Source organism: Drosophila montana, unplaced genomic scaffold (genome assembly GCF_035044405.1).
Source record: "Drosophila montana isolate Dmon_TW-CO22-7 unplaced genomic scaffold, ASM3504440v1 contig_3733_1, whole genome shotgun sequence".
NCBI lineage: Eukaryota > Metazoa > Arthropoda > Insecta > Diptera > Drosophilidae > Drosophila > Drosophila montana.
The window spans coordinates 2,153,896-2,224,227 of record NW_026998620.1 but is presented as its reverse complement, the minus strand read 5'-3'; the positions used below and the strand labels follow the sequence as shown (position 1 = coordinate 2,224,227).

General features: G+C 40.8%; 7 protein-coding genes and 1 long non-coding RNA gene across 10 annotated transcripts; 4 read left to right on the top strand and 4 right to left on the bottom strand.

Moving 5' to 3' along the window:
• The first annotated feature begins 23,162 nt into the window (after window positions 1-23,162).
• On the top strand, window positions 23,163-27,263 carry stg (string). Its single transcript, XM_064694182.1, has 2 exons — window positions 23,163-23,865; window positions 25,059-27,263. The coding sequence occupies exons 1-2, from the start codon at window positions 23,810-23,812 to the stop codon at window positions 26,542-26,544; spliced, it is 1,542 nt and encodes a 513-aa protein (XP_064550252.1). The 5' UTR covers window positions 23,163-23,809; the 3' UTR covers window positions 26,545-27,263.
• Window positions 27,264-29,615: 2,352 nt separating this feature from the next.
• On the top strand, window positions 29,616-40,484 carry LOC135437130 (aminopeptidase Ey-like). The gene is made up of 7 exons (XM_064694980.1): window positions 29,616-29,668; window positions 33,589-34,059; window positions 35,687-35,842; window positions 35,903-36,760; window positions 37,957-38,506; window positions 39,039-39,559; window positions 40,107-40,484. Exons 2-7 carry the CDS (start codon window positions 33,596-33,598, stop codon window positions 40,339-40,341), a joined length of 2,784 nt encoding a protein of 927 aa, XP_064551050.1. The 5' UTR covers window positions 29,616-29,668; window positions 33,589-33,595; the 3' UTR covers window positions 40,342-40,484.
• Window positions 40,485-42,628: 2,144 nt separating this feature from the next.
• On the bottom strand, window positions 42,629-49,146 carry Usp1 (ubiquitin specific protease 1). Of its 3 annotated transcripts, none has more exons than XM_064694978.1 (5): window positions 49,018-49,146; window positions 46,474-46,959; window positions 45,370-46,408; window positions 44,705-45,314; window positions 42,629-44,643 (listed from the first exon to the last, which is right to left on the bottom strand). In XM_064694978.1, exons 2-5 carry the CDS (start codon window positions 46,946-46,948, stop codon window positions 43,471-43,473), a joined length of 3,297 nt encoding a protein of 1,098 aa, XP_064551048.1. In that variant the 5' UTR covers window positions 46,949-46,959; window positions 49,018-49,146; the 3' UTR covers window positions 42,629-43,470. The 3 variants fall into 3 exon arrangements, with proteins under 3 accessions (XP_064551048.1, XP_064551047.1, XP_064551049.1); XM_064694977.1 differs by having other exon boundaries at window positions 48,957-49,116; XM_064694979.1 differs by lacking the exon at window positions 49,018-49,146 and adding an exon at window positions 48,708-48,916.
• On the top strand, window positions 49,140-51,239 carry eEF1gamma (elongation factor 1-gamma). Its single transcript, XM_064694981.1, has 3 exons — window positions 49,140-49,299; window positions 49,443-49,592; window positions 49,961-51,239. The coding sequence occupies exons 1-3, from the start codon at window positions 49,228-49,230 to the stop codon at window positions 51,068-51,070; spliced, it is 1,332 nt and encodes a 443-aa protein (XP_064551051.1). The 5' UTR covers window positions 49,140-49,227; the 3' UTR covers window positions 51,071-51,239.
• Window positions 51,240-51,751: 512 nt separating this feature from the next.
• On the bottom strand, window positions 51,752-53,016 carry Cisd2 (CDGSH iron sulfur domain 2). The gene is made up of 3 exons (XM_064693950.1): window positions 52,842-53,016; window positions 52,139-52,359; window positions 51,752-52,065 (listed from the first exon to the last, which is right to left on the bottom strand). The coding sequence occupies exons 1-3, from the start codon at window positions 52,936-52,938 to the stop codon at window positions 51,985-51,987; spliced, it is 399 nt and encodes a 132-aa protein (XP_064550020.1). The 5' UTR covers window positions 52,939-53,016; the 3' UTR covers window positions 51,752-51,984.
• A 297-nt stretch (window positions 53,017-53,313) lies between these two features.
• Window positions 53,314-56,595, top strand: Brd8 (Bromodomain containing 8). Its single transcript, XM_064694084.1, has 3 exons — window positions 53,314-53,995; window positions 54,185-55,294; window positions 55,352-56,595. The coding sequence occupies exons 1-3, from the start codon at window positions 53,377-53,379 to the stop codon at window positions 56,281-56,283; spliced, it is 2,661 nt and encodes an 886-aa protein (XP_064550154.1). The 5' UTR covers window positions 53,314-53,376; the 3' UTR covers window positions 56,284-56,595.
• Window positions 56,596-57,462: 867 nt separating this feature from the next.
• Window positions 57,463-58,580, bottom strand: LOC135436940 (uncharacterized). The gene is made up of 2 exons (XM_064694716.1): window positions 58,171-58,580; window positions 57,463-58,117 (listed from the first exon to the last, which is right to left on the bottom strand). Exons 1-2 carry the CDS (start codon window positions 58,578-58,580, stop codon window positions 57,463-57,465), a joined length of 1,065 nt encoding a protein of 354 aa, XP_064550786.1.
• Window positions 58,581-60,473: 1,893 nt separating this feature from the next.
• On the bottom strand, window positions 60,474-67,954 carry LOC135436896 (uncharacterized). Its single transcript, XR_010437622.1, has 2 exons — window positions 67,444-67,954; window positions 60,474-61,553 (listed from the first exon to the last, which is right to left on the bottom strand). It is a non-coding gene; the product is annotated as an uncharacterized LOC135436896 (long non-coding RNA).
• Window positions 67,955-70,332: the final 2,378 nt, after the last annotated feature.

Sequence of the window (70,332 nt, the reverse complement as noted above, 5' to 3'; positions counted from 1 at the left end):
TTTCGCCAAGCCCATTTGCATTTGCCAGCGAGAGTTTTTTTTTTTCCATTATTCCGTGCAGCATTTTCCGTTTCGTTGGCGCTGAATGCTGCTGCGTGTGCCATGAATTTCTAATGGAACTTTCCTCGAGGATCCCGTTGTGAAAGCTGCCGCCTGCCCCCCCTCCTGCTCGACCTGCCTTTCACATTCAAATTGGCCCATGTAGTGCGCAAAAGGGCCTTAAGGCGTTTTAAGTTGCTTACTTGGCAGCAGTTAATTGGTTTGAAGTTTTACGCTGATTTGCATTTCCCATTTAAGGCTAGTTTCTAATAGGTTCCGACAAGCGACTGTTGCTTTGATCAGGCAAGTTCTTTGTTTGTGCCGCAATCGTGTTGCCAAGTTGGCGGGCGGCCTTTCTTTGGCTTATTATTAGACGCTGTGCTCTGACAATGGCAACTCATTTGGTTAAACTTAATAAAGCTATTAACCTGCAGGGTTTTACATTGTAAGCATTATAATTGGCTAAAAATCGGGGCATTAACAAGTTGACATATCTCGAGAACTATAAGGTCTAGAGGCTAGAAATTTGGTATACAAGTTGTTGAATGTCTTGTACAAAATAAGCTTATTCCAAATAAGAAGAATGGTGCAAGCATCAACAGTTATATCATCAAGCTAGCTACACGTCTGGCGAACTCGAAAAATGCAAGCCCTATAAGAGCTAGGGATAAACAAATTTCGTGATTAGGTTGCATTCCTTTATCAATCTCTAATTGCATGCTTTATTTCAACTCAAACAGAATCGAGATAATTGATAAGAATTTTATCTGTACTACCAAAGTTATATCTTTGATTTTTCAGGTTTCTGAATTATTATCTAATTAAAACAGAATTAAGTCAACATATTTATAACGAAATTGATGTCCTTGTTTAATCCAAAGAACGAAGAAGGTCCAAGGCACCCAAGCCTCAACAGCTAAATGATCTATCCATATATTCATCTGCTCAACTCTATAAACTCAGCTACTATAAGGGCTGGGAATAGAAAATTTGGTACGTAGATTCCATTTCCTTTTCCCTTTGCTAATTGTTAATTGATTTATTTTAATCAAAGTTATATCTTAAGGATGTTTTGGACTAGCCTAACCTGGATGCTTGTACGCATTTTTTTAATTTAATTAAAAAAGAATTAAGTCGAAGAAAATTGTTGTCCTTCAGATAATGAAGAAGGGTACTTGATCTATTCACCAATTCGTCTGTCTATCTCTATAGACTCAGGGTCTATAAGGGCTATACACAATAAATTTGGCATCCTTCCTGACTTTGCCCTTTCTTTCTTTTCTTATTATAATTATTTAAGGGTTAAATCTTATTTTAACCCAGTTACAGTATTATATTACAATCGTATAACCAAGGTTGAATCTTTGATATTTTACTTAATAATTATTATGATGTTTTGGACTAACCTAATCTAGATGCTGGAGCACTTTATTTGGATTTGATTAAAACAGAATTAAGTAGTAATATGTATTTGGAAACTCAGCTTACATAGTGCCTGCTAGCTAAACACGCGCAGCTTGAGCTGTTCCCCATTTAATCTTGGGCCAGTATGAGATCTTCTACTATAGTTAATACTAATGTCAACCTTTAATCGAACACACACTAATTGATCGGCCGCCTGGCAGCGCCGTCTGCTCCAAAAACAAATGGCAGGACGAGCTATTTGGCAGCTTGCCGAAACCCCACGAACAATGCCAAAATAATTAGCAGCTATTGATCAACGGTCAGCGGCAACCTTCGGGGCGTGACACGTCACAATATGTGTGCACCAGCGCCCCGGCAGCAATTGGGAAATCTCCAAAAAAAAAAAACAAGAAAGAAAAGAAACGGAAAGTCAACCCAATCAAGGGGAAAGTCAACCCCCAAGTATGGGACGGTACGGGACTCGACTAGATTATCAATGACAGAGCAGCCGGCAGCCCTGTTGCAGCTTCATAATTTACGAAAAATTTCTTGTCTTTGGCAGCGGCGGCAGCAACAACAATTTGCAGAGCGTGCAACAAGAAATGCAGCACCATTGGCAGCTGCTTGCAACACGGAACTCAAGAGTCCAAAGACTGAGGCTGAGGTTGCTGCTGCTGGGCAGCCCCCCGAGGAAACGCGCCCGAGCGAGGTCCTTAAATTTATTGATAGCGTCTTGTGTGTGCAGGCATGAGTGAATGTGTGTGTTAGAGTGTGTGTGCGTGTGTGTGCACTTTTTTGCATAAACACACACAGACACACACAGACACACACTTTGAGCAATTCTTGCACTTTTCATTTTTCTTGCTGCTCAACTTTAGTTGTTGTTTTTTTTTTTTGTGATTTTTTGAGATTTTTGCATTTGCGCGCATTTCTACACTAAAAAGCACCACCGGCTGCGGCTGCTGCGACTGCTGCGGCTGCTGCGACTGCGTCTCCTGCTCCTGCCACTGCGACTCCTGCTCCTGCTCCTGCTACTGCTGCTGCTGCGGCTGCTGCTGCTCCTGGCACCACCTTCCTGGCGGTATCGTCACCCCAATTTAGTTGCTACCCATAGCCGAACTTCCCATTATTCTCCCTGTTTGTGTTTTGTATTTCTTGCTGTGCCTGCTTCCTTGGCTCGTCCTTGCCTCCTTTTATTTTTTTTTTTTTTCATTTTTGGTTCCTTGTGCATTTGTGCCGCATAGCTCGCGCCAAGAAAACGCATATGCCACCTCGATCGCCCATAAGTAATCCTGCCTCCTTGGCACACACACACACACGGGCGCACACACGCACACACACGGACGCACACACAGTCGGTTGCAATCGCATTTGAAATGAAGCAAAAATTAAATGAAACGTGGCAAGGAGCAGGAAAAACTCTCCAAGTCTGAGCCGCCCGAGCAGCTGCTGGGCTGACTGACTGGCTCGCTGGCTGCGCTGCGCTGGGCTGCGCTGGGCTGGCCAGGAGGGTTCAACTTTTTCCTATATATATATATATATATGTGTGCTCGTATATGTACTAGAGTAAAGCACCACCCGATCGAACGACCAGCCGCCCGACTAATGCCACCGCATGGCTGCCACACCAACAACAACAACAACAACGAGGAGAACGTGCAACAGCGAGCAGAGCATGCAACATGGGGCGCATTATTCATAGGGGGTTTCTTCGAGGCGACAGTCGCCGACATTTATGAGCTGCCATACAAGACAGACTACATAAATAAACGGAAGAGCTGCCATGACAATGACCCCAATGTTATTAATATGTCTGTTAAAACTCGAGTTCCGTTAGGGCGGGGGGGAGGGGGCGACTTAGCTAGAGAAAGTCAACCTCACCTTATCATATCTTCATATGCATCCATGTATATTGTGTATGTGGGGCACATAGATATCTTGCTACTGTCTTGGGTTGGCCACATGCAACATGGAAAATAAAAAATAAAAAAAAAAACACAAACAGTTCGTTGAACTTGCCTAGCATGTGCCATATAAGCCATAATTCCTAGAATGTCATAAAGGGGTAGATACCGTTTAAGGGATCTACAAAATGTTATTGGGGATTATTGAAGAACTCATTATGTCAACAAAGAGCGTAGGACGCCTTAAGCTAAACGGAATTCGTATACCCTGCAACAGCCTAGGAATACAGCTCCATCAAATGCTATAGAATCTACTAAAGAAAAAATAACGTTTCGTCTTTACTTTAGTTAAAAGAAGTTTCAAAATTTTCAATTTTAGTTCTTAAAGTTATATTGGATCTAGATCTCATGGTTGACAAAATTTAGCCAATATATTTAAAGATTATTTATTTTTATAAATTTTGTTTCTTTTCTTATATCCTTGTACAGGATATTACAATTTTGCCACAAAATCGTAACCGACTGGATCGAACCCCTATATCATATAGCTGCCATAGAAACGATCGGTAAAAAAGTAGGTTTTTGTATCGAAAAATATTTTTGTTTATCAAGATATCTTGACCCAGTTCGATATTTATAAGTTATACCATCCCCTCTACATGTATGCAAAATCTTATTAACATCGGGCTTCTATATCATATAGCTGCCATAGGAACGATCGTATCTGGACCAAATTCGGCATTTACAACTTTCACTATGCTGCTTACTTGTGAGCCAAATCTTACGAAGATAAAAATAACAAATATAATATATAGTTCTATACAAATCTATACAAATGAGTTTTTGGTGGGCAAAATATTGTTTTCCACTCAAACTCTGCATTTACAAGCTTTACTTTTGCCACATATAGACAAAAAATCGTAAGGCAAATGTCTACAAGGGCATTAAATCTTCGTTTTGCCCAAAACTTAACTTCTCGGTCAAAACATTAAGATTAGCAAATGTTAAGAACTCCCCCCTAAACCGCTCTTTTAACATTATTTTTGTACCTTTTCCAAATTTTTTTTTTGTGTACAAAACTAAGTTTTGGCAAATTTAAATATTTCTACTTATTATTTCATTATTCTAATTGTTCATTATTCATTATTTTATATTGTATCTTTTGACATTAATCCCTCTCAATAAAAATTTGTTTATGTATTTAATTCAATAAAAATAAACATATATAATTTTTTTAACATAGCTAAATATACCCAAATATTATAGATAGGGCCTTGGGAAACTTCTCACGACATCAATTTTTTTTTAGATTTCAGATTTATCATTGCCTTTTTCTTCCTTCGACTTTATGGTATCGTACATAAAGTCTTTATGGACAGATAGTTCGTAAGTATATTATACAGATACACTATAGATTATAATCTATCAATAATTATTGATATCTCAAGCATATTGGCAGAAGTTTTACTTAGTTATTTTATTTGCTTGTTTACTCAGAAAGTCTTCAATCCACAAACAGAAAACCAACTGCCGCCTGCCCCATAATATTTATGGATATTTTGAGTTAAGTCAAGACCCTAAATTTACATACGTAATGCAAGCAAAAGTATTTTCACCTTGTGCCCATTAAGTATTTATGAAATGGAGCTAAGCATATTTTCAAATTAAAGTCGAATTATGCAAAACATTGCGAATCAATATTTGTGCAATCAACAAATGGGGGGTGTGGGAGGGGGAGGGGCGGAGGGGATCATATTATTGAGTTGCTTTAAATGGGGAGCTAGTTACCAACCCTTAAACAGGCTTCACTCAATTAGCCAACACTGCACTGAGTATTGGTAAGCCATAAAATGATTGGGGAGCTGGCGACAACCCTTCGAGCACTTACCAAAAATGTAGTTAGCCCTAGATAAAGTCGAGCTGGCCCCGGGAACACAGTTACGAATGTGTCACATTAAAACGCCAGAAAATATGGGACAGATGTTTGGCTATTGGGCTTGTGCCAAGCGAAATAGTTGAAGGTGTCAGAGTCGGAAGAGGGAATGGGAACGGGAACGGTGGCGGCAAGAAGCGCCGGCTGCCTTAGAGCTAGGCCAAAGACCCGGCAGAGCCCCTGTAAATGCACATTATTATTATTTAGCTGCATTTGGTTCGCTGTTACAATTTCGTGTTTTCTTCGAGTCAAAGAAGAAAAACCCGCGCGCGCTTTGGCACGAGCTATGAGAGTGGCACGTATGATCAGCTGTGCGGCAAGGGGGATGAAATATATACATATATATATATAGAGAGGTGTGTGGATATACCAGGTGGCAGCGGCGGCAGCGGCGGCGTCTAGCTTGCAACCCCTAAGACGGCGTCGGCGCAACGTCTTGAGCTCGCATTGGAAATTGTGCAAAATCGATTACAATGATTGCATTTGGCGACGAGGACAACGACCAGGACCAGAACCAAGACCGGCACAACGGAAGAAGGAAGAAAGGGAGTCGCTGCTTTGCTGCCGCTGCTGCTGTAAGTGTTGCCCCTGCTGCACAATGGCTGTGCGCCGGAAGAATAATGGCATTAAAAACATTGGCAGCATTGTCACAGCGCGTTGCAAGATGCGCTACGGGGCCCGGTGTGGCAACTGATTTGCTCTGTTTCTTCAATGTTGCCATTGTTGATTTCTTGATTTTTTTTCTTTTTTTTTTCCTTCTACAATTTTGCACACAACGTCCAGCGCATTGCGCAATGGGTCGGGGCCCAAATGTGTGCTGTCCAGTAATTTATTATGATATTTGCGACCCGTGCCGCCGTTTGTGCTGGCCCGGTGTGTGCCTAAGATGCTTGCGGTCGGAATGCTTGCCGTGCTGTTGCACAAATTTGACTATTGTCGCCATCGAAATGTGCTCGGACGAGTGCTCGATTTTGAGTCCTGGTCACAGCTGCGCGCAGAGAGTTTGTCCTTCACAACATTAAATATTCTTTATTGGTTTTTGAGCGCAATTCTTTTTCCCATATATAAAACTTGTTTAAAGGGCATTTTTTAAAAAATGTTATGAATTTTTGGCAATTATTTTCGAAATTTTCGAAAGGTTTTTTTAGTTAAAAGGTTTCTCTATTAACGTTAAAAAAATGGAAATATTTTTATAAAATTTTCGAAAAAAAAAAAATCAAATGGGAAATATTTTTATTTTATTAAAATTTACATTCATTGCGAATTTTTGGAAAATATTTTCAAAATGTTCGAAAATGTTTTTCTATTAATTATTAATTATTATTAAACCTTTTATATTAAAAAAAAAGGAACTTTTTTGGAAATTTCGAACTTGGCAAATTTAGAGTAAATATAATTTTTCGAGCGTAGAAAAATTTTAAACTTGAAATACATACTCGTAATTAATAAATACGTAAAATTTTTAATGGCACGTTCACTAGGGATATACAACTCGCAGAAATAATCTATATCTCTCAGAGTCTAGTAGAATGAGTGAGAAAAGTGAGAAAAAAATCAGAATGAAATAAAATCAAATATACAACTTCTGCTTTCGTACAGCCCCATGTCCAAATGAATAATCTTTTGCCAACCCAACCCAACCTGCATACCTAAGACTTTTCATCTAAGTATCTATGACTTCTATATAAGTTTCTCTTTTGCAGTTTCCGTTGATAATTTCTTGTTAATTTCCCGAGGTCTGTTTTTGAGCACGCTCTTGACTGAGTTGATCTACATAGGATACTATTTAATCAAAATTATGATATAGGGCAGTTTTAGATCTAGAGTCACGAATTTTTGGCTCTAATGACATTTTCTAAAGATCGACCCTATCAGCACTGGCCACGCCCACTCGCGGCACCTAGAATTGCGAAACGGAATATCTAGCACATTTTGCAAGATAGTTCATGAATAACTGGCACAGTCTGGAATATAAATATCTCCTCTCCAGATCGATCCGTACGCCCACCGTGTGCGATATCAACATCAAAATCTCTTAATGCGATTGCCTATTGGACTATAAACAAGTATTATGCAGTCGGTTACACCCGTCTGCAGCATTCTGATTAGTTCGGGTAGTTGAGCTTTTGTGCAGCTGCCAGCTGCTGGCTCGTGGCCCGCTTTTGATTTATGTCACCCATGTAATCAAGGACTCTTCTATGCATTGATTAAGCTAACGGTCGGGGGGTCATTGACTGTGCCACAGGCAGCTGCACGCCCGTAGCAGCAGCAGCAGCAGCAGCAGCAGCAGCAGCAGCATCACCACCAACAACAACAACGAGGACGACGAGTGGTATCATCGGCAAACGAAATCAGAATCAAGCGGCCAACACCAGCATGAGCCAGCACCTGCCTGTTACAACTTTACAGGGGCCCGTGCCATATCCTGGGGGTTGAACCACCCCAAAAAATTAAGTGTACCACCAGCCCAGAGACTGAGCAACTACTACCACCAGGCCAAACAAGTAAGAGTGCTCTGCTCGGGGGTGTTCGACTAGAAGTTGCCCTGTGCCCAGCTCTAAGCAGCCCTACTAAGGCGCTTCTTCTTGTCTCTTCGATAAGTTCGATATTTGTATTTCGATTGCCATCAAAGAGAGAGTAGGTACATTTAAAAATGTCCCTCTTTAAATTAGCTTTATTTTTTTTGCATTAGAAGGGTTAATATAAAAAATAAGAAGTAATTTTGAGCTATGTATGCCAGACAATGTAGAAATCATAGAATCACAGAGATATGCTCAAAAAAACGCATGCACAAGAACGATATTTATCGATTGGAAGGCAATGGAGAAGTTATCGAGGAAAAACTCAATTAAATACATATAATACATATTAAGCTTCTTAAATTTCTACCACTTGGCTTTAGAGTTCCAGGAATAAGCTCAGAAAACATATGTGTAATATCGATATTTATCGATTTGCAGTAAATGGAAAAGTTATCGAGAGAAAACCAAACATGTTATGCATATGATACCTATATAATACATACATTTGAGATTTTTAGCACTCGGCTTTAAAGTCCAAGGAAAATACTCAAAGCATTTGTGTTAAATCGATATTTATCGATATGAAGCAAATGCGAAGATATCTCGAAAAATTAAAGATATATAATACATATTCTAACTGACTTTTTTGTTGATATTACACAGAAATTTATACGTATATGTACGACTTTGTGACTGTTACATACATGTGCACAGCTTCCTTATAACCCAATTCATTCATTTTCATAATTACAGGGTATTAATAGAGACTACAGCACCAGCAGCAAACACCACCCCCTGGTTGCTGTCCTTGCAGCCGTTAGATTCACACAGGCGCTTATGTCCTGCTAACCAGGACTATGCTGGTTGCGCACTGTACTTGACAGCCAGCCGGGCAGGCTGAGGGCGCATACACCACCAACACCACCACCACCAGCAGGAGCAGGAGCAGCACCACCACAAGGATCATCAGGCTGGCTGGCACGGCAATTAAGCCATTTGCGGAAATGGCGTCCACTTGTTTTCATTAGCGCAGAGAGGGGCGCCGAGAGCCACCCCTGTATAAATGCGCAGGATCTAAGCGCACGTGCGCCTGCGCCACACTTTCGCATGTTTCTGATTGTAAAAGGATCTGCTCACACACACACACACATACACACGCGCACACACTCAGTGGCACACCCTCAACCAGCGCTCGGTTGATATCCTGATGCCGGCATAACAATGCCAATGTTAATGCAAATACAATCGCATCCTTTCAATTTGAAAGGTCCTTTTGTAACGCTGCGTATTAACAATTTTTGGATAAATATTTCAAATACACGCGATGCGGGCGCCGCACAAGCGGCACGTTTTCTAACACGCTCGTTTTTCACATTCGTGTATGTGAAAAACTATTGAAAATTGTATCCGGCACACGTGCCAAATGAAAGGATCTCCGGGCGTTAGGTGCATTTAAAAATATTTGCATATGATTGCAAGCAGCTATTAAATAGAAGAGGGTAGAATCCATATGTATCCAACTTTCATTCAAGTAATTCCGAGTATTAGTTCCTTACTCAACACGAGTTCGCAACTCTCCTGTTTATTATTTTGAGTTCTTCTCACTTCTCGTTTCAATTTTCCACCTATAAAAGGCAGCTTATTAAATTTTTATTACAAAATACAGCCATAAAATTCTTGGATAAGATCGTTTCACGTAAACATCGATGAAAGACTATAAATTACAGCAAGTATTCAACACCTTCCTCAAGAGAGACCTGAGATTCTCAGAAAACAGTTTGGTTCTCTGTGGTGTCCAATTTTTAGAACTGAGAAATCTCTTACTGGGGAACACTGCGCGGTTACTGGACGCTACGGGATCGTTTCAGAGAAAGAGACAAGTTGGAGAAATAGAAATAGATTTAGAGAGAAATACGCTTAGACAGGTATTGAGAGAGTGAAAAATAAAGAGAGAGAAATGGGATATAGAGAATGAGTAAGAGAGAGAGGTAGAGGGATAGCTAGAGAAAGAGAGAGAGAGGTAGGGCGAAAAAGACAGAGAGAAAGAGAGAGAAGAGGATACTAAGAGGAAGAGCGAGAGAGAAAAATAAGAAGGGACAGAACAGAGAGACAGAGAGAGAGAGAGAGAGAGAGGCAGAGAGAGAGAGATAGAGACAGAGAGAGAGACACAGAGAGAGAGAGAGAAACACAGAGAGAGAGAAAGAGAGAGAGGGAGAGAGAGGGAGAGAGAGGGAGAGAGGGAGAGAGAGAAGACCAAAAAGAGTTAGACTGGATGTGAGAAAATCAAAAAGAAATAAAAATAGAGAAGGAGAGAGAGAGAGGCTAATATCTCTATATATCTTCTGCAAAGAATTGGGCTCTTTATCCAAGTACCTATGGTTTCTACATGGGTCTCTCTCCTTCAGTTTCCGTTATATAATTTCCCGTTAATTTGTGTAGCTAACATATGTTCTTGAACACGCTCTAGACTGATCCGATCTTTATAGGCTACTATTTCATCAAAATTATGATATGAGCCACTTGAGCGAAGCACTCACTCAGCAGTTGGCTGCTCTCTTCAGCTAGACGCACACAAGTACTCGCATATGCATTCCACAATTTTGTATCTGACAGATAAGCGGACAAAAAAAAAACAAAACTGAATGTTAAATAAAAAAATATATAGACAAGTAAGAATGGCCGCAATATGGTAAGCCGAACATTGAATACTCTTGGAAGATATGTGAGAAGAACTGAGGAGCTCGGAATAGCGAACTTTGAGAAAAGATCTTGAAAAACTGATAATCTTTCGATATAAAAAGGCACAGATCGAGCGATTCCTCCTTTAGATCTATATAATCTTTATATCTATATAAGATTAGGCTCTATGTAAAGAGCCTATGACAGATATATGATATATTGGTCTGATATTATAGTGGTTCCGATCAATCATTCCTATATGGTATATAGGTGTGCGATCCGGCCGACTTTCATATATGTAAAGGATGCAACAGAAATAATATAACAACTTTATAAAAACGGATAAATTGTATATCGACTTGGCTTTTGCCTTGTTCAAGAATATATAAACTTTACCGAAAGGCAAAGACGTCTACTTCTCTGTGTGACACAGTTCATATAGTTAAAATACCCCGCAAAAGGGTATACCATAAAGAGTATTAATGAAATGCCATGCAAACGAAGTTATTTTTAAAGAAATTCAAACCTGCAGCATTGAGTGAATTATGAGCCAGAATGCTCGCTGTCAAGGCTATGGACTGATGCTTGGCAAGCGACACAGACGGAGGGACGCGACAGAGGTGGGTTTGAGTGTGGGCCAACGCTGCGCAGTAGGAATTTATACACATATATATATATATATATATGGGCATATAGGTGTGATCGGGAGAAGCCAAAAAGAACAGAAGAAAACAAAAAAAAAAAAGGCCAGTCGAGCAACACCTTACACGATGCACAGAGAACAGGTTGCAGCAAACAGTCGAACAATAGGTAGATAAACTCACGTATTCATAATTGTTGTTGTTGTTGTTGTTGTCTCGTTTCTAACATTTTGGAAATCTGCGCAATCTGCTTTGGTATGCACGGAGCTACCATGCATTTGGGCTGTCAATACGGCGATCCTCGACTGTGCCGATGATGAGGATGTAGCCGTAGATCGTGGCCGATCATGACTAGGAAATATTGCCTTTCCTAAGAAGGATTTGTGTCAGCAAACGTGACTCGAAACATCAAGTGGTGTGCGGGTGTCTCTGTGTGTGTGTGTGTGTGTGCGTATTTGATTGCCGATCCTTTGTAGGCACGCATCTCTATTGTTTGAATAGTTAATTATGGGTTGGATCAGCGTACACTCCTTTGAGCCAAGCCGTTGGAGTCCATAGAATCTCTTTTCTTTCCCTCTCTTTCTCTCTGATTGTTTGGCACTTTGTTTTAGGCATTTTTACCGGTAATTTGGGAATTAGTTTTAAAAATTTTTCGTATTCTCCTATACAACTTGCTTAACTGTGGGCGTGGCAGCGTTGACAACCGCCTGACAATGACTTCATTTGTTCATATGGCAAAAAAACAAAAGATGAGAAAAAGCAAAAATTATCTTGCAGTTTAATATTGCACACATATGGCCAGGCGTTGAGTACCATATGATGATGGATCGGCATATTGAGCTGTTCTGCTGTTGATTCCTGTTCCTATGTCTGAAATCCAAGCACTCCACATAAGTCATGCGTCTTTGTCTGTGCCACAATGTGTTGAATGTGCAATTGCAAGCCATTTAGCAGCATGGAGTAAGATGAAAATAACAGAAATTCTAGATTTTCTAGTTAAGATCTCTTGGTCTAATCTCTTAATGAGTTGGCATGCGATGATTCCGGGTAAGCATACGCTGCCTGCTAAATTATTATAAAGATCTCAAATGGATAGGTCTACATATGAGAGAGAGACCATGTAATTGGAGCCTAGTTCTCAAATCTCAAATAAACGATATTAATTTTCGAAATTGACAAAGTAGAGATCTATTCCGATTAATGTTTGCAAATACCAACAGCCTTTTTTTCCAAAAGACCATTTTCAGTCTTTTAGAGTACAACTATGAGTTAGCTGGAAAATGATGTTATCTGGGATCCCGAAGAATCATAGAACTTATAAGAATCTATTATGTTATATTATAAACATTATTTAGGTCAAATTGTTCAGATGTAATATATACTCAATATTAAGTAAATATTACTTCATCCATTTCCTTAATCTTTCTCTAATAAAATTATTGACAAAATATAAATTATTTCATAAAAAAAAGAAAAGGTTTTTCTTTAAATATTTTTAAATATCTCACTGAATATTTAGTAAATAATAATTCATCCATTTCCTTAATCTTTTTATAATAAAATGGTTGACAATATATATAAATTATATCAAAAAACAAAATAAAAATATCTGCGTACAAATATTTTTAAAAATCGAAACTAAAGTTCCAATGTAAAATATGAAATAATTAATTGAAATTAATTAAAAAGCTTAAACATTTCATTAGATATTTGTTTATACATTTTAATTTATTTACTCCTCATTTAAATTTTTTTATTGCTTATTATTCAGTTCCTTCAGAACTTTACCGAACCGAAAGATAAATGAAAAATTAATTTTAAATTTAAAAAAATTTGCTGTTCAAGTTTTAAGTTTCTTCAACTGCCCTTTCACATTTTGTTGTCGACTAACATTTCCTTACCCCCAACCCTGCGCAAATCGAGACAAAGTGAAAGACCATTGTGACCATTTGTGATCTTCAAGTTGGCAGAGAACGCGCGCAAAGTTTCCATCCCACGGTACAGAGAAAATGCACCCATGTCACATAAATAAAATTTGTATATGCGATTAAATTTGAAATTCAATCGTAATGCATTTGAAGACAACGGCCCAACTGTGCTCGGTGCTCTGTTGGGTTGTCAGTCATTCTGTCAGCTTGGCCGGACGAGTTGTCTGTCTGTCTTCTGGCTAGGTCGATCGGGGATTGCATCCCTCGAACCCTGCCAGAAAGCAACATTGAAGGAGGGGTGGGGGGGGGCAACAGCTTGGGCTGTGATAGACAAAATCTTGTCATAACTTTGATGTTGTTAGTAAAACAATGCAATTGCTTTTGCCGAATGGGCCCCTTAAGGTAAGCGACCCATCCCGTCTGTGCATGGGAAAGGGCATGGATATGTGCTGCGAAATTTCGCTTAATTTCCCCTAAGGGATGCAAAACTTTGCCAGCTGAGCGAGCCCGACATATATCTCTGGGATTATGCAACATCAGCCACATCCGATGCCCATCTAATGTGCTGTGTAATTCCTTAAGACATTGAGAAATTGCTGGACCAGGATCAACTTAAGTGCACTCCGTCTGTGGTTTAGCTTGGCCAGCTGATTTGACTGATTTCAGCGCTTAAATTGCGTTGTTTTGTTCAAGAAATAGATGGCTTGCTGTCACGTCCGAGTTCTAAGAAACAAACTGCGCGTTAGATAAGATGCGAAGTAGACTCGTACTGAATGCTTGACTCCAGCTTGACGAACAGTTAGATACCCTGTAGACAACTTGTGGCTGATTCTTTTACTTTTCTCACTGTTCTCCCAGCTTGTAAAAAGTATTCCTATATAACTTCCAGATTTGTTGTCCGATTGTCATGAGATTTTCAGAATTTGTAGATGCTATTGTGAATATATAAAAAATCAGAATTCTTACTCTAAAATTTTACTTTAAATTTTGGGGAGCAGATGCTGCAAGTATCCACCTGATCTTTGTTGATTCTATGACAACCTACATATTTAATATTATATAACTAGCTCTCATTTGCTTGGAGTTTGGCTTAAAGCGGGTAAAGTCTTAGGAGTGGTAAGAGAATACTTCATCAAAATTATATTCTCAAACCTCTTAATGTCTCTGAGCTCGACACATTTAGAAGAAAAGGCGGGCTCTTCAACGACTATGGACTTTTATAGTCGGCATCTAGTCAAGAATAAATGAGCTTGGTTCTACTGCCTTTTCATAAATTAATCATACCCCTATTTAACCACTTTAAGAGCGTACAGGGTATACTGGCGATTAGGATCAAGGCGAACAAATCATCTCCAGAGATGCATGAATGAAATGCCCCGCCACGGACATAGCCATGCCCATTGTCCCGGATCTGGTCAGGCAAATAGCAGAGAAATTTATCACAAAAAGGGTTGCGCCGGCTCTCGAATGTGTTGAAAGGCTGCGCGAATGTAACGCGATAAGATCGGCACATCAATCCAAAAGAAATGCTATCCTTAAGAATGTTAATCAATTAATTACATGCTGTGTACACAGTACCCAGCACAAAGGGCACAGCGAAAGGATTCCGCGGCAGGGTTGTGCCCTCTGATTAATTTCAACATATTGCCCCAGGCTATAGATTGGCTGCAGGCCTATATTGTGGTCTGCCCTAGACACAGTTAGCACAGCTCCCAAGAGGGAGGAACTCGGAGCATTACTAAAAATTAACTGACCAGTGGTCAGTTCGTGGGTCAGTCGCGTGGCCGTTATTAATCTAAACATAAACATTGACCACGCGAGGGTACATAAAGCAGCGCAAAGGGGTTCACATCAAAGAAGCCTCAAGGATATCATGTCAAACTGACAGAAGTCGTTGATCACATCCAAAGCATAAACATATTAGAATTGGGTATAATTTGTAAACAAGTTTTTTGAGTACTAATCATATGTATCCCTTTGCTCCCACATATTATTCGAAATATTATAATAAAATATATTTTCATAATTGGAATCAACTTGGAAAAGAATTAGTTCATATTTTTAGAGTATAATTTTTAATTTTTTTGGAAAAATTGAGTACTAAAGATTTTCAAGACCGTTTTTTTTTCAAAAAAGAATGAGTACAAATAACGAAATAAAAAAAAAAAAAATAAAAATAAAAATAAAATTATAGTTTAAAAGAAAATTATGTTGAATGTTTTTCATTTTCGGAAATTTTTTTTTAGTTTTTCAACTTTTTTCTCAAGTCACAAAATAAGCTGAAAGATTTAGCTTTAAATTACATCATAAAAAGTCATTTTTAGCCGCTTTTAAAACGGTAATCATGGTTAAAGTTGTATAGAGGGACGTCTCCAAAAGCCAAACAAACGGAAATGAGCGTTTTTTACTAATTAGAGAATTAAAAGTAAATAATAACAGATAATTCATTAAATACCCTTCTAAACAGAAGGTTTTAGGTTTGGCAGACAAATGAGAAGAATCGCGAAGCTCTTAGGAACTAATTTTGGGGAAGATATCTTGAGAACCAAACATAACAGCTATATGATATATTGGTCCGATTAATCAGATTCCGATATATGTGCTGCCTGCAACAGAAAAATAGACCAAGAGACGATAGTGGGACTATCAATCAAAATCAACTATTGATACTGATTTAGAATTCATATAGAGCCTGTCTCTGTTTATTCATGTATCTATTTAAGATTCAGTTCTCCAATAACTCCAAACAAATTTTGATACTCTTGTATCTGGTATCTTCTATCTTGGCCAATCTATTATAATAACTTCTATTTTTCTTGCTGTCTATCTTTGCATGATTCAGATCTCGACTCTACTTTATATACACACTAAACACAAGGTTTTATTACAAGGTTCTCTGAAAAGCTATTTTAAGAAGTGTTATAAAGGGAACAAGGTCTCGATCACAGAGTCATAAGCCTCACAGACACTTGAGAGAAGACATGCGAAAAAAGGAAGAAAACAGAAATATATATATATATACATATATATAAATTGCCTGCTGTGTGGGAACCAAAATGCTGTGCAACATGTGACAATGAAGATTTTGCACTGCCTGCCCGGAACCGGCCAAAAATTAATGCCAAAGATTGTTTCAATGTCGGCACTTGTTTTGCAGCACATTGTGACCCAAATTGAAAGCAAAAAAAAAAAACAAAATGAAAAGAAAAAACAATACAACAGTTAGACACATGCCCAACGAGTGGCAACGAGTGCCTGCCACAAGGCGAATTGTCCTGCGAAAATGGCCAGAAGCACTCGAGCCAGAACAATGAGAGAACCCGCTGCCACTATTCTAATTATATAGAAAATTGCTAGCAAAACATCAACTAATTGTTGATCGATTTTCAATAGCAATACTAAGCAAACCGTGGGGGGTGGAGCTGGCTGATGCTGCGGCTGGCTGGCTGTGGGAAACTCAAGTGGCACACACAGCGGGCACACACAATGTGGCAGACAGATGAGCCGACGGCTGCCTTATCGCCAATATGCCTGGTCTATGCCCAGTCTATGCCCCACTGACCTCGACAAATGTGTCACTATTATATATTGCCCCCCATATCATAATTGGAATCGAAATGCGCGCGAAATTTGCGCGACATACATAACAAAAAAATTGAAAAACAATTAAAGACCGAAAAATGAATACTCTAAATGTAATATGAAGAAGTATGATATGTACATAAGATTGTGATCTGCGTTATATAGTAAGACCTTCAACTAACTGAAATGAATGTCTTTTACTTATTACATATAAAACATAGTTTATTCCCGATTTACTAACAATTGTTCCTACTAGAGCTTTATGCTATATTAATTCCATGCTTATAAGATTAAGATCAGATAAAGTTTGTTTATCTTAGAATACAAAGAAGGTTTCTATATAAGAATTAGAATTAGTGCTGACCATTAATATGAAAGCTTTAATATATGGTAATTCGATTTAGATACGAATTGAAACAAATATTAAAATCTTAGAGAAGAGCGCAATTCATAAGTTGGCTCCAGATATCTTTAAAGATAAAAATGTTTTTTATGCAAGATCTCAAAGTTTGACAGATTGTTTCCATCTCAGCTAGATGATAACGCGATCTGATGCTTTTATGGTTTTGGCAAGATATTAGCTCAAATAATACTTGAATGAAAAAGTTTAAGATTACTTTTAATGTAAAGAAAATGAGATTTATGAGAACTCTATGTATCTTTTACTCTTTTATCCGGATGTTAGAAAATGTGTAGACTTAACTTTTAATTTTTTAAAGAATATATGCTTTGTATACATTTATTACCAAGCTTTACACACATCCCAAGCAACTCTGGGAAAGGGCATAAAGAAATATATTTTAAAAAAATATCTAAGCATGTCAAGAACATTGTTCGCTCATTAAACAACAACAGCAACAACAGCAACAACAACAACAAAAACAACCTACTTCCACAGTGAAACCTCCCCCACCCTGTCCGGCCCCCTATCATCCACGCCTCAAGTTGTTGTTGCCTATTTGCCCACATACAATACCAACTTTTGTTGGGCTGCTGAGCCGGGCAATGTTGATTAGTACTTCCTGAGGCAGCCTCATATCATTCCATACGCATACACAAATACTTATGTAAACTTCGTATATATAGACTTCTGATATATGTATATACATGTATATAGACTATGCCTATTTGCTAAGAGCTGTGCAAACAATGCAATAAATATCGCTTGGGTCTTGGGGAAGCTTGGAGAGCTCAGCTTATCAGTTGACCGTTAGAAGTTATCATAACAATGCCAGGCCCCATCAGGTTAGCAGTAAGTGGAGCGTTACAGCTCTTGGGGGCCCTGCATATGCAAATACACGAGCAGACGTAGTTACAATTTCAGGTGTTATTCCCGGAAATGTAGGGCGACAGCTAGCAAAAGCTGGGACTAATAACGCTTAAAGTCAAGATCTGTTTTCAAGAATGTATTACAGATGCGTTTCCAGTAATCCGCCTCGAGAAAAATAGAAAAATATCTATTGAGAATTACAAAACTGCAATAGAATAGTTGTAAAATTTATATACTCCTGTAAAAGATATAACTATGATAGTAAATTTTTCGGTATAATCCAATATCTATATCATATAATATTGTGAAATATATATATCATATATCTGTGTGAAAAATTGTTTTTAATTATGTATTTAATTTATTATTTAATTAATCTGATCTATTTAATTTAATCTGATTTTTAAGATAACCAAACTCGGAAATAGCGAGCTTCTCTCTCAGAGAATTGGAACACTATTTGATATAGCTCTCATAGGAACAATCGGATGAAACAGAAATTGTACGAAAAGACCTTCGATTGGGTGTTATTTGATCTGCAAGGGTATTTAATATTTCACATTCCCATTAATTCCAATACTAACAAAACTCCATAAGGTTTTTCTTAATGAAATCTATAAAAATCGCATACAACTCGCTCCCAAGAAATTTACAGGGCTTGTAACGTCACGTAACACACAATCTCTGGATGCAGAATATACATATGTTCATATTTACATATGTACATACATATGCCTGTACAATGTTTACATACATACATATATGTATAAGAATTGCTTGTCTTGGGCTGCGCATCTTCAGCAGCAGCACATTTAAACTCTGAACCCGGCAATTGATTGCCACAGAGAAAGCTTCATTTGGTGAATGTGATGTGAATGTGAATGTAAATGTGGTGAGTGTTTTGTGAATGTGACGTGTGAGTGTGCGGGAATGGATGCGTTCTCTAACATCGAAATGAATTGCTTATTTTGACATTTATTAAAGCTTTAAATAAAATTTATGCAGAGAATCAATTAGTGTGTGCGAGGAAATGGAGCTGCGGCAGACAGCGCGGGGGGTGGCACAGCGGGAGGAGGGAGGGGACAGCGCGAGTTGTGACTGTGGGATCGAGTGGCCGCCAATGGACGGAGGATAGAGGACAGACAGAAGGAGCACGCACAGCAAAAAGTCAAGTAACGAAAAATATTTCTCACAATCAGCTTGTAGACAAGGCGAACAAGGAGCTAAAGAATACGGTGCAAGGCGGCGAAGGAAACATAAAATAGCAACAACAAAACGCGGCGGAGGCAAAAAGACAAACGTCGAACGGCAACAAAAACAACAACAACAACAACAGCAGCAGCAACAACAACATTGCACATAATCAGAGGAGCGACAAAGACTGCAAGAAATCACAGCAGCGACTGCAGCAGAGCTCAAAGATAAACAGCCTCGCAGACGGCCACACAAAATGCACATGTATTAACATACATACATATGTACATAATCATACATTCATATATACATACATATGTATAGATCGCGCTACTCTCTGCAGCAGAGTTGCCATCTTAGCTGCCATATAGCTATTTCTAGCTTTTTAAAAGCGCACTAGCTGCGGAATTCTAGAAAATGTTTTTAGAGAAATATGACTACTTTAATCCTAGATGGATATTTTTGTTATCATTTATTTGAACTTTTTTTGATGTTTATAAAAACTCGTAAGCCCATTAGAAATTTGTATTAAAAAAAATTATATATACATAGAAAATATATGTACATTTGAACTTCTCGGAAGGTCATACATAATACAAAGTGCATACTTTAGGCTTTAAATTTTCACTAAGTCGTATTGTATTGTTTTCTTTTTGTTGCTTTACTTAGCCATTACTATGATCCTAACATATCAACAACCTCCAAAAAGTTGCAAATGAGTATATTATTAGCAACCAGTACAAAATGTTTTGAGGCACCGTACAGTACATACAAAATCGGACCACCCAACCTATCCTAATAATAATTTAAATTTGTTTTAAATTATTTAGCTGTTTGCGCCTTTTAATATTGTGGCATCACTGCCAAGTAGACGAATCCTGCACACACTCTCGCACTGCGCTCACACTGACACACATATACAGCAACAGCATATTTTGGCGCTAAAATCAAAACGCGTTTCCTCTTTGTACACTTCTTCCGAGCGCTCGAGCGCTCTTCACCTACTTCTTCGCTTTGCCTGACCAATGCACATCGGCGAGTGCAAGAAATCTCAGCGCCCCCCCTGCTACGTCTTGTACACACACACACACAAACACAAACACACACACACACTAAGATTTGTTTTTGTTGTTGGGCTCGTGTTAAGGAATTTTGCGCGCGCGTTGTGCTCGTTCCCCGTGCCTCTCCTCCTGCTCGTGTCACACACATACCACAGAACAGCAGGACTAATTCTCTGCTCTGCTGTGTGCATGTCCTTCGGGCTACGTACGATCAGCTGATTGAACATATGTACCCTGTAGTATAGCTGGCAGAGGCCTGCAAGGAACAGGATTGTGTATAGGAACCGAAACGGGACCGAGGGTCATTCCCCGCGCACCTATCCTTTTCTAACTGTTTGTGTATATATGTATGTGTATGTGTGTGTGTGTGTGGGCATTCATTCTGATCAGCATTTGTCTATGTTACGCTGCTTCTTATGTACATTCTTCGATTTCCCCTACAATTCGGGGCGCTCGATCACATGGTCTCGATCCGGCCCAAATTCCGTACGAAGTTCAAATACCTTCAATGCCAACCGCCTGTCAACACCTTTGTCAATCTCCAATTCAAATTTGGCATAGCTTTTGGCTGCCATTGGAGACTTCTTGCACACATACAGTAAAAGCTCATGTTAAGCAAAAGAATTACATGTACCACAATTGGACTTTAAAATAAAAGGGCAACAGTAGATTCAAGATAGAAAAGTATAGGAACATGAAGATAAATAAGAGTAAATATATAACTATGCTTAAAATTTGTGAATTTTTGTGTTCATTCTTTGACATCTCTTTCACGCGTGGGTGTTCGCTCAAGAGGGCTTTCACTGTACATACGCTTTAATTTATATGCACGCATACACACGTACACGCAGATAATATGCAAATGGATGAAATGCTCATAACTTACCTATTGCACACTAATTGCACGTCTTTGCCTCCCCGTGGACTCCATGCGATACCTTTTGTATGCACAAGCCCTAAATGCCACACACACACACACACACTCGCGTACACACAATTTCTGCCCGCCACGCCCCTCGCACTGGTTGGCTTTCGCGCGCGCGCGTAAAAGTATCTCAAACGCTTTTTTGCACACTTTTTTTTGTATGTCGCCGTCGACATCAGGCGCTTAAAAAATAAAAACCGACCAAATCTCAGACCTCACTTCTTGGAATTTCGATTTACAATTTAGTTCTTCACGTTGTTCATTCCACTTCTCTTTTTTTTTTGGGAGTTTATTTGCTGTTGCTGCTCCCGCTGCTATTGTTGTGCTCCATTCCCATTCACGTTGTTTCTGCAATTTCATAGTGTTCGCTGCTTGTATTAGTGTGCCGCCTATTCCCTGCTCGCAATCAAATTCACTCGCTGCATTAGTGTGTGAGTGAGTTTTTTGCATACATTTTTGATTTCTGTTTGCCCTTTTTGTGTTCTGTCTTCATCTGTGTCGCCGCACCGTGGTGTGTGATCTATTGCATTCATGTGCTTATCGAAAGTGAGCAAACCAATTAAAACGACGACATATGACATGTAGTTAAAATGGGAATACAATCACATGCACATTTTAAAATTGTTCATAAGCATCTTCTTATGTAAGATATACATATGTATTACGAAGGTAACCATCTAATTTGGCCAACAGTCTCGCATGTTCAGCCCACTGTGTCGCACTATGAATGAGTTTGAGCTTTTTTTTTTCTTTGCCGCATGTTTTTTAACTTGTTCAAAACCACTTTATGATTTCTGCGTCCTTTTAGTTTGTTGTTTATTCTTTCAAAAAGATGATCCTCTTCCTGCAGCAGCACAAAAGCAATTCAAGAGAATGAAACCGTAGCTCATTTAGCTTTGAGCGCATTTTGCAGCGGCTGGCAACACCAGCTCAAATCATTTGCCTTGCCCATATGATTCGCATGATAGTTTTTATAAATGATGTCGCCGCATGGTCGCCGTCCAATTTAGTTGTTTCTTATGCTTGTTGTACATTGCGCTGTTTGCTGTGGATTTGCCTGCCGCGGAGGAATTCGCCAAGTCTTTACAAGCAGCACTTGGCTGGCATTGCTATACCCATGGGTGCCCCCACCGTTTCCCCTGCCATGCACGACGCGACTCCCGCAGGGCCTGCACACACACACATCCATGCGCGCATATGTAACTCGATTTTTGCTTTAACTTTGCCGCAACTGCCCACACACACTCAAACGCACACACACGCACACGCACATACACGCTCACACACATGCATGGACCTCTGCTCATTTAACGACATTGGCGTCTACGTCTGCAAAACACAAAAGAGCCACGCCCCGCACCACCTCCCCCAAAGAGCACTGTGTCGATCATATGACTGGGACCTGGCACAACGACTACCTGCTGATGTACGCTTTGGGGTCCAAGGGGGACGACTGGGCGTGCAGGCGTCACGGAATGCGTGGATCTCACATTGTTACCTGCGAACGACACAATCGATGCCGCTCAGTCGATGCCATCGTCGTCGTCGTCGCCGTCGTCGTCTGCGTCTGCTTCTGCTTCTGAAATTCTGCTTAAAGATTTGCACGTTGCCCGAAGACGCAGGCTGAGGCGGCCGCTGGCTCCAGGCTCTGGTTCCAGCCATTCGATTGCAACGTAAATCACATGTGTTTTTTCTTGCTTCGGCCTCCACACGAATCGTCGCTCGGCCCCCAATCAGGGCCCACTCGGCTATCGGTTTGGCGCTCAGCGTCGGCGACGACGCGCTTCGCGCTATAAAAGCTCGCGCGCCAAAATTTGCGCCTTCAATTGTGCTCCGGCCGCGCATCGGGTAGGGGAAATTGATGAGCGCTACCTGTTGCACAGGCACTGGCCAGTGATCGTTCGCTCCAACTGCACAGATTTTCCGACTTCTTCTATCCTAGTTCGCCCCTTGATATTTGTTATTGGAATAGGGATATGGCAAATGGAAAACTGTTCAATACATATGTAGCTGCTGCTCCCGCTCCTAACCGCCTAGCCTCGCTCCTGCTCTCACTGCTGCTTCAATTCCTGCTCCTGCTCCTGCCGTTATACTTGCTGCTGCTCGCACAAAAGAGCAGCGACGTCGACAGCGGCTTGCCGGCAGCGGGGGTTGCATACACGGCCGCCGCTCTTTAAAACCAGCTGCGCTCGGCTCGAGAACTACATTTGTTTTCTGTTCGTCGTCGTGTCAACATCTGCGCCTCGAGCTGCTCTCCCTCTCTCTGCCACTCGTACGGTAGTGCAGTAAACTTGTGTGTGTGTTTGTGTTAAAACGATTGGGATATAAAATATTAATACAAAACGCAGCACACAAAGAACTCACAAAGTACGTGAAACTACAAACAAATGCAACAATGTTTAAACGGACACAATAATGCAAAACTCCAAAAAAGAAATATGCAACAACAAATGCAATATTAGTTTTTAACAAATACGGTTTACAAATGCAACAACAACAAAAAACTCAACGAAGGACTACAAAGTGCAAAGCCGCAACTAACGAAAACGAAACGAACTAATAAACTAACTGTAAATGTGCCAGCAAAAGAAACGTGCGAAAATTGTGTTTTAGCAATTTTCAGAAGAAGAAAAAAAAACGCTAAAAATTCACGCGTTGGAAATCTACAATCAAAATAGCTAAATCATTTTTACATCTTCTGCAAACAAATAAATTCAATAATACAAAATGCTGTGGGAAACAATTGCCGAAGAGAACAACTGCACGATGGATTGCAATATCAGGTAATTATTACAAAGCAAGGCAAAAAAGAACTAGATAAAAGCGTATTAATTGGAGCATAAAACGCATAGGAAGATAGTATAGCTAATGTAATAAAATAAAAGTGCAAGTAAATTTCAACAACAAAAGCGTCGTGCTTGAACTTGAACAGCACCGACAACAACAACAACAAAGCGCTCACACACATACAAAAGCAAATTTGTGAACAACGGCACTGAGCAGAAGAAGCCGCAAAGCGTTCGCTGCTGCGCTGTCGACTGCGCTGCTTGTTTTACAGTTGAACAAAAGTAAGAGTAAAATGTTTTTTCTCATTATTTTTTGCACGCTCCACACGAGCGAACGACACGTTTTTTTTTTTGGCTGTGGCGCTCAGCTGTTGTTATTGTTGCTTTTTCATTCATTAAACCGGCTTCCGCGAAGCTCGCACAGCTCCAAAGAAAATAACAACAGCAAAAGTTTGTACTCTGTTCTTAAAGTGAAAAAGAGTATATTTTTGGGGCCAATAAATTATATTTTTTAGAGCTGGTCAACAAATTCAGCAGGTGTCTAACTAATGTGTTACTTCAAAGATACTTTGGACACGCCCCATAAATTGACTTGCCAATAATAGTTTGATAGACACTGTCTAGGGCTTACAGTTTTGAAGCACTTAGCACACAGAGCATGGCGCAGTTGGTTACAGCCGATTGCAATGTTCTTGCCTGTGTTTGTATTGTTGTTGCGTCTTCGTCTTTTGCTGCTGCTTTGCTGCTTGCGGTTCTGCCTTGCGTGACCCAAAAAGTCGTCAAAAGTGCAGATGCATTTGACCGCAGCTCGAGCGGAACGCGTGCAAAAGGGAAATTCCGCTTAGAGTACCGCAAAAAGGCGCAACGAGGCAGGGCACTCTTCAAGTTCTAATTCAAATTTCCTTATTTACGAAAATTACAAGCGAAAGAGGGACAGCAACAACAACAACAAGAACGGGAATTGAGCGCAGCAACCCCTCGACGTTGCTGCTGCTTCTTCTTCGCGTTTTTGTTGCTGTTGTTGTTGTTTTACACCACCGACGCCGCCGCCGTCGCATATTTTTAGCTGCGGGTTTAATGACCCGCCACAGTTTAGGCAGCACAACCAGCAGCAGGAAGCATACGAAATACAGTTGACTAATCCTCCCCCTCTCTCTCTCTCTCTTTCTCTCCTTCCTTCTGTCTTGCAGCAATTTAAACAAAAACAGCTCCAGTCGCCGCGTTCGCCGTGCGCTGACCAACAACAGCAACAACAACAACAGCAACAGCAACAACATGCTGATGCCCATGGATGCTGAGGAGGAGCTTTCGTTCTATGACGATGACGTGCACGCTTTGCCGTTGCCGTCGCAGCGTTCGGTTAGTCCGGCGCTGCTCGGTCTGCTCTCGCCGGAGGGTTCGCCGCAGCGTTTTCAAATTGTGCGCCAGCCCAAGCTGCCGCAGCAGCAGTTGGCGCCAGCAGCGGCGGCGGCGGCGGCAGCGAGCAGCGCTGCAACGCCTGCGCGCAGCTTTCGCATATTCAACAGCCTCTCCTCGACGGGCTCCATGGAGTCCTCCTCCATGGACGATGAGTACATGGAGCTCTTCGAAATGGAATCCTTTGCTGGCATACAGCAGGCACCGCCAGCGCTTGCCATGCCCAGCGGGCTAAATTCGCTGATTAGCGGTCAAATCAAGGTGACGCCCAAATCCCCGGAAGCGTTGAGCATCATGATGCGACGTCCCTCGGTGCGCCGCTGCCTCAGCATGACAGAGACGAATAGCAATCAGCTATTAATACAACAACACCAACAACAGCAACCAAAGACGCCAGAGACTGCCAGGGACTGCTTCAAGCGTCCCGAACCGCCCGCATCGGCCAGCTGCTCGCCCATCCAAAGCAAGCGTCACCGTTGCGTCGAGAAGGAGAACTGCCCCAATCCAGCCGCCATCAATCCGCCCGCTAGCAGCACCAGCAACATTGGCCACGCCCATGCGCCGCCCTTGCGCAAATGTATGTCGCTAAATGATGCAGAGATCATGTCCGCCCTGGCGCGCTCCGAGAATCGCAATGAGCCGCAACTGATTGGGGATTTCAGCAAAGCGTATGCCCTGCCCCTGATGGAGGGACGGCATCGGGATCTCAAGTCGATCTCTAGCGAAACGGTGGCCCAGCTGCTTAACGGTGATTTTGAGGATCAGGTGGCCAGCTACCGGATCATCGACTGCCGCTATCCGTACGAGTTTGAGGGCGGCCATATACGCGGTGCCAAGAATCTCTATACCCACGAGCAGATCCTCGAGGAGTTTCTCAGCGCCGCACAGACTGAGCTGCAGCAGCAGCAAACTGCCGTTGCCGGCAACAAGCGTCACATAATCATCTTTCATTGTGAATTCTCCTCGGAGCGTGGCCCAAAAATGTCGCGTTTCTTACGCAATCTGGATCGGGAGCGCAATACGCATGCGTATCCGGCGCTCCATTATCCGGAAATCTATTTACTGCACAATGGCTACAAAGAGTTCTACGAAACGCAGCCGGAACTCTGCCAGCCGAATGCGTATCGGCCCATGCTGGAGCCGGCCTATAATGAGGCCTATCGCCATTTTCGTGCCAAATCCAAGTCCTGGAATGGCGACGGTTGCGGCGGCGCCGGCACGGGCCGCATCAAGAAGTCCCGTTCGCGGCTCATGCTGTAAATTCTCTGAAATTCGCGGGAGGGTGGCAACGCCAAAAAAAAAAAAAAAACAAAAAACAACCTTTATTTGTACATAGAAAAAACAAAAACAAAAGCTGGGTATTTATTTCATTTTAATGAGAAAATTTTAAGTTGATTTTGTTGATTTTCGTTTGTTAATTTTAGTAGCCCCTAAGACTTAATTATAATACACACACACACACACACACACTTACACTCACCCCTACACACACACACACACACACACACACATTCACATGTACATTTAAAACTGTAACATTTTGTTCCCTTGACTCATTCTTTAAGTTCGTTTTTCTTTGATCGATTTTTGTTTAATTGTTTTATGTAAAAATTCTCGATTTAGTTCAATTTATTAGAGCTTTAGTTTGAATTTTTTAACGTAACAAAAATGTGCATTATAATCTAAAATGAGAATTAAATGTCATACAAATTTAAGCGGCCCCCCTCCGTAGACCCCGCGCCCGCACTAGTTCGTAAGCTCAAAACAGAAAATGGCTAAAACACACACACACACACACACAATCATCATACACACACACAAACAGACACACACACATACATTAATATCTTAATTATTTTAAGCATAAGAGTTGAAAGTTGAAAACTTGTGTTAGGTACAATTTACGCTTATTATTTGTTTATTTTTATGTAAAACAAAGCCCTTCGCCCACCCTTAACCCCTTGACCCCACAAAAGAAACATCCACTTATTATATAATGATTATTTTAAGCAAAGCTTATTTTTGCATCAAAAAAAGGCAATATTATTGAACAAAGACGTACATTTTAAATATAAATCACAAACCCTGAACTGAAAACTAAATGCATTTTATTATTTTTCGTTAAATTGGATAGCTGGCAATTGTAAATATGATAAAAAATGTTTCAATTTGATTTTGGCGCCAAAATGCAGAATGATGCCAGATGGCAGACAAAATTGCTGCAAGCATTTAACAAGAGCCACTTTGGAGTGTGTCTTGGCTACGTTAACAGCTTAATGTTAAGCTGGGAAGCCGTAACTGTAAGCGACCTGCGTGGTTTCTGTCTGCACAGCGTCTTGAATAGTTAAGTGAAGTTGGCTGCACCCAAACACAGGCAGGGTAGTGAACAGAAAATGTAAACTAGATGGCGCCAACTCAAAGGGCCGTTAATTTTTTGAAATTCTCGGGTTTTTAAACTTTACAAATTTGTGTTTTTTATTGATTCTGTGTGTGTCGAGTTGGGTAAATATGCTTTTTTAAAAGACGAATATTTAATTTTCTTTTAGAAGATCTTTAAAAATGTAAGGTAGCTTTAAGGAGAGTTAGGAAACATGGGATATTAAAGCTAGAAGGGTGGAATTTTATGAATGTGCCGTCAAAAACTATTATTAAATATATTAAATATCGCTTTGAAATATGTGTCTATAAATTATTGTCAATTTCTACCTGTCTACCATACGATAAGTTGTGCAGTTCTTTTAATTATTTATTTGCTGATTAGGGCTTGGCGAAGGGCTGGGTGAGACTTTGTGGCCAGTTCCGTGGCAACCATTTGCTTAATTCCCTGTGACAGCAGATATAAGCAAATGGTGCAATTAGCATTTGTGGCAATTACCGCAAAGCTTAAGTGCTGCTCAGAGCTGGTTGTCCCCCCTTCCCTCGGCGCCCGCCTCTCAAGCTAAGCACTCAAATTCTAAGTGCAATCACATCTGAATGCCACCCACTTGCATTTGGGGCAACGTGCGTTGCGTCCAAAACCCTTTCATTTCCGAGCAGTGTGACATTAAAATGACGCAAGCAAGACTTGGCACAGTTACACTCAGAGAAAAACTTGTCAAGATTTCAAAAATATTTGACTTTTTTAAATGGTTTGAACCAAGGTTGCAAAAACGGTTTAAACCAGGGCTACAAACACAACAGAATATGTACGTTTGGTTCACAGATCGAGACCCTGCGTTCAGGTTCGGTTCGTGTACCAGATTTCCTACAGCTCTTTATCCAAGTTTCGCACCTTGGTTCTTTCTGTCTGTAATAGAACTATCCAACATTAACATAACTTAAGAAAAACATATATGATAAATTGCATAGTTATTTAAAAAAATAATGAACTAAGTTTTGAAACAGATTTATATTTATTTAAATTAATTTTTGTTTTTACATAGTTTTTAAATGGGACATTGGAAGTCCAGCGCTCAAAAAGATTCTTTTTAAAAAAGGGCCCTTTGAATTTTTAAGCGATAAATGCATAATTTAAAGCTTAAGAATTTGTGACAGTGACTAAAATGTTGGATAAAGCAAAAATAGTTTTCTTTATTCGTCAAGTGTGGGCATTACTTGCAGCCGTTGGATGGGCGGTGGGGGGGGGAGAGGGGGGAGGGGGGCTGGCTCTGGCTGTAAGACACATCGCACTTTGGCAATTACAGCTGCAGGGTGCCAAAATGCTGCACGCTGTGCGTGTTGTCTACAGTTATCTGCTGCCTTTTGTGGAAGGGGGTGCGGGTGCGGGTGCGCGGGGGGGGGGTTGGGGTGGATTTTGGGTGGCTTGCTGCGAAAAACGGGTTAATCAGCGCAATTAAGGTCAAAAACACGTTGGCGTCAACAACATGCCACCATGTGGCATCCTCAAGCTGTGTTGCGACTCTGTGTGTGTGCGCGTGTGTGTGTGCGCGTGTGAGTGTGCATTAAAATTCAGAAATTGCGCATACGCCGCGTAAGCCCTGCCATTAGATACTGCAAGCTAGCTGCCCGCTGTGCGGCTGTGCCTGTGTGTGTGTGTGTGTGCGAGTGTATGTATGTGTGTGACACACACTCTATTGTTATATAAGTGTGCGTGAGTGTGTGTGTGCGTTTGATAAAGGTTCTTGAAGAGCTTGAACTGCGCCGACGCCGAAGCACGAATTCGACTCGTTTAAGCCGCCTGCTGTTGCTCCGAGTTCTGAAAGCGACGCGCCTCTCTGTGTGCCTGTGTCTCTCTGTGTGTGTGTGTGTGTGTGTACGCGCTTTGGTGTGCGTGCTGCGTTGCGCCTATAAGATAGAAGCGCCACGCTCCGAAAATCTTTAGATTGCCGCCGACCAGCGTACGGCTAGCATTCGCGTCTTGGAAACAGTTGCTCTTAGCGGTTCGGTTAGTTACACTTTTACTACAAATATCAAATATATATACACATATATATATATATATCGTATATATATAGGTATGTCTGTAGATACAGCCAAGTGCATGGGCTGAACGTGTTAAATCGTTGAGTTATCAACGCAGCGAAACGAGTTTTGGCTTCAACAGGGAAACAATAAAATATTTAACAATGTGTGTGTTCCAATAGTTAAAAACAATTACGAAATAGCAGAAAAAAAAAACTGCCGACATAAACAAAAGTTTGTTATTTAAAACGTTGATAAACAATTTCTCACTACGTTTTGTTCAACTATGGCCCCAGCGGGATTTGTGTCATATAATTACAATTAGCTTGACACGCGAAACGCCCAGCAATAATTGTGATATAGTATAAGCTCAGTTTAGAAATGTATCAAAAACACAATTGTAAATTAAATATACATACATTTCGTATTTATTTATTGGCATAAAAAAAAGACTCATACAAATCAATTGAGTGCTTGTATAATATTCGTAGGCATGAGTCCAGGTTCAATTGATATGTCAATGTCATCTGCTCGCATCGTAGTTGGAAACGGTGCAACAAATCGGCATTGGGTTAGCGACACGGCAACGGTTAATCAATTTGAAACGGTTATGTATCGGTTACGGCTAATATCAATTAAAGATTGAAACACATGTTTTACACCTGAATTCCCAAATGACAGTAAAGCGCTATAGAATCGAATGAAACGGTTACATATGAAACAGTTACATAGGAAACGGTTATATATCGGTAAAGCCTAATAACATTTAAAGATTGTAAGACATGTTTATTCAGATTCCCAAATGACAGTAGAGCGCTGCAGAATATAATGAAACGGTTACATATGAAACGGTTATGTACCGGTTAAAGCTAATAACATTTAAAGATTGAAACACGTTTTACACCTGAATGATAGTAGACCGCTATAGAATCGAATGAATCGGTTACATATGAAACGGTTATGTATCGGTTATATATGCCTATATTAATGTATGGCAATTTTCACATTATCCACAGAAATGCTATTATTTGAAACGGTTATGTATCGGTTGTATTGCATAAGTTTTGAACAGCAGGCTGACATAAAATTAATATTTCAAATTTCTTGTAGAGTCCTCATAAAAAATACATTTATGTGCACAACAATTTATATATATAATTAATAATGGCAGTTTTCCATTGATATATTGCTCTACATATTCGATAAACGAATTATAAAATAATATTTTAAAGTCTTTTTAAATCGTTTTATTTGAAAAGGTTATGTAACGGTTACGGTATTTATCTTGCTGCGAATTCTTAACCGTTTGAAAGTAGGAAAATAGTACAAAAACTTTTGTCTTTATGTATACATATTGAATGTTCCTACAGATATTTTTGGTTAACAATTGAATATTTTGGGTCTATCGAAACGGTTATATTATTGACTTTTATATGTAGAAAAATATGAAAAAAAATCAAGTTAATTTTAATATATATTTCTGTAGTGCAATCAATTTGATAATTTGATTTTTAAATTATTCAAAATAATTGATAATAAACAAAAAATATACAGTTCAAATTCTTTCTATAAAAACTCATATTCAAAAAATATTTTTAATACTTTTGAATTATTTAAAAAATTAAAAAAAAAATGAATAATATTACATTCACAGATAAAATTAAAAAAAAATTAAGGACGTGAAATTTAGGGCTTTATAACTTGAAATACTTTTGAATCAAAGGCTTTTTATTATTTAAGAAAAAGAAGAAAATTAATGTAATAATTAAAGTTCTTCCTATATACACAGCTTCATAAATTTCAAAGGAACACACTTTTTCGTAAATATTTTTTCAAAAAATAAATGAAACATAAAATTGTCAGTTTTATCCACGTTCTTGTTGGTATATGCGGCACACATACATTCACATATGTCAAATGAAGACTTTCAAAACAAACTTTCAAAATGTTTCCAATGCACAACCGAAGCAAGGCTTGAGGCTTAAATGGAACTGAATCTAGGTATAGGTTCTGGATATCTTGTAGCAAGAGTTCAATGGCCGCACCTACACACAGCCACGCATGCCACACAGCTTTTGCATAAATACAAATAAGATACAAATAAAATACACACACAGATACACACACACACAGAGACAGAGACAGACAGTAGTGTAGGGCAAACGAGTTGTAGGTTCTCAGCTAGTATATCCAGTTGTTGTTCTTGTTCAGTTCACTTTATGCGAGAGATACTCCATAAACGATCTCTCGGACAATCTCTTTGCAACTCTTGCCGCTCGAAAGTATCTTAAGCCCCGCATTGTAATACAGCTGCAGCTGACAATCTTTACAAACCAGATGCGACTGCACTTAGATAAAAGTCTGCGCTTGAAATTCAGCTCAATTATCGCGACTCTCTATGCGAAGCACGTGAATCAGCCGACAATTGAGAGTTGCTCACAATCTACATAATAATACTATGTGTTAATAACAACAACAACAAGAGCAACAACAGCAACAATAATAATAATAATAATAAGAATCGTCATGGCAGCAAAATCAAATGAAAAAAAAAACGTACATTCAATTCAAGTTCCATTGGCCCAGACCTTAATACGTGTGCCGCATGGCTAAATGCCAAAAGATGCCCAACAACAATATTTGCATTAACTTTAACAAAAATAAAAGAAGGCAATAAAAATAATTATTATATTCGATTCGGGCGTTTATTTAATGCCCTTGCGCACAATTGCAAAGTTCACTTAGCTTCATGGTGTTAATTTCTCTTAAGCAAATATTTGATCCCTAAGCACGGAGTTTTTATACCCTGTACTTGTTGTAAAAGTGCGTCTAGTTTGACTCAGCTCTTGATACTGAACGGGTATATATATGATTGGAAATTAATTTGAGCCCAAAACTTTGCTCCAATCTCGAATTGGCATTTTCTATTGAAGGGGAACGAGTTTGGCGAAAAGTAAAACATTTCCCAATCGGCCAATCGTATTGTTAGATAAACTTTTATCTTTATTTTTTATTTATCTTTTCTGAGTGGGATTTAAAAAACTTAAGCCTTTTAGTTAGAGTTTTGAGAATGAGTTCGATCGGATGGAAAACGAAAAAGTTGCAGTAAAAACGTTTTCCACTTTTTTTCCGCCCTTGCTGGTGGAATTTCTCAAAACCCCGTGTTAGATTGTACCTCGAACATAATGTTAAGGTTACTCAGTCAATCTGTCAGTCAGTCCTTCAGTTAGTCAGTCCTTCAGTCAGTCAGTCCTTCAGTCAATCAGGATAAACAGTTTTATATATAAAGATATAGTAATCCGATCCGACCAGTTTTTACAAATGTTTCGTCTGTTTGTCAATAAATCGACTTCAGCCTGTTAATTCAAGAATTTTTTTATCAGTCAGTCAGTCAATCAGGACAAACAGTTTAGTATATAGAGATATAGTAATCCGATCCGAGCAGTTTTAAGAAATTTCTTCTCTGTTTGCCATTAAGTCGACGTAAACTTGTCAAGTCGAGACGTCGAGAGGTAACTCAGTCAGTCAATCAATCAGTCAGTCATTAAGTCAATCAGGACAAATAGTTTGATATATAGATATATAGCAACCCGATCCGAACAGCGAATGTCTCGTCTCGACTTGAGCTTGATTTAACTTGAGAATTTATTTATAAGTGTAATTCGACTTTAATTTTCGCTGCATTACAAAATGATTTACGAATCGAATATACCCCAACCCTCAATGATGTGAGGAGAACCGATAAATGGTTTGATTACGTTCCATTTGGCTTGCTTTATAAATTGATTTGAGTTCTCGCTCAGCAAGTGATTTAGTTAATTGCTCCATTCCGCTCCACATTAGCAGCTCGGTGATTGATGTGTTTTCTTTTTCTATTTTTTTTTGGTTGTCGTTGCTCCACAGGGTTAACATGAGGCTGCTTTTGCTGCTGGTGGCCAGCTGGGCCGTGCTGGGCGTGGCCCTGGCCGAGTCGAGCTACAATTATTTTCGGCTGCCGACTGCGCTGCGACCGCGTAAATATGTTTTGCGCGTCTTAACGCATCTGGAGGATCCGGAAAATCTACGCTTCGAGGGCAGCGTTAAAATCAAATTCGAAGTGATGGAAAATACAAGGAACATAACGCTGCACGCCAAGAATCTGACCATCAATCAATCGCAGATCACACTGAGAGACACCTCGATTGACAACCGAAAGAATTGCATTGCATCCACCGAGGTGAATACGGCTCACGATTTCTATGTGATGCGCATGTGCGATGAGCTCAATGCCGGCGAAATCTACGAGCTGACCATGCCCTTTTCCGGCGAACTCAATCGCCAGCTGGAGGGCTACTACAGAAGCTCCTACACAGAGCCCGACACCAATAAGACCCGGTAAGTGCCACTAATTAATCAATTAATTAGGATATCATCCATTAAAAATTAATTACTATGAATTTTTTGTATCCAACCTGAACAAGACAGAAAAACTATGAAAAAACTATATTTAAATAAACTTCGCGCCAGATTTTACGCAAGTAAATTTCCCGTCTTTGTTACAAAACGAAATTTAAAGTGAAATTTGAGGGGAATTTCACTTAAATTTGTGGAATCAAACTCGCAAAGACAAGTGTTAACTTGTCAAAATACTAATTTCACAAAATACTCAATAATAATAAATTTCCCATCTTTGTTACAAAACGAAATTTAAAGTGAAATTTGAGGAGAATTTCGCTTAAATTTGTGGAATCAAACTCGCAAAGTAAAGTCGGAACTCGTCCAAAAATTTTATTTCACAAAATACTCTTTCTTAGCCTAGATAGTTCGATTGGAATATGTTAAGAGATCGACAAAAATGACCTGAACTCTGCATAAATTAAAATTAATAAATTTCCCTATATATTCCATAAAAAAGTTCCCAGGGAAAATCGTAGAAAATTAACATGATATTTATTGATATTTTCCTTTATCAAATCAATGAAATCAGTTGTATGAAAGTTTTTTTTGTTTACCATCCGATCGGCCTCAAACTCATTTTAAAAGATCTTTGAGAGAATTTAGCTTAAACCCGCTACTATCCTATTTAGACATAGGTCGGAATATCCCACCCCATAATTCGGTAAAAACTCAACCGATTTTCACAAGGTTTGGATTTTTGTCCTTGGTTTGGCCTCTAGATCAAATTGGCATCTAAATCTGGAAACATTATTCTTGGTCAAAATTCAAGTACAAATTGTACCCTCAAATATCCTATATAGACATAAGTCAAAATTTCCCATTCGATCAAATCTCATCCGATTTTCATAAGGCATTTTCATAATCATTTTGTTAAATACATTTATAAAATATTTAAAAAAATAATTTCAAAACAAAATAAAATATGAAAAATGTTTTTCCAATAGAAAATAAATTTCAAAAAATTAATTTTTGCATGAAACTTTTTTTTTTCATTTTAAAATACATTACAAAAAATATAGTCTTAATAAAAAATAAATAGTAAACAATTTATTTCTATAATAAATAAATAACAAAATTTCAATTTACTTAAAAATAAAAACCGGATAATAACTTGAAAAATTTTAGTTTAAATATATAAAAATTAAAAAAAAAATATATTAATTTCAATAAAAATAAATTAAGAAAAAAAATTAGTTAAGAAAAAATGGATTCCAAATTATTTTTTATATAAAATAAATTCCAAATTATTTTTTATATAAAATATATTCCAAATTATTTTTTAAATAAAATATATTCCAAATTATTTTTTAAATAAAATATATTCCAAATTATTTTTTATATAAAATATATTCCAAATTATTTTTTATATAAAATATATTGCAAAAATAAATAAATAACAATATGATATAATTTTTTTTTTTATGTTTGGCATGATAACCATTTTATTTAAAATCTGTCTTGCTTTGACAATTATTAAATTATGATATAAATTGATGAAATATTTTTTTTTTTTAAATTAAACACAATTTCTAAAATAATTTGTTATACCTTATGCAAAACGCAGCTGGCTATCCATTACACAGTTTGAGCCGGCCTCTGCGCGCTTGGCCTTCCCCTGCTTCGATGAGCCCGATTACAAGGCGCCATTTGTGGTCACATTGGGCTACCACAAGCGGATGACCGGCCTGAGCAACATGCCCGTTAAGGAGATCAAGCCACAGTAAGACCAGTTTACCAGTTAGGCGATATAAATTGTATTGAACTGTGATACAATTTGCAGCGAGAATATTAAGGACTACATTTGGTGCGAGTTCAAGGAGTCGGTGCCGATGTCCACCTATTTGGTTGCCTATTCGGTGAACGATTTTGCCCACAAGCCGTCGACGCTGCCAAATAGCACACTCTTCCGCACCTGGGCGCGTCCGAATGCCATCGAGCAGTGCGACTATGCGGCCGACTTTGGACCCAAAGTGCTGCAGTACTATGAGCAGCTGTTTGGCATTAAGTATCCATTACCCAAAATCGATCAGATTGCCATACCCGATTTCAGTGCCGGCGCCATGGAGAACTGGGGCCTGGTCACCTACAGAGAAATCGCATTGCTCTATTCGGCGAATCACTCGTCGCTGGCGGACAAGCAGCGCGTCGCCTCTATCGTTGCCCATGAGCTGGCCCATCAATGGTTTGGCAATCTGGTGACAATGAAATGGTGGACGGATCTCTGGCTGAACGAGGGATTTGCCACATATGTGGCTAGCCTCGGTGTCGAGAACATCAATCCCGAGTGGCGCGCCTTGGAGCAGGAGTCGCTCAACAATCTGCTGACCATCTTCCGCAAAGATGCCCTACAGAGCAGCCATCCCATATCGCGACCCATCGAGGTGGTCAGCGAGATCTCGGAGAGCTTCGATCAGATCTCATATCAGAAGGGCTCCACGGTGCTGCGCATGATGCATCTGTTCATGGGCGAAGAATCCTTCCGTGCGGGCATACAAAACTATCTGCGCAAGTTCTCCTACGGCAATGCCGAGCAGGATAATCTCTGGGAGTCGCTCACCGAGGCGGCACACAAATTCCGGGTGCTGCCCGACGACTATGACATCAAGCGCATCATGGACTCATGGACGCTGCAAACGGGGTGAGTGCCATTATATATCTTAATATCTCTACATATCTTATATATCTTTAAAGTAAGGGTTCTATTTTTGAAGATAATGATATAGTCGGATACGATTTAAACAATTATATATATAATTTGACATTATGATATAATCAAAAAAAAATTCTAAAGAATTTCTGAGGGACTTTATATAAAGAGTTATTTCTCGAACTTCGGACTTTTTTGAAGAGTCGAGTTTCTATCCAAAATCCGATTTCATTTATCCTCCTTAAAGTCATTTAAAGCCGTTAGAAAATGGTTTTATTGGAATACTACCTGTAAAATTTATCTGGTCTTCAAATAATATAATTCTTCTGGTGCGTAAGTATCGACAGCTATTCAAAAAACTCAACATTTAACTTTGGAGAATTCTCCTCCCGACTTCTAAAACTAAATACAGACAAAGACCTACACAGCTCTTTAACAAATATATACCCAGACAAGAAAAATTAAATTAAACTCAAAATTTTCATTATTGTTGTTTAAATGGGTTAAATTTTGATATCAAATTTGTATTTGAATCCATAAAGCTTGAGATAAAAAATCTGTTAGGTTTCAGATGTTCAAAAAGTTATATTTCCCCAAATTCGAACTTTGTTTAATATATACATTTTTTTAAATAATGTAATATCTCGGATAAATAAAGTCACATCCTTAAATAATATATCTAAAGATAGGTATTCAAACAATTAAATTCTAAATATTGATCAAATTTGCTTAAAATATCATGGGATCCGAGTTTTTGCGAAAATGGGCTCAATTTGGATATCAGAAATTTTAGTTTATTCTTTAGAGTTTCATGAGTTAAAAAAGGCATATCCTTCCATGATCGGACTTAATTTGCACCAGTTATATTTATATATTATATAAGATCATATATCACCCGGCTTTGCCTGGTAACGGCCATAAGGCGTCACTTCTCCTGCCATAACCCGCTCGTTAGTCACGTATAATGATAATATTATTATTACAGATATAATAATCTACTTCTCTGAGGATTATTCCCAATTATATATATATATTTTTATATCTGATGATTATTCCTAATTATATCAATTATTTTTATATCTTAGGTATTTTCCCAACTATTTAACTTTGTTCTTAACAATTTATATATATATTTTTTTGTGCCCGGAATATATATTTGAATATTATATTCTCTTAAATTCCAACAGTTACCCCATCATCAACATAACCCGCAACTATTTGGATGGCAGCGCCCAGCTGTTGCAGGAGCGTTATTTGCTAAACACTCAGATTTCGCGGGATCAGCGTGAGTTTTGCTGGTGGGTGCCGCTGAGCTATACGACCCAAGCGGAGCAGGACTTTAAGAACACGGCGCCAAAGGCATGGATGGAATGCGGCAGCGGTGGCGAAATGCTGCCCACGAAGATAAATGATCTGCCCGGCAAGGATCAGTGGATCATATTCAATACACAACTGTCGACGCTGTACAAGGTGAACTACGATGAGCACAACTGGAAGCTGCTGATCGAGACGCTGACCAACGGCGACTTTGAGCGCATTCATGTGATTAATCGTGCCCAGCTAATAGACGATGCACTGTATCTGGCCTGGACGGGCGAACAGGACTATGGTATTGCCATGGAATTGATTGACTATTTGAGGCGTGAACGCGAGTATTTGCCCTGGAAATCGGCCTTCGAGAACTTGAAGCGCATGAAGAATATCATCAGACAAACGCCCAACTTTGAATTCTTCAAGGTTAGTTGAGTGTGATCCATTTTCAGCTAGAGCTCTGCATCGTGTCAAGCGAATCGTTTTGCGGATACTCGAACAAAGATTTCGGTCGAGCGAGTCGAGACTCAAACCTGTTTGGATCGAGCTGTTCGAGCGAGTCGAGGCGCAAACTTGTTTGGCTCGAGCTGTTCGAGTTGCAAGCAGACAAGTTGGGTCGTGATCCTATGCATGCGTGTATTGGCTCGAACATGTTCGAGCTGACTCGAGCAGGTCGCACGTCGTTCGTATGAATCATTTCTTCGAACTCAGTTTAGATCGTTATTCGAATCAACCGATGCAGGGCTCTATATTTGAACCCACCCACAGCCTACATAATCCACAGCTCTCATTCTGATTTTTATTTGCAAACACTATGCGGAAACAAAACCATAAAATAAAAGTTGTTTTTTTTCGTAAGTCCACTAGCATAGCAAGCCACAAAAATCCATTTCGAACTCCGATCAAAAGCTACGCGAGCCACTTTTTATATTCACATTCTGGTTACGTTTCTTCACAGCGTTATCTGCAAAAACTAATAGAGCCCATTTACCTGCATATGAATGGGTTGAACGACACCTTCGGCAAGATCGAGCGCCAGGACCAGGTGCTGCTCAAGACCATGGTGGGCAACTGGGCGTGCCAGTATCTGGTGTCCGACTGTGTGCCGGTGGCACAGGCCTACTATCGCGCCTGGCTCGGCGAAAAGGAGCCGGATAAAAAGAATCCGGTGCCAATAAATTTGCGTCAAACGGTTTACTGCACCGCGATACGACATGGCAACGATGCCGACTGGCAATTCCTGTGGACGCGCTACAAGAACTCGAACGTGGCCGCCGAGAAGCGGACGATGTTGTTCTCGTTGGGCTGCACGCGTGAGGTCTGGCTGTTGCAGCGTTATCTGGCCTTGACCTTTGAACCGAAGGAGGGCATACGCAAACAGGACTCGATGTGGGCATTCCAGGCGGTGGCATACAACGAGATCGGCTTCCATTTGGCCAGGGACTACTTTATTAATAATGTCGACTTTATCTACAAATTGTGAGTAATTATACCCTGAACCCATTGAAAATGTGTAAACAGGGTATTATGTATTTGTGCAAATGTATGTAACAGGCAGAAGGAAGCTTCTCCGATCCCATAAAGTATATATATTCTTGATCAGCATCAACAGCCGAGTCGATCTAGCCATGTCCGCCTGTCTGTCCGTCCGTTCGTCCGTCCTTTCGTATGTATAAACGCAAGGATCTCAGAACCTATAAGAGCTAGAGACTTAAAATTTTAGCTGTAGGTTCTCCTAGTGCCCGCGCAGATCGAGTTTGTTTCCGATGTTCGATAACTTGCCCCGTTTCCAAGTAATCGATAAAAATCGATTTCGGCAAATAATATGAGCTAGAGTCACCAAACTTGACATGTAGCTTCTAGAATAGTATACGTATATATATCAAGTATCTTCTATCATTTTATACCTATCGCCTGTTGGCAGAAGAGGGTTCAGGGTATCCCCTAGTCGGGAGCACCCGACTAGAGCCTCTTACTTGTTTTTATTTGTTATTATACATATTTATTAACTAAAATGTTGCCACAGCTATCATCCCATTATCAAGGACATGTCGCGCCTGTTGCCACCAATTTCGGAGCAGACATTCCTGCAAAGCGATTTCGATGACTTCAAGAGGTTCGTAGCCGAACACAAAGCCTCGCTGAAGGGCCTGGAACAGGCCACACAGCAGACCTTGGAGACGATGCTCACCAATGTCCAATGGAAGGAACGCAACTATCAGCAGGTTTCCACCTCCATACGAAAAGTGCTCCAGAACTAAAATACAATAGAAAAAAAACAATATTAAAGGCGTTTAATTACACGCATATCCTTAATTAAAATATAATTAGTTCCGCCAGCCCTCATCAGCTCATTGAAGTCTCTCTGAATTCAAAAAGTTCCAAATAAATTATATTAAACATATTTTGGGGCATTTTCTTGTAATGGGAATTAATATATTCACTTTTTCGGCTTCGATTGCAGATCTGAGTATTTGCTGGAAAATTATTTTCAGATCAAGGACATTTAAATTTTTGAAAGGATATCTTCTAGTCAAGCACTAGCCTTAACTAGTTAACTAATAATCTTTTTATAATTCCAAAATACTTTTTTTAAAGTAAAAACAATTAGAAATAGAGTCTGCTTAATAGAAAAGTTCCATTTAAGTCAATCTTAATGGAATTCAAATTTAGTTAGGGAAAATAATATGGTATATTATGTATAATCTATACAAGCGCATGCATACCAAATTTTGCTGTATCTAGCTTTCTTGATCTGTATCTATATCTGTATCTGTATCTTAATATGTATCTGTATCTAGCTTCCTTGATTTGCTGTATCTAGCTGCCTTGATCTGCGAAATCGATGGGTGTATGTGTAGAATTTTGGAATAGTCCGGTATAGGGTTTACAGTTTAGTCAGAGTTTGCTTTTTAGATCTTAGAAACACACGACATGCTTCTTTATACTAGATGCATGCAAAAACCTCTTGAGCACAGATGCCTGACTATGGGATACCCTCCACATTTATTCAAAACTTCTTTTTTACTTATATAAATCAATTCTTATGAAACTTTCAGAGCCCAAATCACAAGGATCCAACATTAAAAATTAGTTTCTCAATTTTGCTGGTAATCTTTGGAATTAAATATGTCTACATTCCAAGTTTGGTGTATCTAGCTCTTATAATTCTCGAGTTATGCTGTAAGAAAGGAATGCCTTAAACCCGAATTTTACCGATATAAGGATAAAAAGATAAGATAAGATAAAGATAATCGGAGAACTAATATATATCTGTGCTGCATTTGGTATAGGAGAATATTTATTGCCTATTTCAATTTAAAAGCTTTTGTCCTTTTCGAGAGCAACAGACGGACATGGATAGATCGGATCGGCAAGACATCCTAACCAAGAATATATATGCATTATCTGGTCGACGCTGCTTTCTTCTGCTTTTGACAAAAACAGTACACCCATTTGACCCGCTTTTAATAGATTTTAAGGGGTATAAACAAAGTCAAAAGGGAAATTTGAAATTTTTTAATGCGCTGAACTTGGGAAACTTTTTTTTGCACAAGAGCGAGCGATCATTATTGAGATGCACACATATACTTATGTAGTATGTTGTATATTTCGTATATTTAGTCAAGCATGTTCTTTAATGCTAATCAATAATAATCATAATTAATCATAATAATAATCGTAATTGGAATCAAACGGCGCTACTTAAACACAACTGTGTCAAGTTGAATTGTTGCTCTTTAAAGATTTTTTTGTTTCCTTTTGTTTTCATTGGAATTATTGTTAATTTTATAAATTACAAATATAATTACAAGCTAAATAAATATGTATACAGTGTGTGTGTGTGTGTGTGTGTGTGTGTCTGTAAATGTTAATATCACTAAAGCAGCGCTCCTGAAAAGCAAGAAACTAAATTGTTAACTAAAAAGCTAAACTGATTGCATAAAGTATTTATTATTTTTAAACTGTTTTTTTTTTTATTTTGATTTATTACAATTAGCGTACGTGTATGTGTGTGTGTGTGTGTGTGTGTGTGTGTGTTTACATGCATGAAGTTGTGTGTGTGGCTTTTATTGTTGCTATTTTATTTTTCCTTCTCGTCTAGTTTCGTCATATGAAAAACATCAATATAAACTATTTTATTCAATTTTATAACAATTCTCTGATTGATTTTTAATTACATGCACTTTTGTGAGCGTGTGTGTGTGTGTGTGTGTGTGTTTGTTGTTCTTCTGCTTCTTCTTTAATGTGTTGTTGTTGTTGTTGTTGTCATTCTCAATTTCCTTGTTGAAAAGGCTTTTTATTGGTATTGCATTAAATTGTAACAACTATTTAACACTTGATATATGTATGCACGGGCCTATATCTTTATTTATATTATGTCCAGATGCATTGATATCCCATTCTTTAAATATGTACGTATATATGTATTTGTTGATGTAAATGTAGAACAAAATCTTTAACTACTGTTTGAATTACGAAAAATGTTTTGTTACTTTAAACTGCCTTTAAGCTTATTTCAATATGAAAATTATGCAAAAAACTGAATTATTAGCTATAGCCAAAAATGTTTATTATTTTTCTTCTTAGTAAATATTGAGTTGAGCTTTTGTTGTTTATGTTAATTTACAAACTGCTTATCGAAATTGTGTGTGTGTGTGTGTGTGTTTGTTTTTTTTTTATATTTAGGCGCAAAACAATATTTGAATAGCGTTCTTAACGTGTTAAATTCGTGTTTACAATTTTAGCTGTGATCTGTTTTTAAATTTAGTTTTCTTTTTTTTAACAAATGAATATAAAATGCAGTTGTTATGTTGCATTTGTTTAATGTCATAGAAAATAATAGCAACAATTTTTAATGCAAAACACATAAATAAAATTAAAATAAAATATAGGGAAAAAAAAATTAAAAGTACAACTTTCTCAAACTGAACGCGAAGTTGCATTCTAAATGCCATAAGTCGAAATGAATTGAATCTTTGTTAGCCTTTAGGCTTTAACTGGACCACTAGCCTACATGGTTTTTGCTGGCTTCAGTCGATAAGGTTATTTAGTTTTAAACAATTTTCTTTTCGTATATAAGAGCTATTAAATGTAGTTTCCTTTTTGTTTCCTTTATGCATGTAGATAAACGATAGAGCTTAAACGTGTACATTGTTTAACAAACAGACTTCTGCTTCAACTTATGCGCACACTTGTGTGACCTAAACTAAGAGACGTATGTATATGTTTGCATATATATATATATATATAGATGTGTGTGTGTGTGGGTGTGTATTAATGTAAGTTCCTATATAGCTGCTCTCTATGCATATAGTTGCTTACTTAATGCTGCCTTCAGACACATCCGTTTTACATTTGATGGCCAGCCGCAGCGTTGCAAAAACCTTTCAAATCTTGTGCAAGCCACCTTGCAGGCTATCATTCGACCAGGAGCTCTGTGGTGGCTGCGCCGATGCTCCTGCTCCTGCTGCTGCTGCTGCTGCTGCTGCTGACGACATCGCCGGTGGTGGTGTTGGCGTCGTCGATGCGCACGACTTTGCCGGCTGCTGTAGATCGAAGCGTGCATAGAACAGCAAATATGGTGTTATTGTGATTTTGCGCGTCGGCGACAGCAGCTCCTCGAATTCGCGCTGTGTCATCGCCTTGATCTTATCATCGTCGCACATATACCAAATGGGTTCGCTGCTGCTCTGAGCATAGTTGGCTTTGACACCTCCGCGTCCCGTGCTGCCATAGCCCGTGGGATATGGCGCACAATTGTTGGCCACGCTGCCATAGCTGAGATTGCTGTTGCTGCCGTTCTGCAGGGATTCCTCGCTAAAATCACTGCTGCTGGCGCTATTGCTGCCCGCGGCGCTGGGTTGTTGGGTGCAGCACAAGCGCATGGCGCAACAGTTGACGCCATGGCACGTTGTGTTCATGCTGAGCTTGCCAATTCCATTGGTGATCGTCTTGCTGGTCAATCCATTTAGTTGCTTCACATTTTTGCTCATGTCCCCGCTGCTGGATGCCTTACTGCGTCCAAATTTCATTTTCTTTATCAGGCTGGTGCCCGACGAGGCCAACACTGAGGCGGCCGCTGAGACGACCGGCGTGCTGACAATGCTGCTGCTGCCATTATTGCTCGGCGCCGCATTCTCATTGCCTGCTGCCGCTGTCGCCGCTGATTGCTGTTGCTGTGCGCTAGTTGTTGCATTGCGACGATCCTTGGGACAGTTGACATAATCACTGGCCAAATCCAGAAAGCAGGTGTATGCTATATAATGACCCACGGTTAACGTGGCGCCCACATGCGTGATAACGCTGTACAGCTTATACACATGCAGCTTGTTGGCATCGCTCAGCTCACAGCACTTGGCGCAGAAGCAGGGCAGCGTAAATGTGGTGGGCACATATGTGCTAACCTTCTCCATGCCGCCCGAAAAGCGATTCAGCTGGATGACCAATAGACGCGGCAGCACCTCGTACGATATGGAGCGTATGGCCTCAGTGTAGCCCGTACACTGATTGCAGCTGTATTTATTATCGCCGCGAAAATATTCACGTGTTATGCATGAGTTCTGCAAGAAAACAATGGTAAATTAATCATAAGTTGACAGCTCAGCTGGGCGCTGGACTTACCTGTATATAGGCGCTGGGTTTTTCCTGCAATTCGGCATTGTCATAACCCGAAATCGGCACAGGTACTGAAATATCGAGCATGCCCTGCTTCTGACGTGTAATTGTCTCACAGCTCAGACATTTGGTGGTCAGCACCACGATGCCCTCAAAGTCGGAGCTGAAAAAGTTTAGATTCAGCTCACGTATGCGCTCCTCTAGGCGCATTTTATCCTTAAGCAGACTAGCCGTATTAATTTCATCATCACTGGAATATTTTGCTGGTGCGTTCGATGCAACTGAAGCTGTGGCCGCAGCGCTGGCGCCGCTGAGATCGACTGTATTCAAATAGAAAAGACTATTGGAGGCGGCATGTGTGCTTGCCACGCCACCGCCGGCTGTGGTTGGACTATTATCCTTAAGCGGTGACTGCAATCGTGTCGCTTTCGAGGCTTTGACTTCGTCTTTTCTCTTTGATTTGCGTGAGAAAAATGATGTTTTTGTTGTCGTGGTACTTTGAGTTTGACTAGTTGCTATCGAGCCATTGCCAGAGGCGCCCATCAGCGCATGATTGCCCACATCCGTGCGGTCCAGTGCATCAACCGTGTCCGTATCATCTGGATTGGCGATGTAGCTGCATAAATAAAAGCAATTAGTCAGTATTCAATGTGACCTGCAGCTCAACTCACCCATTCGCAATGACTTCTGGACAGTCGCCAATGGCCTTTATCAGCGACTGATTCGTTTCGCGTATACAATTGAGGACGCACATTAGAAACTCGTGCGCATCCTGTTGCTGATTGCCCTCGAAGGTGGCATTGACATCCTGTATGGCATGCAGCAGGGTGTCCGCATGGTAGGGCTCACTCGAATCGATCATCTCATTGCCGTGCAGGTTGTTATACAGCTCATGCAATTTCTCGCTGACCGACTGATGTGATGACTTTCTGCTTCCGCTGCTGGTGCTGTTGGTGCCGCTGCCGCTGCCATTGCTGGTGCTGCTAATGTACGGTTCCGCGTTGGCCAGATCTTTGCTGCTCCAGCTGCGCGCATGCTCTAATTGACCACCGCCGCTCACATTGCGGCCCAGGGATGCCGACTTGGCATTATGCCGGCGCACTATTGTCTGCTGCACCACATGCAGATCATGAATGAGATGATGCAGATTGTGTAAGAAGTGCGGCGCGAATCGTAGCGTATACACCACGGAATTCAGATAGCATGTGTTGCCAATATTACACAGCGTACCCATTGCGGGCACATGATTCAGTGCGGTAGCTCCACTGCCATTGAGTCCGGGGCCAGTGGGTGCGCCGCTTAAATTGCTGCCAGTGGCGGGCACATAATACTGATGGCTCTGCAGTTCCGGTGTATCGACCTCAGGGGCACCGGCTGCATTGCCGGCACGCAGGCCACTCCCGACTGGTGCATAACCATTGGCCACGCGCCGCTGCTCGTCGTTGGACGTCTGATAGCGTCGATCGTATAGGGACATGTTGCAGCTGCGTTTGCGTTTACGAAAGGCGCGTGACACCGGTTTGCCCGAATCAAGCTCAATTTGAGCTGCCGCAATGGCCGCCGCTGTCTCCGCTGAGAAATTCAAATCGAGCTCTATCCTGTTGCGACGCTTCCGGTTTCGACCGCCGACGCCGCCGCGTCTCTTTTTGCCAGTTAGCTTTGGCTCCGGCTCCTCCTCAATGCGATTCCAAAACTCGGGCTTAAAATGTTCTGCGAAATGTGTAGTCCAGTTGTTAGCAAATCGTTTGCAAAGTGGATTTACTGCAACCACTTACCTAGTTTTATATATTTTTGATACTCTGTCGCCTCTGTGGGCGTGGGTGATGTCTGTGCCGGCGGGGGCGGTGTTAACGATGTCTCTGGCACAAGTACGTCAACTGCAGCCGCCTGACGCGATCTTAGACTGGCACAGCGCGAAAACTCTGCCACATAAACGCGACGCTGACGTTTGCGCTTTGGCACCACCTCAACGCCTTTGGGCGCAGGTGTTGGCGGCTGTACAACTTGATCCACGTACTCCTGAACTGCTGGATAAATGGCCGAGTATGTTGAGATTGGCGACGACGGTTCGTCGGTGTCTGTGGCTGTGGATTTTGTGGAAGCTTTCGTTGTCTGTATAGTTTCTGACTTTGGCGAAATATTCGTATGTTGCTTGTTGTCTGGACTTCTGTTGTTGGGGCTGTTGCTGCTGCTGCTTGGCGGAAGACGTGCTTGTTCCTCTTTCAGCTCATATATGTCATATTCGTGCATCTTTCATTATCCTGCCAAGATCACAAAATATGCAATATAATTTCTTGAGCATGTTATTAATGTTTACGATGGCAAAGACTTGGGCTTAAATGAAAATGCAACAAAGAAAAATGTTCACGAAAATAAACTTAAAATTGTTATAAGGCAGTGTTGAACAATTCTTAAAAAAAAAAAAGGCTGTTGGTCTTGTAAAAATCTATTTAGATCTATTCTTCGCGTATAAAACAAAAGGTACTGCAAGCAGATTTGTTACAACTAACAAAATTGTTTACATCAGAAAAAAAATATATATTTGGACTTTTATATTAGTGTAAAACGTTTTTAAATATGATTAAATTCCCTTTAAGTCAAAGAATCAAATATAAGCAATTGCATTGCATAAATATCTAATGTACCATTTACTTAATACGGTACCATTTTTGGTACATTTGTACTAGATGTGGCAACCTTGACTGCGAATGATTCTGAAATTAAAGTTAGAGGGTCACTCTGTGGTTGGTATTGCTGTTGTGCGCGTACCTTGCCTGTAGCTTCAAGAGCTTCAATTTATGGCCACCACGCTCTAATCAACACATAAAAGTAGTTAGCACGGCTATCGGCATGGGGTTTTAAGTGTGGCTTTCAGGCAATGCCATTAGCCGCAAGCAAATACACGTTGGAATATTATTTTTTGTATGTGTGTCGATTGGGCATTCGTCAGAGTTAACAGCCAAAAACAGTTGCCTGATAAGGTGATAAGGAATTGTATAATAATCGACCATTAATCTCACGCCTAGGTGCTTATGATTCATTTAAAGAAAAGAAAAAAACCCTAACGTCAAGGGGGCTTACATAAATCTGAGAAATGCGCGTGGTAAGACCTCCAAGCCTCCCAGCCTTGATTGTTTTTAGACATTGACTGCAGATTGAAATCACAGTTGTGAGTCAACAACAAATCTTTATTGCTTACTGTTAGGTTTGATTATTGGTCACATGCTTTCTTTTTTGGAGTCGGCTTGGTAGCTAAAACTAAAAATATACAAATTTTATTTAAAGCTATATAAAGAAAAAAGGAACCATTTTCTAGAACCAGATTCGGATTAAATAAAATACCAATTTTGGTAAATTTGTACAAGATGTGGCAACCCCTGCACTTGCCTACTCAATTAACATTGCTTCCGCTAAGCCGGGCGTATATTCAATTTGAAAATATTATTTGCACCCAACCACGGCTAATTATGTAAAGTCTAAATCATGGGGAGCACCTAGGTCGGCTGCTGTTGCTCTTGATGACAATTTATGGCGGCAAGTGGACAGCAGCGGGTGAGCGGGGTTGAGGCTGAGCTTGGTGAGGTAGGCCCAAGCAATGATAGCAGGGGGCGGGAGCCAGAGGTCAGAAATCAACAAACAAATGGAAACGCGAATGAAATGTAGAAAGAGTGAACGTGAACGTAAATGTGAACGTTAACTGTGTATATTGCTATTGATTTTGTTGCTTGAATGAAGGTCACATGTCGCATAGGCTGCAAATACATATGACAAAAAGAGCGCATGATAATGTTAAGGTTACACATTTACACGACGGCAATAAGACGGGTTGAGAGCCCAGCTACAACTACTTCAAGAAACAAAAACTGCAAAGTAAACAGTTATAATAGATGCAAAAACAAAAAAAAAACTTTTTTGCAGTGCAACTTTGCTGGATGCTGTGACATTCATTTTGTAAGCGAGTAAGTGTGTGTGTGTGTTTTCTGTTTGTCCGTATTTAAATGCAACTCACATATTTTGGGAACAACATTTGCGGGCAGTTGTTATGTTCTGTGTAGCGTTGCTTTAAGAGAAAATAAACAAATTCAATTGCCGCTGCCAATTGTCAAGAAATTTCACTTGGAACGTAACGTAGCGCAACGTAAGACGCACACACACACATGCAACGGTCGCCGTACTCGCTAAGCTGACACCATACTCTCGAATTTTCACTTTTTTTCACTGCGGCGGTATTCGTTTTACAGCCCAGGACTTTTTGTACCTGCTTAGAAAATGTTTCTTCACTGCTGCACTTCAGGGCATTGTTGCGTTTCTCCACTTACACATTAATATTTATTTTATTTATAGTTTCATGTGTTTTTAGGCACTGAAATGTGTTAAACTTATGCGCCGTAAGCGTACGGCCGCTCTCGGTGGCAGATGATAAACACTCGTCGATGTTTACTCGTTACAATTGACAGTATTTATTCCCAAACATACTCCTCATTTAACAGAAATACTTCTTGACAGAATGCCTCCACACATAACATGCCATGTATTCGGTTATGGCAACACTGATTTCGTCTTCTTCTTTCTCTCCGGCAGAAATCACGATGTCGACTGGAGTAAGTAAAAAATGCGTCGCTTTAATTTGTAAAATATTGTGTAATCCTACAATAATAATTGCTAAATTATTGTTCAACGCGTACAGCATATATTTCGGCAACTGCTAATAATTAACTTTTACATGCAATATGCGTAATTGCAGACGCTTTACACTTATCCCGAGAACTTCCGCGCATACAAGGCACTCATTGCGGCCCAGTACTCTGGCGCAAAGGTGAAAGTGGCCGACAACTTCTTATTTGGCAAAACCAACAAATCTGAGCCATTCCTGAAGAAGTTCCCCAGCGGCAAGGTGAGCATATTATTTTAAGCAATTTTATTTGAACATATACATACATATATAAATGGACGTTGATTATCGCTTTGGGCGTGGAACAAAGAGCCTAAAAGCCGGCATTGCAACGTCATCAACTAAAAATGTCAGCTACTTCGATTTTTTGCAATTAAATATGGTAAATGAAAAATTTTGCTATTTGAATGCGAATGCCATTTTTTATTAATATATAATACATGACTTTGCTGACAAAAGAAATTATTTGCAAATAGGAAACGTTGTGCTGCCGGCCTTTGCATAGGTTTATGTCATTTTCGACGATGTGGCAGCGCTTAGAGCTGGCTAAGAATTTGCTAATTTGAAATTTGCAACATGTTATTTTTTAGGTGCCAGCTTTTGAGACCGCTGATGGCAAATACTTAACCGAGTCGAATGCCATTGCCTTCTTTTTGGCCAACGAGGAGCTGCGCGGTGGCAAATGCCCCTTTGTACAGGCTCAGGTACAGCAATGGGCATCGTTTGCTGACACCGAAATTTTGCCTGCCTCCTGTGCTTTGGTATTCCCATTGTTGGGCATATTGCCGCAGGAGAAGAACGTCGCTAAAGTGAAGCAGGATGTGGAGGTTGTGCTGCAGCAGCTGAACAAGAAGCTGTTGGATGTTACCTACCTCGTCGGTGAACGCATCACTCTGGCCGATATTATTGTATTCTGCACCCTGTTGCATTTATACGAGAATGTTCTGGAGCCTAGCGCTCGCCGTGATTATGTCAATTTGAACCGTTGGTTCTTGACCATTTTGAACCAGCCCCAGGTTAAGGCTGTTCTCAAGGACTTCAAGCTGTGCGAGAAGGCGTTGGTCTACGATCCCAAGAAGTATGCTGAATTCCAGGCCAAAAATCAAAAGGATACTAAGCCCAAAGAGGAGAAGAAGCCCAAGGAGAAGAAGGAGGCACCCAAGAAGGAAGTCGAAGAGCTCGATGCTGCCGATGAGGCATTGGCTCTTGAACCAAAATCCAAGGATCCATTCGATGCCATGCCCAAGGGCACCTTCAACTTTGATGACTTCAAGCGCGTTTACTCCAACGAAGATGAGGCCAAGTCCATTCCTTATTTCTTTGAGAAGTTCGACGCCGAGAACTATTCCATCTGGTTCGGCGAATACAAATACAGCAACGAGCTGTCCAAGGTGTTCATGTCGTGCAATCTCATCACCGGCATGTTCCAACGTCTGGATAAGATGCGCAAACAGGCATTCGCCTCAGTGTGCCTCTTTGGCGATGACAACAACAGCACCATCTCCGGTGTGTGGGTGTGGCGTGGACAGGATCTGGCCTTCACCCTGTCACCCGACTGGCAGATCGATTATGAGGTCTACGACTGGAAGAAACTGGATGCAAAGAGCGAGGAGACCAAGAAGCTTGTTACCCAGTACTTCTCATGGACCGGCACCGATAAGGACGGTCGCAAATTCAACCAGGGCAAGATTTTCAAATAAATTGCATTACAAATTCTCCGAGATTCAAAATGCAGCAGCAGCAGCAGCAGGAGGCACGATGCCTATTTCTAAGTTCCAACTGATTAGTAATTATAAATGAGAGTCGAAAACGTCGTGCTGTGCAAAACATCTAAAATACATATTGTCCTGGTTTGCTCAGCACACCAAATTTTTGGTATTTCATGTTTCAGCCTTCTGCATTTTCATTAACTGAAGAATTGTTTTGTAATTGCGTTTAAAAAACACACACACACATATTAAATGTCGAATCGAACAGACATTTAATAAATTATACGGGAATAAAAATAAATATGCGTTTTCTACTACACTAAAACGAATATCAAATACGGCTAATATAGTGTACTATAAATAACAGATTCTGCCTATCCTATGGCAGCAGTATATTATACTACGATTCTGATAAGATATATATGTCACGATAATCTCATTGAAGAAATAGCTAGGAAATTGAAGCAACAAATTAATTTGTGAGCAATGGCTCTTAAGGAGCTTTCCTACATATGTGATAGCGATGCAGCCTTGAAATGTTTCTCTCTTTAAAAGTTGTCTTGAAAAGGATTTGCTTACAGAAACATCGAGTTAGGAATTTGTACAGAAACAGACGGAGGGACATGGCCATATCAGGTTATCTCTTTGGTTTAAAAATGCGGTTTTAATAACTGTGTTGTATGAATTGTATTCATTTAGGCAATCTTTATTGGCTTCTTTTGAGTTAATTCGATCAATTATTGCTTACAGTACGAATAGGTTGAACAAAATTAAAAGAATTTAAACAATTTACGATTGCAAACTTGTTGCAGCTCTACATGAATATCAACAAGGAAATGCTAGAAAAAAAGCGTCGCTCATCGAACTGACTGTGCGATGGATTATCGCAGGAGCCAGGCTCGCGTTTACTTCTTGACCACAATCGGTCCGACATTGTCGCCCGTGTTCTTGTTGTGCTCGGCATGGCTGCCATCGCAGTAGGGCCACTATGGAGCAGAAGATAGTATCATTGAATTAGATGGATTATATAGGTTGTGCAAATTGTCTTGTGGTGCTCACGTTCTTGGTCTTCCAGCAGCGGCAGAAGGCGGCCTTATCCGCAATGTTCTCAATGTCAACCATGTCCACGACCTTAGCCTCATGTTTGCGTATATGATCGTTGCAGAGACCGCTGCCGGATTTGCATTTGCGGTGCGCTTCGGGACAGAAGGCACGGTACGAGACATAGCCGAGGCCGACAACAACAGCGGTGGGCGGAATGAGTGCTAGCCAATCCTTAACTGCAACAAAAAATGGACAGCTCTTAGATTATAAATTATTCCAAAAATTAATAATAAAATCTTGAGACTGATTTGTCTGGCCGAAGGATTTGTCCGTTGAGGGAGCTTTCCAATGTACGCAAAATTATGGGCCGTAATTTTGACTTATCAAATTGCCTCTTGTTTATCTATACAGCAGATAAAATGATTGCGAGCTTTTCACAATTAAAAATTCTCGCTTTTTACACAAACAACAAATTTAGCAATGGCGCGAGTTTGACCCAAATGTTGCATAATAAGTTGGCCCAGGTGAGCAGCTGCACTGGGATTACCACTGAATATGGGCACAAATCGAGGTAAGCTCATGTCACAAAGCCACATAGCATACCCTAAGCAAAGCTTATGCCTTTTTTTCAACGTCATTTAAACAGTTTTAACAGTTGCATTTTTATTTAGGGCGGCCTTTAGTTCAGTTCCAATGTTCGAACACGCGTGGCACTCACATGATAACTTAAACCAGCCGCCAAAAGTGTCGGGCACCGGCAAGCTGGACAAATAATTTGGCAGACTTGTCTTAACGGCCTGCGATAATGATTGCATTTTAATATAATTTTTTTTGTATATTTATTACACAAATGCAGTACACAATAAAAGCTGAAATGGGTTGTTGTTTTAATAGTTGTTGTTGTTGATGATCAGCGTGACCGTAGGTTGAAACTAAAAAAATACTCACTTTTTCTCAAATAATACCAAAAGTACCAAATAGTATAGTACAAAAGAATAAAATGTACATTTACATGCAACTTCATTTGTGGCGTTAATAAATTAACAAAAGATTTAATTATATGGGAGTTTATTATTATATAGGAATTATTGCCTAATATTGCTTTGACTATACAACGTTATGCTACCACCAACGGCAAAGTTTAGAGTACTGACCAAGTAACAGTTACTTCGAGACTACTCATCTCTATCAGTGCATACAAAGCGGTGGCGAAATAATTGTTTGTGGCATTAAAATAAAAATATTATTATCAAATGAGCCGTTCTCCGCTGGACACTTGGTCCAAACGCGAACAATTATGCCTGGCCTCGGCAGTTTCGTGCAGCGGTGACCAGAATTGGATAACAGTTAGCCGCACTCTAAAATCTGTTTGCGGCAATGGCAACGCTCGACCGGCGGATTGGTACTCCCAAAAAAACTGTGCCGTGCAGTATGGCCACCTGCTGGAAACGGTGGAGACAACGAAACGCAAGAAGCGCACTAACGAAAGCAGCGGCTTCTCTTCGCCGGCCACTGTGGCCGTGGAGACGCCCACAGAGCTGCTGCTGCGCCGGCTAACCGAGGAGCGTTTGCTGGAGATCAAAACTCAGATGCGTCGCGATCAGGAGCTGTATAGCCAGGTGCAGCGAGAAATCGAGGCACTGCAATCGGATGAGATGAGCGAGCAGCAGCTGCAACAAATGTGGCAGGAAATCGAAAAGGAGCAGGAAACCAAGCGCATTGACGAAATGAGGCTGGAGAACCGCATGCGCGAGCGTGAGCAGCGCAAGAAAGACATTTCGGGCAGCTGGCGCAGCAACAGTGGCAGCGGAAGACGCACCAACCTGGTCGCAGACACAACATCCGTCGACATGGATGTGGAGGATATTGCAGGTAAGTTTCGAAATTTGTTTGAATGCAGAAACTTGAACACGATAAAAAAGTTGAATCCCAGTGTTGCCACACCAGCTATTTCCTAGCTACATTTGACATGCGACAGTTGACAACACTGGTTGCCAGGCACTGGGATATTTTAATGCATTTTATACACTGGCTGTATACTAATTATAAACCTCCTTCTAGGCAACAACAACAATAACAAGCAGCCTGCGGCCCCCGCACCTTTGTTAACATCGCTGCTGAAATCGCCCGGCGGCAGTAACAGCAGCAACAGTAACAATGGCAACCATTCCACATCGCCAACAGGTAGTTCCGGTGGAGCAGGCGTGGCGCGAGCGACGGCAGCGGCACCAACGATAACTTCGCTGCTGACAAGCGGCGCCAGCGCGATGCCCAATCAGCCGGCGGTCATATTGAAAAGTCCGAACGACCAAGCATTTATGACGCGGCCCATAAGCGGACCGCCTGTAGCTGAGGTGGCCATAACTGGACGCAGTCCCTCACAGGCAGCACCAACGCTGTCCATGCTGCTGGAGAAGAATAAAGTAGCTGGAGCCGCAGCAACTGGCGCTAAGGTGAACGAGACGCCAGCTAAGCCTGTGGATGATGAGCTCAACTCCAGTCAAAAACAAGCTGCTGCAGAGCTCGACGCAGCGCCGCCCGCCGACGATATCGCAGATGAATCGGACGCCGAAACGCAACAGCTGCTCGAGGTGTTCAAGAACATGGACGACATTATAAATGATATAGACATTGACATCGCCGGCGTCATTGATGAAGAAATACTAAAGGATGTGGACAATGTGGTCTCACCAGATGCGCCGTCAGCCAAGGCTGAGGTAGTTGACTTTGAGAATAAGCTGGATGAGTTCAAGCGTGACGACTGTGCTCCATCGCCCACACAGAACAAAGCGCAGGAAGTGGTGATTGGTTCCAGTGATGACTCCAATGATAATATACCGCTGGCCGCCGTGGCTTCGCAGGAAAGCAAAGACCGCAATCAGCATTCTGTCGATAGCACAGAGACAGCTCCCGATGAAGCGACTGTCGAGGATGAGCTGACCGAGACCATAACAATTGCCAGTAGCTCCAGTGAGGATGCAGTTCGGGAACAGACCTCAGCTACTGTGGCAGCTGTGGCCGATCCGGTGGAGGCAGTGGAAACGGCAGCCGTCAAGTCGCCTGCAGCTGTAGCTGACACAAACACATCCGAGACCAGCAGAAAAACGGACGAAACTGCTCAGTTGGCGGAGCCAGAGGCCAAACCTGAGCAACCAGAGGCCATTAGCGAAGGTAAACACAACTCTATATTCAAAGATCCCCACTCAAGCTTATTATTATTACTTGCAGCGCCTAAGGAGGAGTCCAACAAGGAGGCAGAGAAAGCTGCAGTCGAGGCCAACACAGAGCTGAAAACTACGGGGCCCATGGCTGCCAGTTCAGTGCACGACACAGATGAGGAATCCTCCTCGCTGACAGACAGCAGCAAAGCGGATGAGCCCACACGCAGCGCCAAATCCAAGCAACACACTGAGAGCAAACCCGATGCCGAGTCCAGCCACATGACGCGTCAAACGCCGCCCCGCGGCTCGGGTATAAACAGCACACCTGCACCGGCACCTGCGCCTGTGCCGGCACGAGCCCCGCTGCTGCGCAAGTTGCCGCATCGGGATCGCTCCGAGAGTCCCATGGTGGATGATGACACGACAACGGCCAGCGATCAGTCGATAACAGCCAGGTCCAGTACGCGCAGGCGCTGCTCCTCCACGCCGCTTATAGACAGCATACCCAATTCTCCGGCGTCCAGCGAGCACACCGATGATCGTCGCGAGACGCGCGGTGCCTCCAAGAAGCACTTCCTGGCCATTTACAGCACATTGTTGGAGAGCAAATATGCGTCGCCCTTTCGACGCGCCTTTCACGACGAGCATCCGCACAGGCAGACAGAGCTGTGCCTGCGACCCATGGACTTGCCCACAATTAAGCGCAACATCGACTCCGGCCATCTGCGCAGCATCAGCGAGCTGCAGCGCGATGTGGTGCTCATGTGCCAGAATCTGCTGCTAATCTACAAGCCACAGACCACGCAGCACAAGACGGCGCTGCTGTTCATGCAGGAGAGCCGCTCCCTCAAGGAGTTTGCGACCTGCAGCCAAACGGCATCCGATAACAGCTCCGCCAGCAGCACCAGCGGCAAGGCGGAGAAGGAGAAGGACAAGGAGCGCACGCCTGCTGGCAACAAGGCGCGCAGCGGTTCGCGCAAGAGCCAAAGGCATCATTAGATTAAGATTAACATAAATCAAGATTAACATTAACCTAAAACCAAGCAAATCAGCAACTAACTGGTTTCAGTTCCAGCTCCAGCTCCATTAATCCAACATCTATAGATAAATAATTAAAAATTATATATACTTCCAAATCTGTACAATGTACATTGCTCCTATGGCAGCGAAGAACTGCAATAATCCAATTTGCAGGATATAATTATCTAATTTTCGTACATTTAATGACAACCTCTATTTTCCACATTACAAAAACAATTATCCTTTTATACAATAAATCCAAACTTCTCTGAATAACTCGTCCACAAGCCACTTCCAGTTTTCTGCTTATAATAAAAATATAAACATACATTAACAAATTTAATAGATTGATTATTATAGATATTTTCTTTCAATGCAATGCAAAAGTATTTTATTTTAAATGATTAATTAATTAATGAATAATATTTCGTTATGATATACATTTTAAACTTTTTTTAAACAGTTTAAAAATTTATTTAAGTCAAATACTTCGGAAATTCTTCTCTATATATAGGAACGTAATGACAATGAATTCCATTTTGAAAACTAGAAAAGTAATCGATGTGAATCATATTAACTAATGAAGCATTTACAGTGTTAACTACAATTGCAGACCAGTGTTGCGTAAGGTCACTTAAAAAAATAGCTGAATCTAATTTTAAAAAAGCTAATAGAAACAGTTAAATTAGCTTTTCGAAGACAAATTTACTATAAATTGGCTATAAACAGCTAAAAGTTGCCATTCATATGCCTAAACCAGCTAAGTCTGAAAATAGCTAAATTTAGCTAGTAAATAGCTGTTGAAACTGTTCTTATCCACCTGGCATATGGCTTTAACCACTGTTTTTAGGGATTTAAATAGTAATGCATTCGGACAGATGGATGTTAAGATAGATTATAAGTATTATATTATTTTTTCTAGTTAGAAGTAATAAGTTTAAATGTGGATTATCTAAAGAAAGCTTCATGCTTTATTTATATAGGTTTTTGTGTGAATAATCCTCAACATAAAGCAATCCTTTAGCAAGGATATACACCAATGCTCCAGAGATATACCCAAAAATTGTTTAATCAAGACTTCGATTGCTTTGCTGCCTTTGGCATATTTAAGCAGAGTCCTGTCTCTTAATCGAATATACTTGGGATATGGAGTGTAGGTTAGTCGAAGAATATCAGATTTTGGAGTCGTCTGGTGCGGGATGAATGGCAAATGGCGCGTCGGTTCGGGCAATAGAACTTGCGCAGGCAACGGGAGAGCCGCAGATCACATTGACACAGCCGGGCCGCACACGAATCCGGGCCACCCCACTCACCGTGATCGATGGCGCAGAGGGGCTTGCCGCGATAGCATTTCCACACGTAGGGCACAAAGTATTCGAGATAGGAGATGCAGTTGCTCTGGCCATAGCACTTGTCGTGCAGCCGGCAACAGCGATCGATGCCATCGTTGGGCACCCCGTGACCCCCAAAGCCGCAATAGCAGCCGTAGCCCTTGTAGATCAACGGATCACAGTTGGTGGAGCACTTGATCATCGAGTAGAGCTTGGCCACATCCCGCTTGCCGCGCTGCGTCTCATTGCTCCAGGCCCATTTCATGGAGTAGCCGAAGGGATCGTTGGCACGCGCTATATACACATTCTGTGCATTCAGCAGATCCTCCCGTTGCGCCTCCGCCGGATTGGCTGCTATGACGCGTATGTCTGTGACACGTCCATCCAGTTGCTGCGTCTTTAAGTCCAGCAGAATCTCCGAGCGTGGATAATCCGGCAGCGGGTAGCTATGCAGGTGCTCCTGTTGTTGTTGTTGTACGTCCCTGTGAAGCGAGATTTTGGCTAGTGCTCCAACCAGCTCAGCTAGGTAACTCACCTGTGCGTCTGCTCCAGCCAGCCCGGTGGACGCTCCAGCTCGCCCGTCCAGCCCGGCAGACCCAGCTGCTGCCATGTCCCCGAACTGGACTTGACCGCATGCGTATTGCCCTCCAGTGTGTCCACAATTATCTGCGGCTTCTTTGTGATATTCGGAAAGATTGGTTCCGCAAAATCGGATCGTTGCATTGTCAACAGCTGCTCGTTGGGCATTTTGAATGTGAAGGTTGGATTCGCATTGGTCATGCTGGCGCCGTACATTTCCGGTATCAGGTGCTCCAGCAGGGCGCTGTCATTGGTCACAGCCCTGAAGGCCTTCCATATGTCATCCACCACCATGTCCGCAGTCTTGCCGCCCAGACACTGCAGCGCCAGCAGCAGCGGCAAGGCAGACAGAAAAGCTAACCACATCTTTCGGAGTCGGAGGACTGCACCCAAAATTGTTGTCCAATTAAACGATCCAAGCGATCCGCTCGAGTCGAGCGGCAATCAGAAATTGAAACAAGTCTGCGAAATGCGGTAGCTAGCCGCTGGCCGCCAAGTGTCCAACAAAAGAAACAGCAGCAAATCAAAAAACACCGACTTAAAGATGCCCTGCAAGCAGCGCCGAGCTGTCGATACATTCAAAAAAAGCCAAATCAGCTTAAAATTGCAGCTTTTTCCGGCTGACGAGCTTTGACTATAGCCAACTATAGCTAGAAAATGGCTGCACTTTCTACCTGTTACATACGTTCTCCCAATAATAGATACCCTTTTCTTGGACATTTTCAATGGGTACAGGGTATTATAAAAATGTAGCATAAAATGTTTAAAATTCTTGTTAAGAGCACATTCAAAAATAGCCAAAACTGTCTAAAATTTGCAGCTATTTCCGGCTGACGGTTTCGGACTATAGCCAACTTTAGCTGCCAACTTTGGCTCTTTTCACCTGTTACAGACGTTGTCCCAAAAGCAATGATACCTTTTTTTCAATGGCTACAGGGTATTATAAAATTGAAGCATAAACTGTTCAACAATCGTGTTAATAGCACAAACAAAAATAGCCAAAACTGTTTTAAATTGCAGCTATTTCCGGCTGACTAAAGCCAATTATAGCTAGAAAATCCTTGCCTTGGCTCTCCTTCCACCTGTTACTCTCCTAGTCCCAAAGCAAAGATACCTTCTTTTCTTTGCCATTTTCAATGCGTGCAGGGTATTATAAAAGTGAAGCACAAAATGTTCAACAATCGTGTTAATAGCAATAATAACAATGGCCAGCAGCGGCTGCGGCTGCGGCAGCGTCGCCGACGGATTTGGTGTGCGAGAAGTAAACGCATAAAGCCAAATAAACAAACCGAGTGTGGCACAAATACGACGCCGTTAGAGGTGGGTCAGTAACCGTAACCCACATTGCGTCAAATATTTTTTTTTGGGCGGGCAAGTTAAGGCGAAGGTTAGACAAGCGCTTGGAGCAGTCCAATCTAAGCCATGATCAGTTCATGGCCAGCATTTTAGGGCTAACAATTACCAAAACAACTAAACATTAACCAGTTGGGTTGCGGGGGTTGGGTGGGTGGTCTGGAAACCGGTGCCAGTTAGCTAAACAAAATTGGCATTAATGTGTGCAGCGAGTTTATGCTCGGGCCGTAAATACATACTCACACATAAATACTTTTATATACATACGTATTTATGCTGTTTACCTGTCTGCTGTTGCACAGGTAATTTATTGCGGTTGCCTGCAACGCCTTCGTTACGTTGGTTGCATGTTACGTGTGCGAGGAACAGCAACGCACTCAAAATGAAAACAAATCGCATCAAGTCAAGCTCAACTCAAGGCAAAACTCTAAAAATCACTAATACACTTGTTTTATTAAGTCATAGATTACATTCATTAAACGCACGAAACCTAATCAACGCCTAAAGTAATTATTGCATTTAATTAACCTACAAAGGTTTTGTATTTTGAGTTGCGCGCGAAATTGTGCTTTTGAATTTACCTATCGAAACGAGAATCGAGTACGTTGTTATCGGTCTGATCGGCATGTGTATCGCGCATGAGCTGCTTAGTGCTGAAAAGTGCCACAAGCTGGCGCTGCAGCACCACAGATTAATCGGCTTATCTATCGATAGCTATCGCCTTATTTAAATTGGTTTAAGCAGTTGGTGAAAAACTGTAATCTGTTCGCATTTATATATTTTTTTTTAAATTCTTTATCTAGTGCATCTGCTAGTGTGCCCTCCCCTGGGCATAAGAACACACACATATCAATGTCCAAGCTACTTCCTCCTCCATTTAAGCCAAGAAATAAAAGACAGACAAAATGCTTTAATAAATTGCGCAGATATTTTATTTTGATTTAATAAATGTGATTACTTTTCTTGCCCGTCCGGCCGAATGGTCAGTAAACAACATAGTACAAGTGGCCGCTGCAGCATCATCCTCACGGGCAAACGGAAATGCCGCGCATTGGAACAAGCATTTTTCCAGCTGCCGCTGTCGCTGCCACTGCCACCGCTGCTGCTGCTGCTGCCTGAAACAGTAGATTCAGAGACTTCGTTGATCAGAGTTCAAGTTGCGTTGTTCTGCTTTGCTTTAATCGCTGCATTGTCATCTTCTTGCTTGCGGCGATCGACCGAGCGAGCGACCGCTCACTTCTCTCCCATTTGACGCTGCAATTGCAAGCATAGTGCTTGTTGTTCTTCTTCTTCTTCTGGTTGTTGTTGTTGTTGTTTGTGGGAACGAGCACACAGCTATTTTCAAATTGGAAAGGTTTTACACTTCGCCAACGCAGCCAACTCGGCAAACTCTTTTTGTTCGCTTTGTTTGCGGCTTCGCTGCCGCTGCTGCTGCTGCTGCTGTTGTTACAGCCAACTTCTTTCTCGTTAGTTTGTTATTTTAACTATTATATCAATTAGTTTTAACGTTTGACGGCTCCGCCAGCTTCAACTCATTGCGGCCGCTGACGCTGGATTGCGGATGGAAGGAGGAAATGGAAATGGGAAAGCCGCGCGACGGCAGCGCAGCAGCTACGAAGAAGTTCGAGGTTGAATTTTGCGCCGTTGCAATTCACTGCGCTTGGCTTTCACGCTGGGGTTGAAACTCTCAGTCTGTTTGCGTGTGCGTGTGTGTGTGTGTGTGTGTGCCTACAAATAGCAGCACTCTCATTTTGAAAATATGTAAATAACACACAACAAACGTTACTTTTTTATTGGCCTTCCAGTGCGTTGGCATTTCAATAGCATGAAGAAGGAAGTAAGCGAGAGGGTCGCAGCGTACACAGGGTTGAAAGGTGTTCCGGGGCTCGTCGTTTGTGCGCGCGGCAACTGAAATTTTACTTTGAACATTTTAAATGCGGCAGGTGTTACAGTTAGTTGCACTGTTAGGTTCGTCGCTTGGCAGCACTGGCAAAAAAAAAAAAAACAGAAAAAAGTCAGAACAGTTAACTTCGGATTGCCAAAGTTTGATTGCCCTCGCAAACAGAATTGCGGACTTGCGAAAGATTCCTATAACTTTTTTTAATGCGGGTCGATTGCTATAGTACTCTATATTGTTCAGATTTCACCAAAAATGTATGTAGTATATGAAAGCTGGTAGTTGCTGGGTAAGAAGTTAAAAGTTAGAAGTAAAAATGTAAACAAAATTTTGCATAAATGTTGGGAGCATGGTGAAACTTATATATGCCGATCGTTCCTAAGGCAGCTATATGATATAGTGGTCCGATTTTGATAATGTTAATAATACTAATAAATGCCCAGTTAGAAACTGAGAACAGACAGACGGATAATGGCTATATCAAGTCAGCTGTTAATGCTGATCTAGAATATATATACTTTATGGGCTCGGTGAAATCTCCTTCTATGCGTTACACATAGCGAGACAAACTTAAAGTACCCTCTGCAAGGCTATAAGAAACCGTTATACTTTGCTGCTTGTTTGCTGAGCGCGCATGCGATTGCGACAGACAGCGCGCCCGCAGGCGCAACAGCGACAACCCCCTCGATAAGTTCACACGCCGACAACAACAACAACAACAACAGAAGCAGCAGCAGCCGTCAGACTAGGCTCGGAAATTTATTTGCAGCGTTAGACGTTTGTCAACGGGCGGCGGCAGCGACAATTCGATATTCAATCGCGTGTCGCTTGGCCATAAAAAGCAGATAAAATGCGCACAAATCAGGCTACTCCAGCAGCAGCAGCAGCAGGGGACGGGACGGCGGCATGCGGGCTGCATGGGCTGCCCGAAAGTGGGCGTGTCAGCCAGCATGCGTTTGACTGTTGCTGCTGCTGCGGTCAAATTGCTGCAACTGGCAGTGCCAAAAGGTCAATAACTTCCTTCTATATATTCTTGTTCTTTTTTTGTAGCTGCGGGTGAGTGTGTGCGCGCGCTTCTGCTTGTCATTTTATGTGGGTCACGGGTCAATCATGTAATATAATCATCCGTGTACGTACGTCTGTGTATATATGTACGTACAGTTTTGTGCTGTTTAACTGATTAGTGCTTAAGGCAGAGCCCAAACGGAAGCTGATTTGATTACCCATTTCTTTTATATTCAACAATTAATAATAGTTCGAAAGTTAAAAGGGCTTTTAACTCCTATTAAAAGATATAAGAAAAAACAATCCGATCGGAAATCAGTGGAAAATTGTAATTTCCAAAATTGTTCAAATCGATTTAAAAGGAAAGTGCCATAGAAGAAGGCTTTAAACTTACCCTTAAGTATAAACAACTTGAACCAGATTTTTAATAACTCATGATCGGAAATAGTTGGAAAATTGTAATTGCCAAATATTTTACTTCATTCGCTTTTAAATGTATTTGGAACAGGGTTGAAAATAGATTTCACGAACAAGAGTGAAATGGTTCGAAACTTACTTTTAAATATAAACAACTCGAAGTATATTTGGAAAAATCTACTGTTGGATGGAAAATTTATAAATGCAAATTTTGTACGTTTTTAATTGATTTTGAAGACGTGTTAAAATTGAATTGACAGATGTGAAATTTTATTTTTTGTTGTGTTTGGCATCAAATCCAGGTTTTGCAAATCCACGTCCATGGTCGAAAGCTAGATGGAAAAATGTGAATTCTATTTGTCAGATGTTAGACAAACGTTTTTAAAGTGGTTAAACACATTACATTTTAAACATTACTCATTGCTGATTTAAGCGAATTCACGTTCACGATCCAAATACGGGTGGAAAAAGTCAGACAACTCTTCTATTTATCATCCGCAAAGTAATCCCAGCGAGTCATATAACTAAATGGATTTTCTTGAACAATTTGTGGACTGTACATGGACTTTTCACAAGCTTTTTCTTATGGCCAAATTATGTATTTAATGTCCGTTCACATTACAAAGGAGTTAATGCGTTTTGGCTAATTGACGTGTCCCGATGGCAGCTACTCCTGGCTGTCAGCCCCGCCTGCTTGCTCTCCTCTTTATTATGGCCTCTTGGCCATGTTTTTTTTTGTTGATGTGTATGTTTGTGTGTGTGTGTTGACCCAACTTAATAGACGAGCATGAAATCTAGTCACGAACTTAATCATGAACAACCGTGCACTAGATCCATGTTCGCCGACAAAATAGAGTCAGAGAAGAGCAAAAAATCAGGCAGCAGCAGCTGCAACCTCTCCCTCCTTTCTCTCTTGAAGCCGCAGCAGCATTTGATCCATCCCATGCCATCCTGGAAGCAATGATTATTGCTAGTGCACGACTTTCTGTGGCATTTGACTGGTGTGTGCCTCCGCCTCCTCCTTCTCCGGCCCATTCACCTTCTCCTGGGCCTCTGGCTCCTTCTGTGGTGATTGGTGTATTTCTTGGTTTTATGGGCTTGGTTCGGTTCGGTTTTTCGGTCACTTTTTTTTGGATATCATTTCATGTCATTTTGCTCGTGCCTGGCAACAATTTCAATTGGGGCCCGTTTTGATCGGTTTTCATAGCTCAATTGGCTCAATCAGGCCCCCCGCACACCCCCGCTCCCGCTCCCTTCTCATCATTCGTGCGCGCTCGCTTTTTGATCCCGCGCGTATTGTATACACATTTGCATTTGTATCTGTGTGTATGTGTGTGTGTGGTTGTGCGCGATATGAATGAATCAAGCTTCAAGCTTCGAATTAAGGTTTATTATTTTTATACCCTGTTCGCAAAGTGAAAAAGAGTATATTGGGTGGGCGGATTTATCGAATTCTTCAGGTTCATTATTGGATGCCCTCCACTTAAGTCTCCGCAAACACAGTTTGAAAGCCACTGCCTTGGGCTTACAGTTTAACAAGCAAAAACTCCATAATTATAGAATCTCTTTCGATTTGTTTTCAGCTTTGATTAGAGCATTGCGCAGTCGTTTACACCCAACTCCAATATTTCTACTTGTCGGCTTGATTTTTCTGCTGATTTGTACAATAATTTTTGCTACCGCCCTTTGCCTTCACCCGCCCTCAAAGCCATCGTCCGATTGTTTAAGAATCGAGGCGTCGCTGCAGCTTGAATTTCTGCTCGATCTGCACAAAAGTTTTCAGTTTTCAGGCCACACAATTCTACGGAAATTGCTGTTTACTCAGACACTAGTTGTTTATTTGTCAACCCAATATATATAGAATATAAGATCGAAAGTTGGAGGGGATACGGAGGGAGAGCGAGCTCTAGGTTGAAAACTATGCGACACATTAAGGGAAAGAAACTTCCAAGAATTTTTAGCAATTTGTTCCGGTAGCAAAACTATTATCGTTACCAGAGCAAGAGGGCGAATACAGAAAGAGGAGTGCGCTGTCTGTCGGTAATCTGAGCCCTGACTGAGACTGAGTGCCACATAGCAATACCAAAGTGTTGTTGAACTCGCAGCCACTTGAAATACTTCATTTGTACTAGAAAGTACGAAAAATAAGTACAATTTTTATTCAAATTAAACATGCTCAATTTTCTACAAAAGATGTCACTTTTCTACATAATTGTTTTTCTTTAATTACGATTTTTTTATTAATTTTTAATATATTTCTTTTATTTTAATTTTTTTTTTATCAAACGTGTATTTGACTAACATATTTTTGAGATACGTTCCAAATGTACAATTATTAAAATATAAAAAGATCGTATTTTATTTATTAACGAAAATTGTACCTTTTTTTTCAGTCTACTCAATTAATGTTACAAAATATTTGTATTTTTAATAGCCCCCTTTTGAGTATTTACAAACAGCGGCCACTCGAATTTCTTGGCCCCACTTGAAATTCTCCGCTCTTTCCAACTAGTAATTAAATTTTTCAAGCATTTGTTGTTCGGCTTGAGAAAAATAAAATGCTTTTGTTGCATAGTTTAAGCTGATTCCACACAAAATCATACACATTAGCATTAATTTAGTGCGTGTAATTAAGACTCACAAAAAAACAACTCTTGGGAAAGACATCCACATTATTTGCTTCCTTTCACACACTCTCTCCCTCTCCCTCTCTCTATCTCTCTTTAACACATAGTGTGACAGCTGCAAGAGCACAATTCATTTCGTTCTGTTTGGTTGACTTTCTTTGTGCGTGTGCGTGAGCGTAGAGTTGACTAATTACCTTTTTGAAAACCCAAGTAAAAAAAAAACGTCATAGTCGGGTGAAAATGCTGCGCCATACTCTGTAAAAGCAGCTGAAAATAACTCGTTGATTTCTTCTAGTTTTGTTGAGGTTTTTAGTAGTCAACTTGTCTATAACCCAAGCTTGAGGATTCCTCATTCAATTGAACCAAGCCAATATACCCTTCATTATTTAGTGAACAGAGTATGAAAAGATACAGGTGGAGCGTTTTGAAGTGGAAAAACGTTGCCGTTGAGTTTTGTAAATGCAACAGTGTTGCTAAACGCACAACTAAACTGATAAAAATGCGCTGTCAATTATATTTTACAACCTACTTTAGTGTTATTAAATTTATCGAGTTATTCTCTCAGCTTGATTCATACATTTTGCCTGTGTTTTATTGCAGATTGAACTACCGTTCTTAATGAGTGTGGATCTAGTCACAAATACTTGAAAAAACGAATGTGAAACACTGGACCCTCACTCACTAAAAACAGTAGTACGCATTTTCGATCCATTCGTTCACATTGTCTTACCATTTTTGGGGCGTCCACTGCACAGTGCTCTGGCATTTTGTTCGCCTTGTTTTATTTATTTATTTCGTTTTTTTTTTTTTTTTTTGTTAATTTCAATTATTAAGCGATAGTGCAAAATAAACTGGAACAACAATAACAAACCACGCCGCTGCCACTACTTTTTGTGTTGATAAGAGCGACAAGCAAAGCAGCGCTGCTCAGTTTTCTTCTAGGCGTTACGTCGCTTATCAGCAGAAAATGAAGTAGACACAGCAAACACACACACTTAAGCATGTATATAGTGTGTACGTGAATATATGTTTTTTCCCGCCTAAACAAAAAGATCGTTGGCTTTTAAAATTAAAAATTGAACTACTTTGGTGCAGTGTGGCAACGCCACGAAAGAACCGCTTATTTGCAAGCGCAATATAGAGAGCGCACATTTATATACATGCTATGTATGTGTACATACCGATACATACACACACACATGCAAAAAGCAAAGCTTACACACGCGCACAGCAACAGCAAACGCTGCTACGTCTGTATGTATGTATTGGTGAGTAACGATGGCTGCGCTGATGGCTCAAGTTGATAGCAGCAGTTGTTGTTTTTGTTGTTGTTGTTGTGGCTGCTGCTACTGCCGCTGCCGTCGCTGCTTTTATTTCTCGAGTATGCCTTGTCTTCGTCGCCGCTGTTGCTGTTCTTGTTGTTTTGTGGTCTCTTATGGCTGCCTCGATTTGAAGAAGTATGGCGAATTACATACACGCACACACACATACACACCAGCACGCACGAGGGCAAAAACTCAACTGACTATTCAGGCATAATATTTGCCAGCAGCACAATTCGCCGTCGTTGTTGCTCCCTTGTTGTCAATTTCATTTCGCAGATTCAGTTTTATTAAATTGTTATTGAAATTAAATCATTTCTAATTAGACGGCCAGCCGACTGATCCAACTGTAAACGCTTCGTGCATCCGCTTATTATTTCGGTAAAACTGATGATGCCCGTGTGTGTGAATGTGTGTGTCTTATGTCTCAGTGTGCGTGTCACTCGCCGTGTAATCAACGGCAATTTGAAAAAAACTGCAAAAACAGGCAGCGCTACACAATACGTATGTATACATACGTACATATGTACATTTTGTATGTACTCTCAAGCACGACTTTTGCATTTGTTGTATTTTACATATTAATTCAGTTTAATTTAATATCGTACATGAAATGTTTGACGCTCAGATTGTTATATTTTGCATTGAATTGACGGACGAAGATGGCGGCCCGCTCCGAATGGCAATTAATGCAACAGGCTTCCACATTTTTGCGGTTAGTTTGAAATTTCGGCAGTGTACAGTTAATTATATTGCTATACATTTGTATGTATCGGATCACTCATTGAACACGCACACATACTCACGCGCGGCAACCGACAGATAAACACGCGTTAAAGTTAAAGTCGGTAAAAGTATTGTGTTATTACTGTATTTGTTAAAAATTTCTTGCAACTGGTGTGTACAATTTTCTTATGACAAAATTGCAATCGTACGGCGACTGCGCAGCTTAGACATAAAAATGCATCAGAATCAACAACCACTCGCAAACGATGCTCTTATAAGACTAACTCGAAGTTAAGCCATAGACACACTCTATAGCGCAGAGCAGTGGTTGGCATTCTGCTGCCGCTGAGCAGCAGAGTCAAAACGTATACATGTACGCTTAACTGTGAGCGAATTAAGAGCGCGGGCAGAGCAAGAGAGTCGTTTTTCAAATGGACGATCGTTACTCACCAACACAGAAACACGATTGACGTGCTGCCAACGCGTGCGGCATAAAATGCTCTCTGGTCTTATAAAAATATATTGATTTTTAAGGCATTGTGAATGTTAGCTGCCTTATAATGCATAACTAAATACAGCTTAAGTGCAATAATTACAACTCAATCGAGTTTTAAAATATTTTAATAGTTAAATTTCATGGAGTTGGCAGCACACACTCACACATAATCAACAAGCAGCAGCCCACACACATACTCAAATACGTATATACATAGTAGAATTTGAGTGAGTTGCGCTTGCGCTAGTGTGTGTGTGTGTGTGTGTGTATGCGTGTATGTAAGCAATCGTGTGCAAATGATACAAAGAAGAATTATATCAAAAGCGAAAGAAAATAATGATGACGCAGTGAAAAAATTATATTAAAATAATTACAACAGCGCGTTCAACTTGGACTTGGTAAAGACGTTGACGTCGACTTCGACAACGACGCGTCGCTGCCGTTTGCTTGTCGACGCGCGCACCTTTTAACTGCTGCTGATGTCGTTGTTGTTGCTGTCGTTGTTGTTGTTCTTGTTGTTGTTGCTGTTTCCTTCCAGCTATCGTTAGCGGGGTGGGTTTCTTAAAGAATTGTAGTGAAATGCTTGGGAAAGGTTTTTACAGTACGTTCAAACAGACGTAGCCACATGCCTATGTTTGTATACGGATAAATACATATTTATGTGTATGTGCTGTACATTGAATGTACATATGTATGTACGTGTTTCTGTGCATGTATGTGTGAGCATTTATCTTTACGCGATTTTATTTCTTTCTTTTTATTTTTTGTCAATTCTTTTTTGCCAAAAGGTAGGGCGAGTCTGAGCAAGGGTTCGTGACGTCAACGCACTCGCGCAGCTGTTGCCCGACCATCAGTCACTCAGTCAGTCAGTCAGTCATTCAGTCAGTGGTCGTCTTCTTTTTGCGTCTCCTCCAGAGTTCCGCATCCATTATACAAAACAGCCAGCGGGCGCGTCCATCATTTTCATCAAGGTGACACAGTTTGGCAACGTCTTCGCCACGGCGTGGTCAATGAAACTTAGTAGATATGGGCGAAATGTCTCTTGAAATATTTAATTCATTTCCCGCTTCCTGTAATTGATATGCGCCCACGTTTACACCTCGCACCTCAATTGGCTATTCGCGTGGGCGTTGTCCACACATCGATATGCCAAAAGATTTCTCTAGAGCTACAACAAAGTGCTGAAGGGGTAAGGAATAATGTATTTATCCAATTGGAAATTGGAAATGAATGAACTTTCCAGATAGGAATCAATTGTGAGTTGCTGCAGTTGGCTTCATCTGTATATTTTCTTAGAAAGTATTCAAATTACTTTTGGAATAATGATCAAGAGGCTCTTGAGAAACACATTTCTCTAATTTAAAAACTGAGATCGATAGGATTTCCATTTAACGAACATTTCCAACACGAATGCAAATGGAAAAGGAAGCGGTATTCCAGTGTGGAAAAAGGCAAAAGATAAGCGTGTTCATTCCCATTTCAGAAAAATTTTCAACACTAATGCAAATGGTAATAGATGCATGATTCCAGTGTGGAACAAGGCAAAAATTAATGTGTTGATGTGCATTTTAGAAACATTTCCGACACTAATGCAAATGGAAAAGAAAACGTTATTCCAGTGTGGAAAAAGGCAACAATTAGTGTGTTGATTTTCATTTCAAAAACATGTTCAACACGAATGCAAATGGAAAAGGAAGCGTTATGCCAGTGTGGAACAAGGCAAAAATAAGTGTGTTCCAGGATGTATATTTGTAATGGCTCTTTTTTTTATCAAAGTTATAAAGTTGGTCGTTTGAGCAACAGGTAAAGATCTGTGGCCCAATCAGAGGCTCACTTCTTCCCACAGCTTGGCCCCATCAGTTAACCCAATATACTATAAAAGACCGCGGCCCGGCCGGGCCCAGCCCAGTTCAGATAAAAAATCACACACGCTGCACTGGCTACTTGTCATTGCAAAAAATTCGAGGTGTGTGCGGTGCGAGTGTGTGGGTTGCCAGTGTATCTGTGTGAGAGTGTGTGTTGTCGACCAAAAAAAAAAAAAAAATCGTCGCCTGACCCATGCGAATGCAATCTCAGCTGTTGGAATTGCAATTGCATTTTGTATCTTGTAAATGTCATTGCGCCTGGCAGCGCGGCCATTGCCCAACTCCCAACTCCCAACTGCCAACTCTCCGAACTGCCAACAGAAATTCGCGACTCACTCGCATTAAATAACATTACGTACACTCCTTTTGTTTGCAATACATATATTTAAATTGCAGAGAAAAAGATGCGA

Coding starts and splice junctions, on each gene's coding strand:
- stg (XM_064694182.1), top strand. CDS start 23,810: ATGCTGTGGGAAACAATTGCCGAAGAGAACAACTGCACGATGGATTGC. Junction 23,866..25,058: donor ACGATGGATTGCAATATCAG/GTAATTATTACA, acceptor TCTGTCTTGCAG/CAATTTAAACAAAAACAGCT.
- LOC135437130 (XM_064694980.1), top strand. CDS start 33,596: ATGAGGCTGCTTTTGCTGCTGGTGGCCAGCTGGGCCGTGCTGGGCGTG. Junction 34,060..35,686: donor CCCGACACCAATAAGACCCG/GTAAGTGCCACT, acceptor TGCAAAACGCAG/CTGGCTATCCATTACACAGT. Junction 36,761..37,956: donor TCATGGACGCTGCAAACGGG/GTGAGTGCCATT, acceptor AAATTCCAACAG/TTACCCCATCATCAACATAA.
- Usp1 (XM_064694978.1), bottom strand. CDS start 46,948: ATGCACGAATATGACATATATGAGCTGAAAGAGGAACAAGCACGTCTT. Junction 46,409..46,473: donor TCAAAAATATATAAAACTAG/GTAAGTGGTTGC, acceptor CACATTTCGCAG/AACATTTTAAGCCCGAGTTT. Junction 44,644..44,704: donor AACCCAGCGCCTATATACAG/GTAAGTCCAGCG, acceptor GTTTTCTTGCAG/AACTCATGCATAACACGTGA.
- eEF1gamma (XM_064694981.1), top strand. CDS start 49,228: ATGTATTCGGTTATGGCAACACTGATTTCGTCTTCTTCTTTCTCTCCG. Junction 49,300..49,442: donor AAATCACGATGTCGACTGGA/GTAAGTAAAAAA, acceptor GCGTAATTGCAG/ACGCTTTACACTTATCCCGA. Junction 49,593..49,960: donor AGAAGTTCCCCAGCGGCAAG/GTGAGCATATTA, acceptor GTTATTTTTTAG/GTGCCAGCTTTTGAGACCGC.
- Cisd2 (XM_064693950.1), bottom strand. CDS start 52,938: ATGCAATCATTATCGCAGGCCGTTAAGACAAGTCTGCCAAATTATTTG. Junction 52,360..52,841: donor CGGCTGGTTTAAGTTATCAT/GTGAGTGCCACG, acceptor TTTTTGTTGCAG/TTAAGGATTGGCTAGCACTC. Junction 52,066..52,138: donor GCTGCTGGAAGACCAAGAAC/GTGAGCACCACA, acceptor TCTGCTCCATAG/TGGCCCTACTGCGATGGCAG.
- Brd8 (XM_064694084.1), top strand. CDS start 53,377: ATGAGCCGTTCTCCGCTGGACACTTGGTCCAAACGCGAACAATTATGC. Junction 53,996..54,184: donor GGATGTGGAGGATATTGCAG/GTAAGTTTCGAA, acceptor ACCTCCTTCTAG/GCAACAACAACAATAACAAG. Junction 55,295..55,351: donor ACCAGAGGCCATTAGCGAAG/GTAAACACAACT, acceptor TATTACTTGCAG/CGCCTAAGGAGGAGTCCAAC.
- LOC135436940 (XM_064694716.1), bottom strand. CDS start 58,580: ATGTGGTTAGCTTTTCTGTCTGCCTTGCCGCTGCTGCTGGCGCTGCAG. Junction 58,118..58,170: donor TGGCTGGAGCAGACGCACAG/GTGAGTTACCTA, acceptor CTCGCTTCACAG/GGACGTACAACAACAACAAC.